This window comes from Liolophura sinensis, chromosome 3 (genome assembly GCF_032854445.1).
Source record: "Liolophura sinensis isolate JHLJ2023 chromosome 3, CUHK_Ljap_v2, whole genome shotgun sequence".
NCBI lineage: Eukaryota > Metazoa > Mollusca > Polyplacophora > Chitonida > Chitonidae > Liolophura > Liolophura sinensis.
In genome coordinates this window covers 24,413,365-24,474,312 of record NC_088297.1, presented here as the reverse complement: position 1 = coordinate 24,474,312, position 60,948 = coordinate 24,413,365, and the positions used below count along the sequence as shown (strand labels likewise).

The 60,948-nt window shown below is 40.8% G+C and overlaps 1 protein-coding gene and 1 long non-coding RNA gene across 2 annotated transcripts; both read left to right on the top strand.

Moving 5' to 3' along the window:
* Window positions 1-8,665: 8,665 nt before the first annotated feature.
* Window positions 8,666-47,930, top strand: LOC135463493 (receptor-type tyrosine-protein phosphatase alpha-like). Its single transcript, XM_064740750.1, has 17 exons — window positions 8,666-8,735; window positions 11,223-11,348; window positions 16,948-17,094; window positions 17,860-18,006; window positions 30,715-30,847; window positions 33,669-33,736; window positions 34,847-34,986; window positions 35,358-35,445; window positions 35,762-35,838; window positions 39,403-39,522; window positions 41,631-41,779; window positions 43,937-44,072; window positions 44,929-45,078; window positions 45,664-45,763; window positions 46,676-46,749; window positions 47,437-47,565; window positions 47,688-47,930. The coding sequence occupies exons 1-17, from the start codon at window positions 8,666-8,668 to the stop codon at window positions 47,928-47,930; spliced, it is 2,097 nt and encodes a 698-aa protein (XP_064596820.1).
* Window positions 47,931-48,908: 978 nt separating this feature from the next.
* Window positions 48,909-50,904, top strand: LOC135463728 (uncharacterized). Its single transcript, XR_010443583.1, has 3 exons — window positions 48,909-49,007; window positions 49,785-49,942; window positions 50,825-50,904. It is a non-coding gene; the product is annotated as an uncharacterized LOC135463728 (long non-coding RNA).
* The last annotated feature ends 10,044 nt before the right edge of the window (window positions 50,905-60,948 follow it).

Below are 60,948 nucleotides of genomic sequence, written 5' to 3'. Positions count from 1 at the left end.
TAAGTAAATAAATATTGAATGAACTTGAATGATGTCAATGTTATACTCAAGAAATTCTCCAGTTCTGCTGGACTTTGATAGAATGAGGTTTAATGATTTAAGGTTTAAGAGTCACCAAAGATTGACCCGGAACTCCTAGGCAGTGTTAAGAGATATGTTGAATGAAATTCTTAAAACGAAGTTTGTATCTCTTAAAAACTGCTCTGTATGCATATGTTCCACCAATTGTCGGAAATTTCCAAAACTGACGTCATCGACGAAATTACCGGAACAGAGAGATTAACGGCCCTCAAGTTGGTTTGACAGCTATCTTTGTTGAGATCTTAGAAGAAAGTACTTTACACCCATTTTTAGGCCTCAAGAAAAAAGCTGAGGAACTTAAAACTTTTTATCTTTTAAGACAAATATACAGGCTAAAGTCTTTTCATCCATTCATTCAAGAATTCCCGAGTTACATAGGCCAGCATGGTGAGTCGGGGGACATTTTGACAGTGATTGACATACTGGAATACACCCAGGAATTTGCGGTAGCTTGGGCTGAACTCAAAGAGCTGTACGACGATGGACGTGTTCTAAAGGGAAAGTAAGCCGAGTTGAATTTCATATATACTGACGTCCAAAGGAAGCGGTACAAATGCCATTTGAACTCGTTTCATTTGGAAACACAGGCGTCTGTGTGTGACTCTCCATCAAAATGTTTCTCCTGTCATGTAGTCTCATCTAGTTCACACCATTCTAAAATATCACTCTCTTTAATACATGTCTCTTGCATATGCAACATGTGGTTGCTTTTGTTCGGTAGTTTCTCAAAGCCTTGGTAGCGTTTCTTTTGAACATCAGTACCGTTATGCATCTCGTATTGCGATCATTCCTGACCTTACTGGTTCAAAGGTGTAATCTTCATCCTGTCGGCTGATGGGGAATTTCACATGCCACGCGAATATCAGTGGCCCTACACAGTTTAGGGTCTAGAATTTCGTATATACAAGCTTTGTCTACTGACTGTATGAGTCTCAGAATCCAGTGCGATATAAAGTAGCATCTGGTTTCCTGTTGGGATCATAAAAGTTCCTGCCGTCATATACAGTAAGTGATACATTCGGCTTTAAACACTCATGAAATAAGTAAAAAAGTTCCAATCATTCACTTTACGGAAAGCAGTTAGTCTAATCTAGGAACAAGTCCTCACGGCAGATATTAAGTGTTCCAGGAAAGTAGAGGAGTTCAGGGAACAATTTGTGATACGACTACAATTTCTAAATCTGTAGATATTACATGAAGAGTTACCTAACTTAGGACATTTGTAGTTTACCAGAATAAACGTCTTTGTTTTTACAGGTACGTGTGCTTGCTAAAGAAAGTTGATGGAAAAGCTCTCGTTGAGATGGAGATCTGGAATTACAATTCCTGAACTGTTCATCACGTTGATCTTTGTAACTGTCAGTATGGAAGAATTCGAATGCAGTTTTGTACATTACCAACAGCTGAAGGCAAACTAATGAGGCGACGGTAGCGGTAAGATTACGACCCTTTCCTTTATGAATATGAACGAAACACGTCTAACCGTAATCCTAACCCTATCTCCTAATCCGAACACTAACCCCAACCCTAAAACATATTTCCAGTGATGACGTGTTTCATTAATATTCATGAATAAGTCACGCCTACCCGGAGAAAAGGTTGGAATCTTACCACTACAACCAGTCTCCCAGAGTTATCGCCAGTCCCTTGGCCATTGACAAATCCAGCCTTTCTAAGTCAAGATTTTTGTCAGGTGAACGTAACTGACTCGTACCTGGTGAACGTAACTGACTCGTACCTGGTGAACGTAACTGACTCGTACCTGGTGACTCACTTTGAGCACTCCAATTTCCTCTATCCATAAGCCTGACTGCTGTCACATACATGTAACTTTTTATGATAGAGTTAAAGATCAATCAAATAAATAAATTAATGAAATAGGAAGAGGTTGATATTTGTAAGGGCTACGTCTTGGCAGCTCTCTTCCATGTCACTTCAGAAAAAGTTCACAACTTATCATTCATCCATTTTCTTTTATGAGGCCTCTGTGGCCTCTAATGACCTAGAAGCCTCTCATCAATGCGGACACTGTGACTTCCGGCCAGCAACCGTCGTATAAGTGAAATATTCTTGAGTACAGCGTAAAACACCCAATCAAATAAATAAATAAATAAACTTTCTTTTGTCTTTGATCTATCTTGTTCCAAGCAAAAAATATGCAAGAATATTAGACATCTGTAGTTACAAGTTGTAACTTCTAACGGAGTTAATCTATTCTACTTTGAAGGTACAAGTTGTATCTATTAAAAATATTACCCCTCCAAAGGGCATGTATGCCGGAATATTGATCAGAAAGTAATGTTGTCGATAGATTACCGACCACCAGGCGGAAGTTCAGTCCCGTCGTTGGACAAGGAATTCAAGATTGCACGTTTCCAATCTTTTTGTGGTCTTTGTGACAAAAAGTGTTCCCCAGAGTTCGTAGGACCGTTTGGGATATATATGGTATGCACGTATGCACGTGAGAGAGCTTGTCAGTATCGTGCCATGGATCTATAGTTTTACTCAGACACTTTGAGTTTCTCCATGCAGATCGGCCTGCGGTGGCAGGCGAATGAGAAATTTTTGTGTCTGTCTGTGTGTATGTCTGTGTGTATGTCCGTGCGTATGTCTGTACATGTGCGCGTGCGTGTGTGTGTATGTCCGTGTGTCTGTCTGTTTATACCCGTGTGTCTGTCTATGTGTATATGTGTCTGTCTGTATGTATGTATGTACATATGCGCGTGCGTGTGTGTGTATGTCCGTGTGTCTGTCCGTGTGTCTGTTCGTGTGTCTGTCTGTGCGTGTATGTCTTTGTGTCTGTATGTCTGTCCGTGTGTATGTCTGTGTCTGTCTGTCCGCCTGTATGTCTGTATGCGTATGTTTGTCTTTATGTCTGCCTTTATGTCTGTCTGTCTTTCTGTGTGTCTGTCTGTCTGCAGAAAAACGTACAAAAAAAATTACATCAAGTTTAGACGAAAGACTGCCGAAAGTTAGTTGTAAGTGTGGTGTTCAGTATTTGTTCCCGATTTTTCTTTCAAGAGAAAAAGACATATCAAAATAATTTTTGTATGGTGGGTATTTGGGACCACCTTTTGGTTGAGTTACTAGAGCTTTCGCATTGGGGAATCCAGGGTCAATCCTGGGTCGGGTTACACCTAAGACTTAAAATGAGGAAGTTGTAGGCTTCCTCGATTGTCGCTCGATTGTCGTACAACAACTGGTTGACCCGTATCAGTATAATGGCTCGGGTGAGTCGTCTCCGTGAAGCAGCCTTAGAAAATGGAGCGGTGGGAATTCGTCGATGGGCATTCACCCATCCACTCCTCTGAGTTTGACACCATGTTTATGTTTTCTTCCTCTTTGAGTATGTTAGGTCACGGTGATGTCAAGTATCTTATCAACAGGAACTGCTTTCAACACGCTGGGTTTGTACACCAACAGATTCCATTAGATGTCCAAAAGGCTTAGTGAAAGTACACAAACCCTACGTCCGTCAGATCTCCAAAAGAGCATTATCCACAACAGAATTGGGGTGGTAAAATTAGTGTGTATTGTCGCTGCCAATAGCCGATGGGCCTTCCTTTACGGGATTTGACACTGGACAGTCCACAGGGCTCATGTGGACTTTGCAACTGCCAACACAGTCTTTCGACACCAACATCAAACTTACATGTACTGATATTTATACATTTAAATAATCGTTGATTCTTCTTTGACGCCGTACTCAGGAAGTTTTCATCTACAAAAAGGTGGTTAGTTTGATGTATGAGGGAAACCGATGTGCTCGGGGTAATCCATCGACCATGGGTATGTTACTGACGAACTTACCCACGTGTGACGTATAGATAGATATACACGCCATATTGGTGGCAGGCAAGTGGTCGTCGAGGAACGTTTGATTGCGCAAACGGTCATTTGAGCTTTCTCCACGAATAGCTAAAAAGGGTGGTGTATGTGCGCGTGTGGAGGGATTTGAGGGAGGGGTAGGTGGGTTGGTCAATGTCCAAACATGTGCTGATAGGTAAAGAGCGTGATCGACTCTCAATCGAAGTCCTTGCGACACAAACTCAGTACGGTTAGTATTAATATCACGGAAATGGAATATTAGGCATTCAATAACCAACATGATTGTCACGGCTCTTTTATAGGCTCAAATTTATAAAGCCATCAAACCATCAATCCAGAATATGCGTTTGACCGTATTGTCATATTGAAGATTATTATCTCAAAGGTGACAAATGAATCTAATGATATCAAAGAATGAAATATCGATATAGATAAATGAATTGTCGACATCGATTAATGAATTATTGGTATCGATAAATCAGTTATTAATACTGATAACTGAATTATTTATACCGATAACTGAATTATGTATATGGACAAATACCACTCGTTATGGATAAATATTATCCATAATCCATCGTTAAAATCCATTATCCATTTCAAATGAATAAATGTCAGTATACAGCAGACAAGTGGCTGTCACTTTATATTCTGGCCACGAGATACGATAGGCAAGTGCAAATTGAGACACTGTCGTGTTACAGCCTTGGACGGGAAAACTTTCGAGATTCCATGTTTCCACCGCCCTCAGTCACTTATTGATCCAGAACGCTCAAAAAACTTACAGCGGTCACAAGGCACAAAAGCATCACAGGCCACGCAGGGCTCGCAGGACAAACAGAGCAAGCAGGGCTCAAAGGGTACACAGGACGCACAAGGCACACAGGGTACACAGGACACACAGGACACACAGGGTACACAGGACACACAGGACTCACAGGAGACATAGGGCCTGTAGGGCACACAGGACACACAGGACTCACAGGACACACAGGCCTCACAGGGCACACAGGGCTCACAGGACACACTGGACACACTGGATACACAGGACAAAGGGCTCACAGGACACAGAGGGCACACAGGACGCACAGGGCTCACAGGACAAAGAGGCTCACAGGGTATACAGGGCTCGCAGGGCACACAGGGCACACAAGACACACATGGCACACAGGACGTACAGGGCTCACAGGACGCACAGGATACACATGGTACATAGGGTACATAGGGCTTAAAAGGCTGACAAAGCAGCTGAACATGAACTTCATCGGATATCACCTGTCTTCCAGCATTTTGGCTTTCACACTCGCCCTGGCGAAGATCTATATGTCATAGACACGAGAAGTTCTTCAGTTACTTGCCAGGGGCCAGTGGTTTACTCTTGAAATTCGTGTTCGTTTCACACTGAAAACTGAACACGGTAAAAACACTCTCACCGACGGCGTGGAAAATGCACAAATGAATAAATGAATGTTTCAATAAATTAGTTGGTTGAGCAGATTAGTCATCCAGTGTACGTTATCATCACAGACGTAGAGCTCAAATAATTGTGACTGGCGGCCTCTGGGGAAATCCCCTCTACCTTCCTTGATCTGTCACCTGACGCTGCAATATAACATGATTTTACGAAGTCTTTGTAGAATACTAATACAGAATCACGTTGTCAACATGTGACTGAACTGTTGAAAATGTACCTAAACCCACACAGGCGCATTCATCACTTGATAATTAGCATGGTCTATTTTGAAACGGCGGCTCAGTTCAACAGCTTATTCACTAAAAATCTGTCTCTATATTTATGTGTCAAAGAAAACTTGAAGAAAAACCGGTTCATTGTCAAGACTTACAGCGAATGTTTGCTGCATTGACACAGATCCATGTGTGTGCAGAGAAAAGTGTGCGAGCCTGTTCAGCACCGTGGTTAACCAGTTTGGGAGTTAGGTCAGAGACTTCCTGGTCGAGATTAATACAACTGGATGTGTACATCAGATACAGTAGGCTACCTGGAGGGAGGTGATACACTGTGCTGTCAAAAAGACTACTGGGATCTGGGGATCCATATGTTTAAACATCTGAAGTTTTAGAAAAAGATGGCCTTATTGTTGAGTTTATAAATGAGTGAGTGAATGCTTAGGGTTTATCTTCATACTTAACAATTTTTCAGTAATATGAAGACTCCCCACCCAGTCACATTATACTGACACAGGGTCAACCAATGCTCAGTGCTGGGCACCAGCAAGTATCATTTTCAAAACCTTTGGTATAACCCCGAGTTTGATCCCGAGTTTGATCCCGAGTTCTGGGCGGACGCTCTAACAATTAGACCACCGAAGCGATCCATGGCATTTTTGTTTCCTTGCTTGCTGCTATATCATCGCCTTCAACCTTCTTCTGGTCACCAATGGGATTCGTGTTCCCACCCAATGGCAACTCAGGTCCAAGCTGGAGTAAACATTGTCCTCTTGTAATGAATGAACGTGAATGAGCTTATAATACACGGCTTGGACCCGAATGACTTTAGGCGGGAAACGTTCCTCATTGTAAAAGACGGTGTCTCCTAGGTACGACATGCTGCCTCACTGAAATCAGGCCGACATGGGACTCCACTCTGTGGTTGACCATTATCAGACCTGTCCACCAACGTTGAGGGTTAAAGGATACAACAAACGCTTGGTGTTTATTTCTTAATATGGAGTACATGATGTGGCCTGACATGTAAAAATACAAAAAATCTCCTCAGTTTTTTTATGACTTTAGACTACAGTTTTTCTCAGGTCCCAGTAGTCGGTCTTGCTGTGGTGAAGTCAACGGTGATACCTGTCAAGACAACTTTAAACGACCGAGGGTTATCAAGAAATATAACATCAGCCTAAAAAAATTCCCAAAAAATTCTCAGATTTCTGGCATATTTTTCAATCATTTGCTGTGAAACCACACTCTTCGTTTTACATGACCTTTTCATGTATCCTTTAAAGAAAATCCTTTAAGATTGGCCATTCATGGCGTTACCGGGATCCGCATTGAGCCCAGTCTTTCCCACGCAGCCTGAACAACTAGGTCATTTCCCGATTTCAATTATAAATTATATTACAGTTTTTTCAATATGAAGCTAAGTACATGAGATCTTACAACAGGCGTGTGAAATGCTGTTGTCGGATTATACATGCAGGGAAGTGTCGTCTTCCGCTTAAACATAATGGTATGTTATCGCCTCCAGACGTTGAGATGAACGTCCATCTGTGACCTTGTGTCATTCCGCGCTACTTGCTTATTTTATTAATAATTTATTTATTTATTTTACTGGAGTTAAACGCCGCACTGAAGAGTATTTCACTTATGCAATGGCGGCCATGCAGCATTATGATGGGAGGAAATCGGTCAGAACTCATGGGAAACCCACAGCCACCATCCTATGTACGATCTCTGTCATGATTAATGACACTGACATTCACACTGTCAAACATGGTTTAAACTGTAGCTTTGATGAAAAGCAGATTGATCATGTGAAAATTCGCATATAAGCTTCTTTTCCTTCAATCTTTGTACTGATAACTAATGTGTCCTAAAAGATTAAGCACATGTCTGAATGTTTTCCTCCAAGCTTTATGGTTATATTGCCGAAACATTGTACAAAAATAAATTTAAAAAAAAATGAAACTATCTGCCTATGCAATCTTACTGTTACCTGTAATTATTAAATTCGTGTATTTTCAGCACTCAGTCTTACAGCCAATATCTGGTCCTGGAAGACTGAAAACATACAGGGTCTTCCTGGCCACTGTAGAGACTAATATTTCCAGTGACGACATACAACAATTAATATGTGGCATATATCACAGCCAAACTTACAAACACCGTCAGGAAACTGGAAATAATGCAAACCAGATACCAAGCGGCGGTGATTGTAAAAACAGTGACGTAATTATGGGCTATAATTAGGGTTGATAGAAAGAGCTGGATTCGATGCCGTAAATATGGCACTTTTACTGTACCCTTCACATTCCCCCTCCCTTAGCCCCTTCACGCAAGACCCTCCCCCCCTCCCTCCAAGATATGTATCGAAGTGCCGCAGTATATAGACTTTATCCGGCCCAAGCTAAATTATAGCGCTGTGCGAAAATGTATGGTGGTGACACATACATATTGTGTCTTTTTCATTTGACATACTTTAAAGGGTAGCCAGATATCTCATTATATTTGCTGAAGCTTGAACACAAATATGTCTATACCCCCTCCATCTAACCATCGGTACTCAAGACGGCAATATACCTTTGTGCCTTTCAAATATGTTTTTGCTCATGTAACTCAATACACGAGCAGTAAAAAGCCGTGTGTGAGAATGACTATAAAGTAGATCAGACTTTTTCTCCTGTGTGTATAAAGCCGTGTTAAGATTGTCATAACCTTATGTCGAGGTTTTATTAATAATACGAGAGCTATATAATGTATAGACCTGCACGCATGAACGCCTATTTAGGCCCTGGCTCCCATGTGTATAGGCCCTTAGCACCACCATCGTGTTTTTTCCGTGAATAGAGCCCATACAGGTCTAGATCTCGCTTTATGCGGAACAAAAAGCAGCACAGCATGCGCCTGGGCGGCTGTCCCATCAAAAGACCAATATTTGTAAAGAATATATTTTTACTTCCTGCTTAGGCAACTTTAAGGTAAGTTTGATTACGCTGAAAACTGCGCTACTAGTTCAGTCTTCACTGTCTGCGTCTGTCACACGACGGTACCGCAGGACTTGCCGAACACGATGACCACGCTCGCGTCACTCCTGCTGACCCTGGTAGTTCTGACGTCAATTCCGGTTTGCTACGGGCAAGGTAAGCACAATGAACTTGTGCCTGTATTCCCCCTGTTTATATGTTTGAAATGTATGTGTGTTTGGCTTTTTACGTTGTACTCAATAATTTTTCAGTCATACGTATACTCCTTCGTATCACGCTTGGACAACCAGTTTCTCTGCTCAAGCCTCTCAGTTCCGATCAATAGCACAGTCAGTAGTGTGTCCGCTTCGGGGCGGTAAATCCCAGGGTCAATCCTGGGTCGAGTCACACCTAAGACTTTAAAAGAGGAAGTTGTAACTTCCTCGCCTGGCGTTCAAGGGGATAGTGCAATGGCTGGTTGACCTGTATCAGTATAATGTCACGGGTGAAGCAGCGCTAGATAAAAGAGCGGTGGAAATCCGTCCTGAAACAAGGAGGGACATTACATGCACTCTAAGGGCTCCTTCGTCGTCATATGACTGAAACCCGGGGTTGTTCCCATATTTCCCGACTTCAAGGGACTTTCACTTTAATCTATAGCGTTGTTCTTAGTCCCAGCCCCAAATACTGTCCACATTAAGCACACTGGTTGTTGTTGCAAGGCATTGCTGGTAAACGCCGACGGTTAGTTATTCGAAATCAGTCATTTGAATACATAATAGCAAACACAGCAGCTGGTTGGTTATTCGAAATCAGTATTTCAATAACTAATAGCTAACACAGCAGTGGGTTATTTATTCGAAATCATTATCCGAATGAGCAGTGACTACAGTAAATAGCAAATAGCCTCACTTACAGGTGAAAATCGGCTTCTTGTCTATTTGCCTGAGTTAGGGGTTTATTCTAACTGTTCATGGAAGTGCTTAAAGAGTATAGCTATTTACAGGAGGTAAGCTGCACAAATGAAGTAGAAGTAGGTGACAACTGATTAAGAGACGATTTGTTAATGAAAATTAATAAAAATATTATGAATTGAGCGTTTTCGAATCCCCTTGAGCCAACACAGCGACCTTCATAGGCCAATAACAAGCCAATGCGAAAACTCGATTTTTCGCATTTTTCTACATATTTCACTTGATAACTTCCTCCAATTTAAAGAAGTCGTACATTCATAACAATCTCCTTCTGTTTGATACCGCTAGGATCAGACATGTATAAATTAACGACAGCTTAAAGCTAACACTGTAGCACGATTTGGATACGGATTTCATCCATTCGCCTAGCACATTCCTTGCGTCTTTCCAACATCACTGAAAACTGTTGACTGCTTCTCTTAGCATGACTCCGTCCTAATTTCGTACTTGACACATTTTCTGAGTTCTTCGGTGGACTGTCTTCAACGTTGATTTGGGAAATGGTCTTGCGATGATTGACCTAGAACGTCCATTTTTGATGATGCTTGGTGTACGAATGTCTGTTTTAGCGCCTGTATACAGGTCTACAATACGTTGTATAATCTATGTTGGCCCCATAACAAACGTACAAGGCCTAAATATGGATATAATCCTTTGCTAGTAGTCTACTCCTGTATCATATTGTACATGTATATTACACTATCCAGTCCAATGAACGTCAAAGTCTTAGCTGTTTTGGCCTCTCGCACGACACGCCGACAGAAGCGTGTAGAGCATGCTTAGCCTAATCAATGGTCCACTGCACGGCACCTAGTATATACCATGGTATGCACCTACTGGAACAAAAATGAGCAATGGGCTTCGTTCCCTGGAACCGAAATTTTCTGGTAGAACCTGTTACCATGACATAAAAAACTAACTTCATACGCTCACATATGTACTGTCACACGCCTATTTATTCGGGTTTATATCACCTAGTCACCAGTCGTCGCCTCCAAAATTAGAACCATTGTCATGATTCATCTATGCGAGTTTAGATTTTTCCTTATATTTCATTATTGAAACCGCAAAACAATTCATCTGATGATACTTTCTGTACAAACAAACCAGTTTGGCGTTTCTCTGTTCCTTCACGACTGTTATACCGATCAGGTAATGAGGACACTGGCTTTATAAATAATCGTATTCATTTTATGCTTTTTTCAGCACTTAACGTGGGTTCCTGGAATGGAGAAAATCAACTAAATATTCGGAACATCGTCGGAATAAACGCTCCAAAAGAGCTGCGTTGCGTACTTACGGCCGGATGAAATTTAACGTTAATATATTACGACAGTTAAAAAGCAGACCCGACACTTTTCACGCATGTGGTTTAATACAGTTGCTGATATCATACTGATCGAGGTCCATTTAAGATACCGGTATCTTTGATGGAACTTACATGTATATATGTATGTACTGGGCATCATGCTGTAATAGTACGACGTTAAACCCCAAGCACTCACTCACTCACCCATGCTGTAATAGGGCCAATACAGCCTCATCAGCCTCGGACGATTCATAGGACTGCGTCCTTTACGTGTGAATGAATGTGTACATTTTTACCTGGTTACAAAGTTTAAATATATTTACATACAGTTTGCAGGCGCTAAAACTTGTCACTTAAGTTGTGGACCCATTTATGTTTTAGACTGTAACTCGACAAGCACTAAATGTGGAGATGAATGTCACTGCGTGAACAGGACGATGTGTGGAACAGCAGGCTTTTGTGAGGGAGGCTGTCAGGACGGATGGACAAGCAGTGTCTGTCAGACAAGTAAGTGCAGATATTCATTTTAATAGTTACAGGACGACATACTTTCAAAACACATTGATATCTTTTGACGAATCAGAGTACTCTTCTAAAGCATAGGCTCATGCTGGCTTTCTCTCCAGTTGTACGTGGGAAGGTGTGCAGCAGCCTGTGGATGGTCGTGGGTTTCCCCCGGGCTCTGCCCGGTTACCACCCACCATAATGCTGGCCGCCGTGGTAGAAGTGAACTATTCTTGAGAACGGCGTAAAACACCAATGAAATAAATAAATAAAGCATAAGTCTGTATAGTTACAGTGTACACCCACCTGTTCATACATGTACACCTGCCTTTATTTACTGATGACTTACCTGTCGCTGTTTTCGCCGACGTCCTCTAACCCCTGTTAGATGCCATGTGGCATTTTTGTGAGGGAGATAGTTCCTGGTGAGTTGGGAAGTCTTATACATACTACCGTGGGCTTTACGTCAGGAGATTTGGCATGCATCTGGTTGGTGACCCCTTCTTAGAAAAGAAAGTTATATTAATATATCAGTTTATAGATAAACAGGTCGTGTTCAGAACCGTGCGATAAGAAAAAGCTAATTTCAGATCCGAGCACAACTCATTTCCATATCCGAGGTATACATTTTGGTGGCAGCGATAATAAAAGTTTCATGTCCATAGAAGAAATAATTGCACAGTAATCACCCACGTTAAAAACGAAACAACATGAATCCATGAATATGATGGTAGTTTGAGAACAACAATCGAAATATCCATGGTTGGGAGGTATGGAAGATCCAAAGAGGATGTCAGGTCTGATATCCTTTATGAGGGTCGTCATCAAAACACAACAGGGTACAGGACGGGAAAGCACGTTTTACACCTAAAAAGCATGAAAAATTCAAAGAGTGATAAATTTTGACTGCAGACATAGGGTATAAAGGGAAGGCATTCAATAGCTCACAATCGATGAAGCAACGGAATAGCACTAAAGGCGCAGTGTCGCGATCGACACCTGAGGATCGGGAGCGTGCCATTGCCTTGACTGAAGTTGGCCTGACTACAAGGGCCATGGCAACAAAGTTTGCCATGGTCCTTGTACAAGTTTTTTCCTTTTACAAAATATATGTATACAAAATAGTAACGTTGAATTATCATGTTTCACCGTTGCCCGAATCGTCACCATCTTCCTCATAACTATCATCCATTTCATCGTCAATATCATCTGGATAATCCTCATCCATATAGAAATCATCATGGATGTCTGGTTTAGGCTTTGAGGTTGTACAATACTCCTGTAATGTGGTTGGAACTGTTACACCATCTCGCACAGTGCCATCACAAGACTGAACAAACAATGGTTACTTCGTTGCTGGTATGACGTTCTCTTCTCTGGCGAATTTCACCTCAGGAACGCCAACGGACGTACACGCGGTGGGGAACGTTATCTTGATAATTATGTCGTGCAGACTGATCGATGAGGCGGCGGAAGTGTGATGGTTTGCAGCGGTATCCCTTTTCATCACAGAACACGGCTCTATGTACGCACTGGTCGTGTTGATGCAGTTTACTACAGGGGCGCCATTTTAAGGCGTCGCGTTATGCCACACCAAGAGCGGCATACTTTTATCAACAGGACAAGGCCAAAGCACGTGCTTCTATGGATTTTTCTGGCACAGAATATTGTACATGTTATACCATAGCCTGCCGATCTACCGCCCATCGAGCACTTTGCAGGATGACCTGAGACGGCGCGTTGCATGTGGACCTCAAATCACCAACGTTAGTGGTCTCACAGTTGTTCTAAAACGTGAGTGGCGTAGGATACAACAAGCTTTTATTCGGAGACTGATATTGTTCATCAGAAGGCGTTGTATGACATGCATTGTAAACTTGGGCGGTCATACCCTGTACTGATTTTGTCTTTGGACCTCTTGTGTGTTCCATTTCCTCTACATTTGTCATGACACTTGTCATTGCTAATGCGTAACTGACTTATCTGAGTGTGAATGTAATACACAGCCAACATCAAATAAGAATTACCGGCCACGCTTCGGGAGTGGTAGAATCAGGGTCAGTCCTGGGCCGAGTCACACCTATGGCCTTAAAAGAGGAAGCTGTACTTTCCTCGCTTGACGTTCAGCATGAAGGGGATAGTGCAACGACTGGTAGACCCGTATCAGTGTAATGTCTCGGGCGGGGCTCCTTACTTGCCTTCGCGTCTCAGTGAAGCAGCACTAGATAAAAGAGCGGTGGAAATCCGTCCTGCAACAAGAAGGCCCATTACATGCACTCTAAGGATTCCTTCGTCGTCATATGACTGAAAAATTGTTAGGTACAACGTTAAACCTCAAGCACTCACTTACCCAAATAAGAACTGGTATAGCGCCATTTCCATTTTACCTCTGGCGCGTTTTTAATGCGTTTCAGTATAGACACATGTATGTGAATAGAGGTTATAGATTCAGTTTAGAGGGTAGAGCCATTATATTCACCACTCAGAATTTTCTGATATCGAAAACATTTGTCTTCATACTCTACAATATTTAACATATAGTGTTATTCTAGTGATATCTCAGTGTTACCAGAATCTCTTTGCTTGTATAGAGCTACACAGGACAGCAGCTCGAATCACAAGCCCTCATGCGCCAGCGAACTCGCTGTCCTTGACCACCACGATTTTAATTCAATAGTTCTTGTCAGGTACACTGTATTTGGTGAAGGTCAGTGGTTTACTCCTTTCACTCCGTTTTGCCCCACCCATACACCTGCACGTTTATCCCTGGTGATGGATGTAAAGTCACCGAAGTACAACCTACAATACTGACTAATGAAGAAAAAAAAAACAACAAACGTAAACTGACTAAATCTGACCAATATTAGTTGCAGTACATGCAATATATTTTCATTAGTGTCTGCTAAATGATATGATTAAAAAACAGACATGAATCATCAAACAATGGGCTAGTATAGCTCTAATAACGTACAGATACGACACAACACTTTGCTCCTTACGGTCCGTTTTGCCCCACCCATAAACCTGCACGTTTATTTCTGGTGGGGGATCTGAAGTCGCCGAATACAGACTACAATATCCGGAATAAATATTTGGAATTATATTTATCTGATCTTTAAGTCAGGGGATTTAAGATAATAAGTGACACCCCTTGGTTATATTAAGGCTTGTATGAGGTATTTGTCAGACCTGGGCAATGATGAGACCCCGTATTTTCCTCCAAATTGTGTGTCAGGAGGTATGCCACATAAAAACATACGTACCGTTGTTTCATCTAGGCTTTGCCTCTGGTGACTTATCAGGTAATTGATGATGTCCCTTGGTGACGGACATCTTGAAAAAAAGAAACCAAAAAAGAAGAAAAGACAAAAATAATACAACCAAAAACTGAAAGCATTGCACTCTTGATGAATGTATATTTTATACTGTGTGTATTGTGTAGCTTTATGGTATGTTTTCCTATGACCCATTACCACAGTTACAGTCTCGTATCTTTATGTTTCAGTATGTAATGTGACGAGTCCTACAAAATGTGGAGAAGATTGTCATTGTAATAGGACCTTCTCTTGTGGCTTTGAAACATGTTTCGGAGGAGGCTGTACTTCTGGGTGGGAGGGGAGTACCTGTCAGACACCTACAGGTAACAGTATTTATCGAGACTAAGTAATGGTTTAGTTTTAAATTTGCCCCGTCCTAGCTTGTTCTCGCCACCATGTTCGTCATAACAGCGTCGTAGCAGAGAGAGGGATAGTCTTACTGAGTCGAAACAAGGGCTGCGTAGTTTTGTTTACCCAATGTCCAAACATTTCAGAAACGGCGCAGTCGTACTAAGCCAGACTAGTAACAACAGCGTTACTGTAGTCAATGCTGTCAACGATGTAGTTTTAGGCGGCCAGACTTCCTACAGCAGGAGGGCGTACATGTAGTCTTACTCAGAGTTGTAAAAACAGAGAGAGGCATATTTTTTCTCGGCCAGGGTTGTAACAGCAGAGGGCGTAAGTTTTCTTATTAGGAGTTGTAAGGATAGAAAGAAACATAGTCTTTCTCGACCAGAGTTGTTACAGCAGGGAGAGGCGTAGTCTTGCTGGCTAAAGAAGAATAGCGAGGTCATCTGTAAACTCTGTATGTCGCGTTAGTGCCTACTTGATTTACTGTCAAATTGCTCCGAAACTCTCACACATTAATTCTTCCTCAAGTTTAAAGTAGTTTCACCGTTTAAAGTCAAAGGATATCTATCAGAAAGTAAAGATTGTAGGAAATGAAGTTTAGAGCGGGACCAATTAAAATCTTGTGACACACGGCGTAAAGGAAGTACTGTGTTGTCTTAGTTGATGTACGGAGTGCGCATGTCAATGCTGGAGAAGGCCGTTAAATACAGGCTTACATTCAAAAGAGCATTTGATTAGATAAAATGAAGACTAAAGTTTGTGAATCATGGTTGTTTTTTAAAATAATTTAGGCGTGAAAGATATCACAAATGTCTTTTTGATGTCTCATATACCTTGACACGTATTTAAAGTTATAATAACTTATTGTTTTGTATCAGTAGACATCGCAGTAATAATCCTCATAACACTGGTACGCAGAGGGGAAAATATCAGTTCTTAATTTTAGTTTCCAATATTATCAAAATGATCTTTAAACCCCACAGGAAAACCTTGCCACTAAATTGCATTTAATTCAGCGTAAAAAACTAAAAAATATAAATAAATTACGCTTATTTATTCTTTCTACTTCTTTAACTTTGTTATGGAAAGTGATACAGGCTGAAGATAAAATGTCAAAAGGTTGTACTTCACCAGTTATATACAACATTTGAATTCAGAAAAAAATCCAAAAACCCCAACAACTTTAAATTTAAAGTGAAAGTAAGATAAGAAATGAAGTAAGCATTAACAGAAAGAGTGGAGAGATCATTTGACTGCGAATTTGGAAACTAGAAGTTAAAAGTATTCGCGCCTAACATGCTTTATGTTGACACATTTCGATGACAGTCAAAGCTGTTAACATTGATCTGTAAAAAAATTATAGATTGGTCACTTCAGTGAGAAAGAGGATTTTTTTAAAAAAAAAATCTGCCTCAGATACCTTTGTATCAACATCCTGGATGATATGGTTGTCCACGCTGAACTTACATACCTAATTCGTATTTTGCTAAACATATGAATTAGATATTAATTAAGTTGATGAACTCAAGCTTACGTTGTTTTTTTAGCTCAAGTGACATTTCCAGGGTACAAATTTTTTTCTTGACCCACGTCTTAAAGCCCTCACCCACTGTTATCAGTATGCTAACAAAGTATTCTAATTAAGGCCAAATTAAATTCCTAAAATATATATTATTTGTAAACCTAAAAAGGAGCAGCGTCAGAATGTTCCCGTCTCATTCTAGAGTAACTCTCGGCTCACGCGTGGTTTCGTTCTCTTGAATCTCGTGATCAAAGAAAATGATAATTAGATTTAGTCTTTCTGATTTTATTGACTTTGAATGAAAGAGACATGCAAGAATTAATATTCCTGTTCACACTGAATGCTATAATTTCGGTCATGGAAGGTTTACATTTGCAAAATTCAATATGTATTGCTTTTTTATCTTTTACAGAACCGTGTCTGGATGGTAAATACGGAGACAGATGTCAGAACACCTGTAGTTGTGCGAACAGACAAACAACCCTCTGTGACAAGGCAACTGGGACATGCACAGGACAGTGTAATCCGGGCTATACTGGTGAAGACTGTCAAACAAAAGGTAAATAAAAGACATTGTCAGTTTACATCCGTCTCTTTATACACAGTTTTCTGCGTTTGTTGATGGTCACTTGACTGGAAAGTTTTTAAAACTAGAAGTTAAAAGTGTTCGCGCCTAACAAATTTTATTTTGATACATTTCGATGACAGTCAAAGTTGTTAAAAGATTGATCTGTACAAAATATATAGATTGCTTACTTCATTGAGAAAGAAGTTTTTTTTTTTAAAAATCTGCCTGAAATACATTTGTATCACTATCCTGGTTAATATGGTTTTTCATGTTGACCTTAAATACCTAATTTATATTTTTTCAAAAATATTAATGAGATATTGATTAAGTTGATGAACTTCAGCTTACTTTGTTTTGGCTTTAGTGACATTTCCAGGGTATAATTTTTGTTTTTGTTGACCCACGTCTTATAGTCCTCACCCATTGTTATCAATATGTTAACAAAGTATTCTAATTAATCAATTCTAAGGCCAGATTAAATTCTTAAAATATATTGTTGGTAAACCTAAAAAGGAGCAGCGTCAGTATGGTCTCGTCTCAGTCTGGAGTAACTCTCGGCTCACGCGTGGTTTCGTTCTCTTGAGACTCGTGATCAAACAAAATGATAATTAGATTTAGTCTTTCTGTTTTCACTGACTTTGAATGAAAGAGACATGCAAGAATTAATATTCCTTTTCACACTAAATGCTATAATTCTGGTGATGGAAGATTTAAATTTGTAAAATTCAATATGTATTGCTTTTTTATCTTTTACAGAACCGTGTCCGGATGGTAAATACGGAGACAGATGTCAGAACACCTGTAGCTGTGCGAACAGACAAACAACCATCTGTGACAAGGCAACTGGGACATGCACAGGACAGTGTAATCCGGGGTATACTGGTCAAAACTGTCAAACAAAAGGTAAATGCAAGACATTGTGAGTTTACGTCCGTCTCCATATACACAGTTTTCTGCGTTTGTTGATGGTCACTTGACTGGAAAGTTTTTAAAACTAGAAGTTAACAGTGTTCGCGACTAACATACTTTGATACATTTCGATGAGAGTCAAAGCTGTCAACATCGGTGTGTACAAAATTTATAGATTGCTCACTTCAGTGAGAAAACGTGTTTTTCGAAATCTGCCTCAGATACCTTTGTGTCATTATTCTGGATAGTGTGGTTCTCCACGTTGACCGTACATACCTAATTCGTCTTTTGCCAAAGATATTATTTATATATTAATTAAGTAGATGAACTCCAGCTTAGGTTGTTTTGGCTCTGGTGACATTTCCAGCGTACAGTTTTTCTTTCTGTTGACCCACGTCTTAAAGCCCTCAGCCATTGTTATCAGTATACTAACAAAGTATTCTAATTAAGGCCAGATTAAATTCATCATAATATGTTGTTGGTACACCTTAAAGGAGCAACGTCAGAATGTTCCCGTCTCATTCTAGAGTAACTCTCGGCTCTCACGTGGTTTCGTTCTCTTGAGTCTCGTGATCAAACAAAATGATAATTAGATTTAGTCTTTCTGTTTTCACTGACTTTGAATGAAAGAGACATGCAAGAATTAATATTCCTGTTTACACTGAATGCTATAATTTCGGTCATGGAAGATTAACATTAGTAGAATTCAGTATGTATTGCTTTTTTAGCTGCTACAGGAAAGTGTCCGGATGGTAAATACGGAGACAGATGTCAAAACAACTGTAGCTGTGAGAACAGACAATCAACCCTCTGTGACAAGGTAACTGGGACATGCACAGGACAGTGTAATCCGGGCTATTCTGGTCAAAACTGTCAAACAAAAGGTAAATACAGGACATTATCAGTTCATGTCTGTCTCCTTACACACAATTTGCTGCGTTTGCTGATGGAAATTTAACTCTGGCGAACTGTTTCAGTTTATTACACCTAATTTATTGGTCAACAGCTGCCTGTAGTGAAGATGCCAATTTTCTGTACGTTTTTCAGTGACGTCGGATTCATTTGTTAGCAAATGACATGGATATCCACAACACTGTTCGATGTGGTTTTTGGTTTTAATATAGTATTGTTCATGTTGGCTTTTAAAATAACACCATTGTTCTACTCAGAACAATACTTTTACATATCCAGAGCAATAGGTTTGTGGGTTGCTGTTTCTTTACTATTGTCCCGCCTGACAATCCACAGCCCATATCACTTGTCATTATACCGATAGGGCAACATCTTTCTACTGAAACCCACTGCACATGGTCATGTCGTTCATGATAGAGTCTGTTAGACTCGAAGAAAACACCGAAACACACATCTGTGATCCAAATTTAAACTGATTTCTTACTTGCCAGAAGTTGGCTGAGCGATAGACATGTGGGCTGTTAGATTCCTATTTACCACATGCAAAAACTGTTGGCCTGTCAAAGTCAGTTGTGAAGAGTAGTGATTTTATTGTGACAGAAGGAACCAAAGATGTCCCAATCGCCTTAGTACCATGCGCACAGCTAATGGTCAGCCAAGCCATACATTTGACTTCCAGTGTAAGCAATGGCGAGCAAATGGGTGGAGGAATCGACGGCTTGAGATGGAAATCGGCGTTCGGCTCTACACTACTAGCATATCGCTAGTAGTGCATATGGCAGTTAGTTAGTTAAAAGTCCTTGATTAGGAATTCTAGGCACCTAAGATAAGAGGCATAGGTTTGCATTTTAGGAGTTTATGCGCGGTGGATTTTTATTGGCGGCAGGGTGAATATGTATTTATTTTTTTAACTGGTGTTTTACTCCGTACACAAGAATACTTGACTTATACAATGGCGACCAGCATGATGACCAAACTGGGCAGAGCTCGGGGGAAATTCACGACCATCCGCAGGTTGCTGGAACACCTTCCCACGTACAGCCGGAGAGGAAACCAGCATGAACTCACAGCGACCGCATTGGTGAGAGACTTCTGGCTAGCGCGCTAACCAACTGAGGCACGGAGGCCCCCGGGTGAATAATACAGGGCTATTTATTAAGCAAGTATGAAATATCAAAATCGTAACAGACAAGACCTTTGGCTATATATAATGTTCCATTGTGTGAGCGGCTGAAAGATGAAAGAAAGGTGTGGAAGATATTTGATAAGTTAATGATATTGCACAGTATTCCAAACGCCTAAATATTGTTCCACTGGTGACCCGAGTAACTCGGGACTCTCTTTCAGTGGTGCCCATATTGACGTTTGGTAAAAAGTGGATTGATTTCATTTAGAAACTGTATGTTGTGCTGTAGTACAAGGGTGGTACAGGGATAGTGATGTGGCATTCCTGATATGGCGCCAGTACCTGTATATGTAGGTATGTGCCAAGTACAAGTCTTGAGCTAGCCTTAACATGTCTAACATGCCCTTGGAGGAAAACGTTATGTTTGTCTTCGGGTTTCAAGAACCAAACCAAATGAACGCTTCATTACGATCTTACCTTCCGCCAGGGCAAAGCATAGCAAAGTGTTAAGGCTAGTCTGTTAGGGCTAGCGCTAGGATTGTATTAGTAGGTGCCTAGCGCCAACAATACTGATGTCTACGGGATGCCTAGAGGTAACGGTAATTGATCAAATGTCATCGTGATAAGTTGTGCAGTATCAAACATACGGTAACAAATTTTGGGATTTTTAAAATAAGATTTTCCCCCCAACGACTGATGGAAGTTTTGTTGAGTATAACACTTGGTTGAGATACATCTTGTGTTTAAAAACTTAATTGCGATATATAGGCTAAAAAGTCTGCCCAGATTCTTATCATGGCTTTATCACACTCGCACAGATTGCTAACATTGTCCTCGGACCAATCACATTGTAAAGTTGCACTAATTGTAATGCCAAATAAACAGGGTCATTGGCATGGACGACCACATTGTATTATGTAAATATCCCCCATTAAGCCACGTAAATAGCATTCCAGCCTTTTGTCGAAAAGGGAGGCTGTGATGACAGGTGGGTGGGGAGGACCTCTCAGACAACGGCAGGTAAAATTGGAAAGCTGTGATAAGATGGGTAGGGAGAGCCTGTCAGACAGCTGCAGGTATGTTTGGGAAGCTGGCATGTCGACTGGGATCGGCAAATCTGTCTATCACCTACAGGTAATATTATGAAGATGTGATGGCGGGAGGTTTGGGAAAACCTGTCAGACACATACAGCTAAAATTGGGGAAATGTGATGACGGGTGTAAGGGAGAACATGTCAGACACCTACAGGTAATATTGTGAGAATGTGATGGCGGTTGGGTGGGGAGAACCTGTCAGACACCTTCATGTAAGATTGGGAAGCTGGGATGACGAGTGGGAGGGCCAAATCTGTTTGTCACCTATAGGTAAGATTGGGAAACTGGTATAACAATTGGGTGAGGGGGAGGGGAAGAATAGCAAAAGGTGTTTCACGTCACCGATCAAATTCCACCTTTTCTCAATTTACTTCAATGAGGGTTCCATTCTAACTTTTATTCCATATTCCTAAATTGTACCAACCTGTCTCAGCACAAGCAGAACTGTATAAAAATATGCTGTTAATGGAAATTTATTAGATATCACCGGTCTATATTGATTCCAAATTAAAACTTTGCTCAAAACATTCTTCGCTCCTGAAGTAAAGGCAACATTGCTCTCCTGGTTTACTACTCTGTAATGACATCTGTGCCACGCCTGCTTTTCTTCACCTCTCTGTAATAGCCCGTGTGACATGTCTGCTTTGGTTCACCACTCTGTAATAACCTCTGTACTATGTCTGCTTTGGCTCACCACTCTATAATAACCTGTGTGCCATTCCTGCTTTGGTTCACCACTCTAGAATAACTTGTGTGCCATGGCTGCTTTGGTTGATCACCCTATAATAACATGTGTGCCATGCCTCCATTGCTCTCCTGGTTTACTACTCTGTAATGACATCTGTGCCACGCCTGCTTTTCTTCACCTCTCTGTAATAGCCCGTGTGACATGTCTGCTTTGGTTCACCACTCTGTAATAACCTCTGTACTATGTCTGCTTTGGCTCACCACTCTATAATAACCTGTGTGCCAAGCCTGCTTTGGTTCACCTCTCTGTAATAACCTCTGTACTATGTCTGCTTTAGTTCACCACTCTATAATAACCTCTGTACTATGTCTGCTTTGGTTCACCATTCTGTAATAACCTCTGTACTATGTCTGCTTTAGTTCACCACTATATAATAACCTGTGTGCCATGCCTGTTTTCGTTCACCTCTTTGTAATAACCCGTGTGACATGCCTGCTTAGTTCACCATTCTGTAATAACCTCTGTACTATGTCTGCTTTGGTTCACCACTCTAAAAAAACATGTGTCCCACGCCTGATTTTGTTTACCTCTCTATAATAACCTCTGTGCCATGGCTGCTTTGGTTCACCTCTCTGTAATAACCCGTGTGACATGCCTGCTTAGTTCACCATTCTGTAATAACCTCTGTACTATGTCTGCTTTGGTTCACCACTCTATAATAACATGTGTCCAACGCCTGCTTTGGTTGATCACTCTATAATAACCTGGGTGCCAAGCCTGCTTTGGTTCACCTGTCTGTAATAACCCGTGTGACATGCCTGCTTTGGTTCACCACTCTATAATAACCTGTGTGCCATGCCTGCTTTGGTTCACCACTCTATAATAACCTGTGTGCCATGCCTGCTTTGGTTCACCACTCTATAATAACCTGTGTGCCATGCCTGCTTTGGTTCACCACTCTATAATAACCTCTGTACCATGCCTGTTTTTTGTTCGCCACTCTAAAATAACCTCTATAACATGCCTGCTTTGGTTCACCACTCTCCCCTCTGTACCATCCCTGCTTTGGTTCACCACTCTGTAATAACCTGTGTGCCATGCCTGCTTTGGTTCATCACTCTATAATAACCTGTGTGCCATGCCTGTTTTGGTTCACCACTCTATAATAACCTCTGTACCATGCCTGGTTTTTGTTCGCCACTCTAAAACACCCTCTGTAACATGCCTGCTTTGGTTCACCACTCTATACTAACCTGTGTGCCATGCCTGCTTCGGTTCACCACGAGATAATAACCTCTGTAACATGCCAGCCTTGGTTCAACACTTTGTAATAACCTCTGTACCATGTCTGCTTTGGTTCACCACTCTATAATAACCTCTGTGCCATGCCTGCTTCGGTTCACCATGAGATAATAACCTGTGTGCCAAGGCTACTTTGGTTAACCACTTTAAAATAACCTCTGTTCCGTTCTTGGTTTGGTTCACAACTCCGTAATAACCTCTGTACCGTGCCTGATTTGGTTGACCGATCTCTAATATTCTCTGTACCTTGCCTGCTTTGATTCACCACTTTATAATACCCTCTGTACCTTTCCTGCTTTGGTTCACCACTCTATAATACCCTCTTTCCAGTGCCTGCTTTGGTTCACCTCTCTAAAATACCCTCTGTGTCATTCCTGCTTTGGTTCACCACTGTATAATAGGGCCTACCCTCTGTGCCGTGCCTGCTTTGGTTCACCACTCTGTAATACCCTCTGTGTCATTCCTGCTTTTGTTCACCACTCTATAATACCCTCTGTGCCATTCCTGCTTTGGTTAACCACTTTATAATACCCTCTGTACCATGCCTGCTTTGGTTAACAACTTTATAATACCCTCTGTACCGTGCCGACTTTGATTCACCACTCTATAATACCCTCTGTACCTTGCCTGCTTTGCTTCACCACTCTATAATACCCTCCGTACCTTGCCTGCTTTGCTTTACCACTCTGTAATAACCTCTGAGCCGTGCCTGCTTTGGTTGACCACTCTCTAATAATCTCTGTTGCTGTTTTTGGCGACGTTCTCTAACCGGTGTTTACAATGGTCATGTGGTATTTTCTGAGATAGTTTAGGGTAATTAGGGAAGTCTCGTGAAGGGTAGAAATAATAACCGCGTCTCGTGAGTTATCATTTCCACCTCTCACACGAACAATATTTATGGTGTTCAACCTTCACTGTCCAATACCCTCATTGTTATCAATATGCTAAAAAAGTATTCTAAGTAAGGCGGGATAAAATTCATGAGGAGACATTGTTGGTAAACGTAAAACAAGAACATTGTCAGTATCTTTCTCTAGGCTCACTTCTGGTTTTATTCTGGTGAGTGGCGTGATCAAAGGAATGTGACAATTGCCTTTCATCCTTGTGGTGTCATTGACTTTATATGAACGAGACATATATGTACAAAGATTCACACCCCTAATATTTACGGTATTTTTGGTTATGAAAGTTTCAAACTTTATTAGGTAGTGTTTTTTTTCAGCTGTTACGGGACCGTGTCCGGATGGTATGTATGGACCTACCTGTCAGGACAACTGTGACTGTCCGAACAGACAATCACCCGCCTGTGACAAGAATTCTGGGGCATGTACAGGACAGTGTAAGCCGGGCTATACTGGATCAGACTGTCAGCCAACAACAGGTAAATATGAGATGATCTACTTTGTTGGTGCCTACTCTTTGTAACCATTGAAACAAAGTTTTCTGAGAGAGGAAAATGTTCACACAAGGGGAACCTGCGTGGTCGAAAGGTTAGCACGCCAGCTCGGCGCAATGACCCAGGAGCCTCCTACCAGTGCGGTCGCTATGACTGAAGTCCAGCTCATGCGGGTTTCCTCGCCGGCCTTACGTGGGAAGGTCTGCCAGCAAGATGTGGATTGTTGTGCATTTCTCCTGGGCTCTGCCCGGTTTCCTGCCCCCATAATGCTAGCCGCCGTCATATAAGTGAAATATGTGTGTACGCTGTAAGACAACAATCAAATAGATAAATAAATGTTCACTCAAGCCATGTTTCCAATGGATCAAATATGAAACATTCATCCTGTGTAAGAGGTTTTCGAAAAGTCGATCAAACATAATATTTGTTTAAGTTTATGTATGGTTATGTGCGTGCATGTGTGTTTCTATAATGCTTTACTTGTTAATAACAATACTGATCGCATTTTCTAAGACAGAAAAGAATTTGTGTGTTTTCATTTGTACTATTTTGACTTTTTGTTTAGCTATAGGTGAGGCTTTACTTGTATCAATGTTATTTTCAAAGCTGATTTGATAATCCGAGTCACCACTAACACAAAATAATTGGTTTGTCGAGATGTATTTATATTATAATTACACCAAGCCCGCATGTGAAATTTTGAAAAGTGTTTGGTGATTATGCGAAAACCACAAATTGAACGGGAATAATTCTTTGAAATTCATAATCCGTAGGTCAAGGAGATCTCCGAAATGTTTCTGTTCGATCCAAGTGTGCCGTGTTTACAGTTGAAGTACTTTTGCGCTATTCTCATTCGCCAGCCAAGTGTAATTTACATAGCGAAAGGGATTCATATTAACAAGTTTAATTGCCATCCAAGTACATATACAGTCACGTGTGCTAAAAACTCTGTGTAGTGGCTCTAGAGAAGAAGATTCTTAAAGGGCTTTCATATAAATCCTTTAAATTTAAATGGCCGTCAAGTGATGTGACACAGGGCGACAATTTTTAAAATGCGCTGCTTCAGACCATATGTAATAACCGTGTAAAGTTTCTGCAGATTTAGTCTGGCGATTTTCATTGTACCTGTCTCACAACATTATGCTTAGTAATCCTGACAATTTTAAGAGGGTATCACCCAGAGGGTCGATCCCATAATAATGAATATTGTAACAATAAGAAATAATATTAAAACATTTTTTTAATGGATAAAGAATATTTTCTCATAGTTGTAACGGTTAATTACACAGTTACTTTCATCCTTCAAATATCAGGAGAAAACCTATTTTTACTACATACATGCTTATACATCGCCTCCACTTTTCAACTTAGGATTCTTTTCAAGGCATTTCCCTTTAAAAATAGTCACCATCTTTGAACTATACCCTCAACTAGTAATTGTATTTTCAGTGTTGTTTCTTGTCAATAATTACCTACACACTGCGACGGCAGCTTCAAACGAACCAGTTAAAAAACAGTATTTTCTTCATCTACCTGGCATCTGTTTTGCCCAGGTGTAAGGAATTATTTCTTCAATATTTTTATCATGCATATAATTTTTGTAATGTATGTAAACTGCGAAAGAGTGCATTTCATAACACTTGTTCTATGAGTTTTTGTGCAACATGCATCCAGAATGAGCATAAGAACAAGCACTACGGTATACGTTTTACGAGAACCTAAAACTATAAGACCTAGTGACGGTTTCGTTTGTGTTGTAGGCTGTGACACTTCGCAGGCTACCAAGTGTGGAGAAGACTGTCATTGTATAAATAAACTTTACTGCGGGCAAGACCTCTGTTATGGGACATGCGAAGAAGGTTGGGAAGGAAGAACTTGTCAAACACCTAAAGGTAATTTTGATGACGGGTGGGAGGGGTATCCTATCGGGCACCTACAGGTAATTTCGGGAAGTTTTGATAACGGTTGGAGGGGAGAATCTGTCGGGTACCTACAGGTAGTTTTGGGAAGCTGTGATAACGGTTGGAGGGGAGAACTTGTCAGATACCTACAGGTAGGATTGGGAAGCTGCGATGATGGGTAGGGGGAGTGCCTTTCAGGCACCTACAGGTTAGATTGGGAAGGCTTTGCTTGTATCAATGTTATTTTCAAAGCGATGACGGTTGGGAGGGGAAAATCTGTCAGACACCTACATGTGAGATTGGGAAGCTGGGATTACGGGTGGGAGGAAGGTATCTGTTTCTTACCTGTAAGTAAGAGTGGGAAACTGTTATAACAGATGTGAAGGAACAACCTGTTAGACGCATGGAAGGATGAGATAAGGAGTAGGAGGCTATGATGCGAGGGGTGGTTTGTTGATAGAACCTGTTCGTCAGAAATTTACTAGTGCATGATTGCGCAACTCCCCAAATACTATATTTTCGAGAAAATTGTTGCAAATCATTCCCCCGTGGTTGTCATGTTCTACTGTTCTCACAATCATGTTTATGTCTTGTATCAGCATGCAGGTGTTTTCTTTTGTAGCACACTTATTCATGCCCGGGTGAACTGAGCAGTGATTTAGGTAACAAATGTGCCAACGTAAATGGTCATGTGTTTTGGTCACAGGATAATTACAACATGAAAGACTATAATATGGAGGGTAAAACCTAGGCGCTGTTTCTCAAAGGGGTCGTCACGTTATGCCGGTCGTAAATACCAAGGCGGCATATGACGTCAGTATGCGACGTCATGGTGATTAGGCCGTTTAGGCGTTCAAATTCCTCCTCTTGTCAATTGACTTCATTTAGAATTTCATTCTAACAGTTATTGCAAATTCTTATATGGTACCAACCGGTCTCCGCAAAAGCAGAATTATAAAAAATAACGGTTAATGGAAATTTATTAGATGTCAGTAGTCTATAACAATTCAAAGTACACTCCCCTGAAAAAAATCTTCTCCCCAGAAAAAAAGGTAACCTTACTATTCTGGTTCACCACTCTGTAACAACCTCTGTGCCTCGCCTGCTTTGGTTCACCACTCTATAACAACCTCTGTGCCATGCCTGCTTTGGTTTACCACTCTATAATAACCTCTGTGCCATGTCTGCTTTGGTTCACCACTCAATAATAACCTCTGCACCATGCCAGCTTTGGCTCAACACTCCATAATAACCTCTGTGCCATGCCTGCTTTGGCTGACCACTCTAAATAACCTCTGTACCATGCCTGCTTTGGTTCACCACTCAATAATAACCTCTGTATCATGCCTGCTTTGGTACACCACTCACAAATAACCTCTGTATCATGCCTGCTTTGGTTCACCACTCTATAATAACCTCTGTATCATGCCTGCTTTGGTTTACCACTCTAAAATAAACTCTGTATCATGCCTGCTTTGGTACACCACTCAATAATAACCTCTGTATCATGCCTGCTTTGGTACACCACTCAGTAATAACCTCTGTATCATACCTGCTTTGGTTCACCACTCTAAAATAACCTCTGTATTATGCCTGCTTGGGTTCACCACTCTAAAATAACCTCTGTATCATGCCTGCTTTGGTACACCACTCAATAATAACCTCTGTATCATACCTGCTTCGGTTCACCACTCTAAAATAACCTCTGTATCATGCCTGCTTTGGTACACCACTCAATAATAACCTCTGTATCATACCTGCTTTGGTTCACCACTCAATAAAAACCTCTGTATCATGCCTGCTTTGGTTCACCACTCTAAAATAACCTCTATATCATGCCTGCTTTGGTTCACCACTCAATAATAACCTCTGTATCATGCCTGCTTTGGTTCACCACTCTAAAATAACCTCTGTGTCATGCCTGCTTTGGTTCACCACTCTAAAATAACCTCTGTACCATGTTTGCTTTGGTTCATCTCTCTATAATAACCTCTGTATCATGCCTGCTTTGGTTCACCACTCAGTAATAACCTCTGTATCATGCCTGCTTTGGTTCACCACTCAATAATAACCTCTGTATCATGCCTGCTTTGGTTCACCACTCTATTATAACCTCTGTATCATGCCAGCTTTGGTTCACCTCTGTATAATAACCTCTATATCATGCCTGCTTTGGTTCACCACTCAATAATAACCTCTGTATCATTTTGCTTTGGTTCACCACTCGATAATAACCTCTGTATCATGCCTGCTTTGGTTCACCACTCAATAATACCCTCTGTATCATGCCTGCTTTGGTTCACGTCTGTATAATAACCTCTGTATCATGCCTGCTTTGGTTCACCACCTTATAATAACCTCTGTATCATGCCTGCTTTGGTTCACCACTCCATAATAACCTCTGTGCCATGCCTGCTTTGGTTCACCACTCTATAATAACCTCTGTATCATGCCTGCTTTGGTCCACCACTCTAAAAAAACCTCTGTATCATGCCTGCTTTGGTACACCACTCAATAATAACCTCTGCATCATGCCTGCTTTGGTTCACCTCTGTATAATAACCTCTGTACCATGCCTGCTTTGGTTCATCACCCTGTAATAACCTCTGTACCATGCCTGCTTTGGTTCACCTCTGTATAATAACCTCTGTACCATGTCTGCTTTGGTTCACCACTCTATAATAACCTCTGTATCATTTTGCTTTGGTTCACCACTCGATAATAACCTCTGTATCATGCCTGCTTTGGTACACCACTCAATAATAACCTCTGCATCATGCCTGCTTTGGTTCACCTCTGTATTATAACCTCTGTACCATGCCTACTTTGGTTCACCTCTGTATAATAACCTCTGTACCATGCCTGCTTTGGTTCACCACCCTATAATAACCTCTGTACCATGCCTGCTTTGGTTCACCTCTGTATAATAGCCTCTGTACCATGCCTGCTTTGGTTCACCACTCTAAAATAACCTCTGTACCATGCCTGCTTTGGTTCACCTCTGTATAATAACCTCTGTACCATGCCTGCTTTGGTTCACCACCCTATAATAACCTCTGTACCATGCCTGCTTTGGTTCACCTCTGTATAATAACCTCTGTACCATGCCTGCTTTGGTGTAGCACTCTGTAAATTCTCCCATATTGTGGCTGTTCTTCTAAAATTCTATACCATTCTATAATTAAACCCATAAGATGGTACCTTTGTACCTCGTTCCTCTGATTCATCACTCTATGAATCTGTTAAGTCCATAAGGTGGTTATTGATTTTCACCATTCTGTAACAACGCTCACATTGTAGCTACCCTGCCTGGAGATCGTTGCACTATCTGTTTTTCACTCATTATCACGCGAGATTTGTAAAACCGACCGCCTTATAATCTTCGTCTATATACTGGACGCTACGAGTGACCAGCCTATAACTATTTCCACACTGTGGCCGCTACGGGTGACCAGCCTATAACTACTTCCACACTGTGGCCGCTATGGGTCACATGTTACCATATCACTACGTCCACCTTATAGTCACGTTCACATCGTGACTGCCAAGGGTGACTAGCCTATAACTACTTCCACACTGTTGCTGCTATGGGTCACATGTTACCATATCACTACGTCCACCTTACAGTCACGTTCACATCGTGACTGCCAAGGGTGACTAGCCTATAACTACTTCCACACTGTTGCTGCTATGGGTCACATGTTACCATATAACTACGTCAACATCGTGACTGCCAAGGGTGACTAGCCTATAAATGCGTCCATACCGTTGCTGCTATAACCTATGACTACGTCCTCAGCGTGGCCTCTATGGGTCGCCACCTTAGAAGTACATCCACATCGTGTCTGCTATGGGTTATCACCTGAGAACTACATCCACAGTGTGGCCGCTACCTTAGAACTACGTCCACATCGTGGCTACTATGGCCCACAGACCTATAACTACATTGATATCGTGGCTACTATGGGTCACCACTTTATAAGTATGTGGGTTTAAACCCGGTCTTGGACAAGAAATTTGTAGATTTCTCCGCTCTCACTGTGATTTGTGTGGCTGGTATGCCCGTTTGTGGAACCAAACTTTCATTTAAGGCCCACTTGACTTTCACAATCGTTCTGTCCCTATATGTTCTCACATCATCCCAGTTTTCTATTTCGATTTCATTATCTGATTCCCACTTTTGTATGTTATAATTCCGCCTTTACATTTATACCTTATCATTCAGATCTCTTACTATCAGTAATCCCTATGGTCCCATGCCCTTAATCTTTTGTGTTATCAGCAACTGGAGCCACAGACATGAGCACTGCAGCTTTATCCTCGTCCACGACTGGGGCCATTGTGGGAGGAGTACTGGGTTTCGTTGTTATTCTCGCCCTTGTTGTTGTTGTTGTGATATTCCTGAGGCGAAGACGGTACGTAGACAGAAGTGGGTGCCATTTATCACTCATGAACTATCTGCGCCATAAATACAGCCCCAGAAACACTGTATACGGGACTTGTAGGCAAGGCATTTTACTGAACTGAGGCGGAGTATACGTCGTGACAGAATGACGACGCACTGCATGCCAGGGCGCTAATGACATGCCATTTAGAGCTTGTAATCTGATTTATACTGCACATGATGCGTAAACATGCTTGGATTTATTAATTTTATTTAATTGATTGGTGTTTTACGCTATCGTGTTACCGCATTTGTGGGCGGCTCCATGGTCATAGTTCCGCGCTGGAGTGCTAATCTATGGAAGCCCAATACCCCTCAAATACATCTTTCAAATGAAATATGCAACACCCAAAGGAAATAAGCATCTGCCGAAACGAGCAAACATCTCCCGAACGGGACAAGCGTCTTTCAAAGTAAAGTAACTAAAGCAGGGGAGGTAATTATCAGAACTGGGTAAATGAATTTAGTGACCAAAGATTGCCAACTTGTGAGATCTTGTGAGACAATGTATATCAAAATGTCTTTAATTATATATCCGACACTCTCATTAATGTGCCTAACACCACATTATGTGATTAAATTCAGGTGTTTGCATATCCCTACCTCTATTTTATTTTAATAGAGTACTATAATGGGGCGGGCATAGGTTATGGTTCAGTTCTTTCTACATTTAACTTTTGGTTACTGTATAACATTAAACCAGACTCGTGACAAATGCAATTGCAAATATATTGTTGTAATATTGTACGACGTTATTTATTATTGTTAGCTTTGGACTGCTCCCTTCGACATGACAATAGCAAAACTTTACGTCGTGATCTATGATCTGATAATGAACATATTCTTTTGTTTCATGACATTTATAACAAGAAAATTGCTTCCTATATATTAAATACACGCTTCATTTATGTATAAGTCACTATACATGTAGAAGCATGCTATATTAAAACGGAAACGATCACTCCAAGACAACAGAAGTACATGGGTTTATTTTAAGGACACACGAAATTCTGCATATTCAGCTTTTCTCCGACAGGACTGTCCCAGTCTCAGTATATACTTGTATAACATTGTGGAATAGTTGTACTGTTGATGTCGATTATCACTTCTAACTTCCAAACATTATCATGAGAACATTGTATAGATAGGCCAGGATTATTACAACAACGTTACAAACAGTAGCCTATGTGCGGCATCCCCTGTAACCAGGCCACGTGAGTATTCTGGGTGCACTGTAAATTCGTGGTCAACAGGCTACAAATGCCCAGTTGTATTTCCAGGGCTAGAAAAAAGTAATAAAACATTGCTCCTAATACTATCTTTATCTACACCAAAGCCTCAGATTCGCTTCAACAATATAAATATTTCGCCTAGACGCAGTGTCGAGCAACAGAGTATTATACTCATTGCAGAATGTAGAACTGTCAAAGACCATAGGTACTACAAGGAAATCCTGTCGACTGATTGGTTCAGGCGAGAAAACAAGGCAGTATGTGCCAAAATACAGCAAACACTACAGATTCGATACACACTAAATATTTAACCCCTAACTTGTTAATTTATACTGATTTAAATTCTACTGACTAAAAGGTTTACCAGGCGGTGAGTCTTCTCCAACATGCTGTCCGAGTGCTTTTGGTGGACCTTGCTTTGGTTTGAGAGATGATTGTTTGGTTTTGCAGATGATTATTCGTTTTTGGGGATGTTTTTGCGGTTTGGGAGATTCTTGTTTGGTTTGGGAGATGATTATCTAATTTGGGAGATGCTTATTAGGTTTTGGAGATGCTTGTTTGGTTTGGAGAGATGCTTGTATGGTTTGGGAGATGCTTATGTGGTTTGGGAGATACTTGTTTGCTTTGTGAGACGCTTGTTTGGTTTTGCAGATGCTTATTCGGTTTTGGAGATGGTTGATTGGTTTGGGAGATACTTGCTTGGTGTGGGAAATGGTTATTCGGTTTTAGAGATATGTGTTAAGTTTGGGAGATGCATTTTTGATTTGTAAAATGCTTGTCTGATATGGCCGTAGATGTTTGCTTAGCTTGGGAGATGTTTATTTTGGTCGTAGATGCTTATTCGGTTTGGGAGATGGTTGAGTTATTTCGGAGATAACTCTGTGTTGCCGGTAATTGTTGCCGTCTCGCTTGGCGCTCGGCAGAAAGGTAAAAGCTAAGAAAAGGGCCGGTTGGCCCGGTGTCAGTATAATGTGACTGAGTGGCGTGTCATGTTTGGTGTCTTCGGTATGATACTTCAGTGGCGTCAGCACTTTTGCGTCATGGACCCATCCTGCCACAAGAAGGCGCAGTATATGTACACACACCTAATGATTCCTCGTCGTCATATGACTGAAACATTGTTAAGCACGACTTTAAACCCCAAGCATTTATTCATCCAATGTAACAAAGAGACACGCGACTTGAGAGTTCAAAGCCAGCCCTGGACGTGGAATTTGTAGATGCTCATCTCTCACTGTTAAGTTAGGCCTTGGTGGCAATATGCGGCCGATTGTGCTCATGCGGCTGTTTGCATAGCCTTGCGTTTACTGAATACCATTTGCCTTCAACAAATATGGTGTCGTATGGTGAATCAGAACACTGCTGTTCCTTAAAAATCTTGAGAATGGCGTTAAACAACAGTTAACCACTAAATCAAACAAATAGTCAATCTCAGGATTACGAAGGTGTCATAACACTGTCGAGGATCTGTGTATAGTTAAAAGATTAACCAAGTAAATGAAATATGGAAATAAAAAGTAGCAGTAACAAAATTAACTATGTACATGCTTTATTCCACAGGAGGTCTGCGCGAAGGAACTCGGAATCTGATTCTGACAATATCGTCAACAGGCCAATCATCGTAACTGGTGCGTTCATATAAGTATGGCGGAGTTTTAGTGTTACTCCGCTATTCCCTAACGTACATAAATGCTTTGTTCGGATGTGAATCTGTTGTGATTTACAATCTCGTTTCTGAGGAAGATTTTAAAGTAAAAAAAACCATAATGCTTAACGAAACAAACCACAAACAATAGGTTGGGCATGTTCCAGCACAGGTCAATGCATATAGGCCAACTGTCAAAAAAGAGGTACAAAATGGTGTCCGTTTTATCGAAGAATGTACGATATTTTATCAGAGAGCAACAGGCTCTGTTCCTGTATTTATTTATTTCGTAAATACGGCCCAGAAACCTACAAAATAAAATAAATAAATTAAATAAATAATAAATAAATCAATAATATTTATTTAGTAGGTTTCTGGTATTTCCTTCACGAATTTTTCTGTGATGTGTCCGATGGCGTCATATTTATGATGGAGTCTCAGCAAAAGATCACTATCTATCACTATTCTGGCACTGTCAGTGTAAGCCAATCATTGTTTGGCATGCAATGGCACAAGGAAGTGACGTGAAACATAGACTATATTTACTATGTATTATATTTGTACATCTCGATTATAATGCAACAAATGAAGCAATTCAGGGATATGTTTCGAAAACCAGATTTGCAAAGCTTTTTGCAAATGGACCATGGTATGTGTTCTATGTACACGTGTAATGTTTATCCGAGTTATCATGGTAATGATATCCTCATCGTTTTGTGAGTGGCTTTGATAATACGACAGGCAGCTTGGTGCCTTAGAGGTTAACGGAGGAATGATCGAGGGGCCAGACTTAGGGTCAGGTTTTATCAGGTTTACAGAGTTGACCGTGTGAATACTTTAATTGTTTATTTATTTCATGGGTGTTTTACGCCGTACTCAAGACCGTGGCACATACGGTCGGAGAGGAAGCCGGCATGAGCTGGACTTAAAACTCACAGCTGATGGGTCATGGCGTGCTACACCCTCAGCAACGGAGCGCCCCCCCCTCCCCCCCTCCCCAGCCCCGTGTGAATAAAGCTCTGGACATTTGTGGTTAAGAAGACCTTAGCAGCAAACACTTTGTATACATATGCCCCTTCTTTCTGTATTGCAGACAGTCTCAAGGTTTCAAATAAAAGGGGCAGTCATGCCACGAATTCGGTCATGTTAACCAAGGTCATTGGTATAAATGAACTGGTGACAATTGTCGGCTATTGTGACGCGGATCCAGAAGCCCTGGCGGATGAATTTGAGGTAAATACGTGTGTGTGTGTTTGTGTGTATTCTTTCATCGATGAATTTTATCAGAACACTGTGGGTAGAAGGAGATATGTTAAAGGAAACGCAATGTAAAATTTCATCGATAGTGTGTGCATGAAACTAAGCAAGATATAGCTGTTCTGACTGTATCAAGCTTTTTTTATTCGTCTTCAAGAGTCATCGTTATTTAAGTTCCTCTGCATGTAACAATATGAGTAGGTGAACTATTTGATTTCTCGTTTCTTGTGTGTGTAAGCTTTAATTCAGACAAAAAAGAGCTAGTTTTTGAAAAATAATTTCCACGAGACAGAAGGCGCTATATTTGGCCCTGGGTGATAATGCACCCTCTATTTTCTGATTGTCAGAATTTACCTGGAGGTGTGTCGAAGAAGTCAGAGACAGCATTCTTACCCCAACACGCGCACAAATGCCGGTACAAAGGAATGGTTCCATGTGCGTATATCTCAAGGCCTTTTGTGGGTTTTTTCTTATTGGTTTTATTTTTGTTTCAAATGATCCTTCTCATTATACTCCACTTTTAAATCAATAATCCTGGTATTGCATTATTTGATATCATCAGAAATGGGATAAGCGATCTGTACAATGTGCCATCAGTGCTGTGTCCATAAACAATGTCTGGACGAAACGTTATGCCTGATCGCTATGGCATTCCACTGAGGCAGCACTAAAACTATATTGACGCAGATTACTCAATCATATTTTGTGTATTCCCTTCCAAAACCCCACATGATCATTTTTTTCGTTACAGATGACCACTCTCGCGTTGTCTTGGAGCCACGTGACAGCGATCCCTATTCGGATTTCATCAATGCCAGTTACATTGATGTAGGTTCTCATTGCTGATAATTATTTATCATAGAACTAAACCACGAGACTGTAATTAATTTAGCCCAAATCAATCTAATAATAAATGAGGAAATAAAAGTTGTTTTGACTCAGTTTTCAGTGGTCTTTCAGTAAGGATTTAGCTCCGTGATTACATATCATGTTAATACAGGTTTCAGCGAACTTTTCGATTCCTGATACGATTTGTATGATTTGTTGCAGGGATATTCTACGAAGAAGAAATTTATAGCGGCACAAGGTCAGTTAAACAAGATACCGGATTCTCGATCAAAATGCTTGACTGTATTACACTTTGCTTCTTTTGGGTTGCTTGTTAATTTGTTTGAATCATGAGCTGTAATGTTTCGGCGTTTGTGTAACTGATTATTAAATATTTGGTGTGCATGTTTACTTGTTTTAAAACTTGGTATGTAACGCTTCAATGTATAAAATATCTAGTTCTTGGCCACCTATGCCTTCTCAACACTTCTCAACATATGCTGTGTTCCCAGCATCTGGTGTTCCCATTATGTGCCGTCTGTGCGTTCTCAGCATCTGATATGATCACATATGTGTTCTCAGAATCTGTTGTGATCACCATGTGCTACCTATGTGATCTCAGAATCTGGTGTGATCAGCATGTGTCACTTTGTGCGGCGTTCGCACCCTCTGGTGTGACCATCGAGTACATCCTATGTGTTCTCAGCATCTAGCATGACCAGAATGTGTCACCTATGTGTTCTTACCATCGGAGATCTCACCCTCTGGTGTGACCACCATGTGTCACGTATGTGTTCTCAGCATTTGATATGACCACCATGCTTCACCTATGTGCTCTCAGCATCTGTTTTGACCACCATGTGTCACCTGTGTGCTCTCACCATGTGATGTGACCACCAAGTGTCACCTATGTGCTCTCAGCATCTGTTTTGACCACCAAGTGTCACCTATGTGCTCTCAGCATCTGTTTTGACCACCAAGTGTCACCTATGTGCTCTCAGCATCTGTTTTGACCACCATGTGTCACCTGTGTGCTCTCACCATGTGATGTGACCACCATGTGTCACCTATGTGCTCTCAGCATCTGTTTTGACCACCAAGTGTCACCTATGTGCTCTCAGCATCTGTTTTGACCACCATGTGTCACCTGTGTGCTCTCACCATGTGATGTGACCACCATGTGTCACCTATGTGCTCTCAGCATCTGTATTGACCATCAAGTGTCACCTATGTGCTCTCAGCATCTGTTTTGACCACCATGTGTCACCTATGTGCTCTCAGCATCTGTTTTGACCACCATGTGTCATCTATGTGTTCTCAGCATCTGTTTTGACCACCATGTGTCACCTATGTGCTCTCAGCATCTGGTGTGACCACCATGTGTCACCTATGTGCTCTCAGCATCTGGTGTGACCACCATGTGTCACGTGTGCGTTCTCATCATCTGGTGTGACCACCATGTGTCACCTATGTGCTCTCAGCATCTGGTGTGACCACCATGCGTCACCTATGTGCTCTCAGCATCTGGTGTGACCACCATGTGTCACCTGTGTGCTCTCAGCATCTGGTGTGACCACTATGTGTCACCTGTGTGTTCTCACCAACTGGTTTGACCCCCATGTGTCACCTGTGTGCTCTCAGCATCTGGTGTGACCACCATGTGTCACCGATGTGCTCCCACCATCTGGTTTGACCCCCATGTGTCACCTATGTGCTCTCAGCATCTGGTGTGACCACCATGTGTCACCGATGTGCTCTCACCAACTGGTTTGACCCCCATGTGTCACCTATGTGCTCTCAGCATCTGGTGTGACCACCATGTGTCACCTGTGTGCTCTCAGCATCTGGTGTGACCACTATGTGTCACCTGTGTGTTCTCACCAACTGGTTTGACCCCCATGTGTCACCTGTGTGCTCTCAGCATCTGGTGTGACCACTATGTGTCACCTGTGTGTTCTCACCAACTGGTTTGACCCCCATGTGTCACCTATGTGCTCTCAGCATCTGGTGTGACCACCATGTGTCACCTGTGTGCTCTCAGCATCTGGTGTGACCACCATGTGTCACCGATGTGCTCCCACCATCTGGTTTGACCCCCATGTGTCACCTATGTGCTCTCAGCATCTGGTGTGACCACCATGTGTCACCGATGTGCTCTCACCAACTGGTTTGACCCCCATGTGTCACCTATGTGCTCTCAGCATCTGGTGTGACCACCATGTGTCACCTGTGTGCTCTCAGCATCTGGTGTGACCACTATGTGTCACCTGTGTGTTCTCACCAACTGGTTTGACCCCCATGTGTCACCTGTGTGCTCTCAGCATCTGGTGTGACCACTATGTGTCACCTGTGTGTTCTCACCAACTGGTTTGACCCCCATGTGTCACCTATGTGCTCTCAGCATTTGGTGTGGCCACTATGTGTCACCTGTGTGTTCTCAGCATCTGGTTTGACCCCCATACATCACCTATGTGTTTTGAGCATCTAGTGTGACCACCATGTGTCACCTGTGTGCTCTCATCATCTGGTGTGACCACCATGTGTCACCTGTGTGTTCTCACCAACTGGTTTGACCCCCATGTGTCACCTGTGTGCTCTCATCATCTGGTGTGACCACCATGCGTCACCTGTGTGTTTTGAGCATCTGGTGTGATCACCATGTGCCATCTAAATATTTGGTATGCATTTTTATTATATTAAAACTTTGTATGTGACGTTCCAATGTCTATAACATTTAGTTGTATGTATATAACTAAATAGTCCATGTGCCACATATGGCTTCCTAAGATCTGGTGTGACCGCGATTTTTCACCTATGGGTTTCTTTCTGAGGAGATTATTTACTCGGCCTTATATTATTTGTTCTACATGTAAGTCTGCATGAAAATAACAGGGCATTTGTATTCACAGGACCCACGACGTTCATCATGAACGATTTCTGGCGGATGGTTTGGCAACTGAATACGGACATCATCATTATGCTGACAAAAATAAAGGAGGGAAACAAGGTGTTTATTTTTACACAATAACCCCAGGTTATGGTTTGTCTCGTGTAAATGTTTCGGATTCTGACAAATCAATTTAAGCCTGGTTCTGGCATTTACAAACATGGTAAACCGGTCACATTTTGAAACGCCGCACGCTAAGTACTTTACAATAATAGTTTCAAGATTAGTAAATGTAGTTTTTGTTGATACATTGGAGCGCGTTTGTATTTTCCAATTAATCCCTAAGCAATCGGAAAAGGGGAATGTCAGAAATAGAAAAAATGCACACGTGGCAAAGTTGAAAATTATAGCCACACTATGTCTGGTTCAGGATGAATTCACTTACCCGATTACCGGCCGATCTTTCAGTGAAAATCCACAACGTAAAGCTAAAGCATGTCGCGAAACAAAAATCATAGTTTCAGATGCCAGGCTAATTTCACTTTGAACTAGGAAATTTCAGATAACAAAGTCAAAGTAAAGACGTTTTTCTGCAAACTGTCTTCACGTCTCATTATAGCTTTAAAACCCGTTTTCTTCCCTAGTTCAATCTTTTTACATTATTTTATGTGTTTTAGATCAAATGTGACCAGTACTGGCCGGAGTCAGGTAGCACCGTTTACGGCCACGTCACTGTGGAACTTCTGGCCACACACCAGTTTGAGGACTTCTGTGTGCGCACCCTGACTGTTCGAGCGGTGAGTACTTACTTGAGTACACGCACAATGAAAACCATCAGGTGACTTGCTGGGTGGAGCAGAAAGAGCGGATTGGCGTTCCTGATTGGTCCTGCGCACAGGACCTTCACAGCGCATGCTCAGCTCTCAGCGTTTGATTTACAATGACTCCCGTCACCAGGGAAAGTTTTACAGAAATCTTGCACAGTACTAACAATGACATTTCAAAGCAAGTTTAATGATAAATGATGATTACAGGGCCGAGAACGGGCACGCCAACGAAAGAAGCGAACGTGGCAAGAACTCATTGCCTTGGGCGACGTGGCTATTATGAAAAACCAGTGGCATGCTGGATATTGGGCGGAATTCAGTGTGGTTGGAGAAAAGTGGCACCTGTTACATAAACTGCTACCTACTTTTACTGTACTTTATGACAGTGCCATATTTGACACTGTTCGCATGGCTTAGCATAATATAACCTTCATAAATGAGTTTTATTTTATTTTTTCCAGTATGGTTTTAGAACTGGATGTAAGAAAAACCTTAATGTAGTCTATTTGCTGAGACAGAAGTGTAGGTCTTGTTACTATGTGGAGTTTATTCTTACCGCATGCTGGTACAGCTATTGAAAAACAAATTACTATCTACGCCCAATGTCTAGCGTGCGACTTGCTTTTGAATAATTATGACGTCGCCTGAGGCAATGAATTCTTGATGTCGAAATTAAGCTTATGAAGTTTAACGTTATGAATTGGAATATTAAAGACGCACAACATATCAACGTGTAGAGCTTCAGTTATTACGTGTCACTGACCAAAGGAAATTTTGGTAGTGAGTCTGACTGATTTTACAGACAGCTGAATATAGCATTGGATTAATAGTAGCCTATTCGGCTAGAGTCTTGCTTTCCACGCCGCGGATCGGTTTCTGACAATGGAGATCGCGGGTTCGAGCCCAGCTCTCACTGACTGGGCCGTAGTTGCAGTTTTGCGGTTTGACAGGTACATGATCGTGGTCAATTCTCCGTCCTAGACTTTCTACGTCTTTGTATTCTGACTGCAGTTCCGAACGTCTTGTGCCCATCAGGGAGTGAATTGTAACAGTTCGACAGGCTTTATATCTGGGAATGTTTCTAGGGAGTAAATTGTCACTGGGATAAGAAATTTTCAAGTACGGACATGCCAAAGTGTTGTGCACATCTATACACACAGAGAGAGATCAAAAAGGATAATAATACTAATCTTGGCCTATGGCTTCCATTCAGACCGGGTTAATACTTATTTTATAAACAAAGTTTCTTTGACATCTACCAAAGCCTGGTTTTCATCCTGAACTTTGCAAAACGAAAACAAAACTTTAAAGGCGGTGTTAAAGAGAGAAAGCATTGTCTAATGTGTCGACTAACAGGAAGAGAACAGTGATTTCCATTGAAAATCTGTTGTCTGTGTACAGCTAGCGGGGGTCAGTTAAATCTGTTGTCTGACCAGTGTATTGTTTGCCACACCCCTGGAATATAAGTGCGTATGCACCGTATTTAGATTCACATGTTCATTTTAAGGGGATTTAAGGGAAAAGTTGTACCGGGATTAGACCTTCGGCTATGGACTTATCCAGTGAATTGCTATAGTCAAAAATTAAGCACGGTTTTTTGAGGTGATTATTCACCATTGGCAAATTGAACAGAAATACGGAGTTTTGTCCCTTTGTTTATAGTGCAAGAATTAGTACATTTAGCCGTGATATAGATGTTTGGTCAAAGGGTGCCTTCTACAAATCCAGTATGCTACACATATTTTTGTTATTAAAGACAACGTATGAACTAACATGGTACATAAACTGAATACTGATTTAATTTATTGGCTTAGAACTTCCTTTGTGTCTTTTAGTCATCGTTAAAAAACTGTTGACTGCTTCTCTTTGAACGAGTCTGTCTTAATTTCCTATTTTTATATACTTTCATAGTTTTTGGGTGGTTTGTGTCGAAGATATAGGTCTTGCGATTATTGACCGGGAACGTTCAGTATGGTTGACGGCTTGTATACACAAATGTTTCGACGCTGAAATTCTAGTTCCTTGTTTGCATTTCAACGACAACTTAGTGTGACTGATTCACGTCTTTGTTGTTGTAGGACGGCAAGGTGCGGACGCTCAAACAGTTCCACTTTACCCACTGGGGTGATCATGATGCCCCGTCTGAGACCACGGGTGTAATTTCCTTACTGACTCGGGTACAGGAGGCCAAGGATGAGGGAAAGGGACCCATTGTCGTCCACTGCAGGTAGCACCTCATTTATTCGGTTACCGCTTAAACAGGCTTGCCTTTCAATCTGTAGGACACACGATGTGCGGGTTCAAGACGGGCCTGGGACACGGAGTGTGTATACCCCTTGTATATGGGGCCTTGGTGACAGCCGCCGACGCTCGTATGGCCGTGTGTGCATTGTGATAACGATCGTTTACCCGGCGCATTTTGATGTCATGCACCCACAGCTAACCAACAAAGAAGAGTGGAGTAAACAAGTCATAATTATGGCGTAAAACAACAATCAGAATAGTAAATTCTAAACATAGAACAGCGATCGTTGACCAGTACAGATAATGCGTTCCAGTGGATTGTGACCAGATCTTGACCAGTCAGATAGAATGTTTGAATCCATCACCCACCTGTGGATGGTGACCAGACCTTGACCAGTCAGGTAGGGTGTTTGTATCCATCACCCACCTGTGGATGGTGACCAGACCTTAACCAGTCAGGTAGCGTGTTTAAACTCATCACACACCTTTTTCTCCGTGTACATGTAAGCCCACTTTGGTTTACAGAATTTATAACACTAGGATTTTTGCATGAGTGAAATATTGCTGTATATTTATACCAAAATGTAAAACGAATGTATCTTTGCACGGTTGGGCTTGGGAGTCTTTGACAATAGCCCTAACTATTACATTATTAGTATATTTTATGTGTCTAACGGACGTAATCAGTTTCAGTGTCTCACAACAATGTTTACTCGCTATGTTTCAAGCTAAAATTCCACTTTACGATTGGAATTTTTCTTAATTTTACTTGCAATTTTTCATTACATTTTGATTTTGCATTGAAACTAATCAAATTGGTGCATAATGTTTGGCAATTATATATGCAAGCAAAGTAAGTTTAACCTGTCCTAAAGTAAGTGCCTTGTTAGGTACCACAGAATATTTGTCTGTTTGTGAGTGTTATCAACCCGCAATGTCTGTACACCATCACAGTTCTCGTGGCGGTTGTACATCCGTATAGGTACTATAGAATGTCTATTTGTTGTGAGTGTTATCAACTGGCATTGTCAGTACATTATCAGAGTGTAACTGCCTATCATACATCGCTGTATGTACTATAGAATGTCTGTTTGTTGTGAGTGTTATCAACCCGCATTGCCTGTACACCATCACAGTTCTCGTGTCGGTTGTACATCGGTATAGGTACTATAGAATGTCTATTTGTTGTGAGTGTTATCAACTCGCATTGTCAGTACATTATCAGAGTGTAACTGCCTGTCCTACATCGCTGTAGGTACTATATAATGTGTATTTGTTGTGAGTGTTATCAACCCGCATTGCCTGTACACCATCACAGTTCTCGTGTCGGTTGTACATCGGTATAGGTACGATAGAATGTCTATTTGTTGTGAGTGTTATCAACCTGCATTGCCTGTACACCATCACAGCTCTCGTGTCGGTTGTACATCGGTATAGGTACGATAGAATGTCTACTTGTTGTGAGTGTTATCAACTTGCATTGTCTGTACACCATCACAGTTCTTGTGTCGGTTGTACATCGGTATAGGTAATATATAATGTCTATTTGTTGTGAGTGTTATCAACTCGAATTGTCTGTAAATTATCAGAGTGCCTGTGCCTGTCTTACATCGCTGCAGGTACTATACAATGTCTGTTTGTTGTGGGTGGTATCTATCCACATTGTCTGTACATTATCAGAGTGCCTGTGCATTTCCTACATCGCTGCAGGCACTATAGAATGTCTATTTGTGGTGAATGTTATCTATCCACATTGTCTTCACTGGCTTCGGTAGCTCAGTTGGTAGAGCGTCCACTTCGGGGCGGTACATCCAGGGTCAATCATGGGTCGGGTCACACCAAAGACCTTAAAACAGAGGAAGTTGAAACAGCATTAAGGGGATTGTACGATGACTGCCTGACCAGTATCAGTATAATTGCTCTGGCTGGGCGAATTACTTACCTTCGGTAAGTCGTCTCAGTGAAGCAGCACTAGGTAAAAGAGTGATGGATATCCATCCTGCAACAAGGAGGCACATTACACGAACATGGACGCTAATAACCTTCGTGGTCATATGACTAAAAAATTACGATGTTAAAGTATGATGTTAACCCCCAAGTACTCACTCAAGCATTTCACATTGTCTTTACACTACCACAGCGCTGGGGTGGGCCGGACAGGCACGTATATCGCCCTTGACATTTTACTGGAGCAAGCTCGGGCCGAGAATCAAGTTGACATTCCCAAGTATGTGACACGGATCCGGTCACAGAGGGCAAATATGATCCAGACTCAGGTTAGTCTCGCAAAATCTTGTACCGTCTCGCGATACCGAACGTCGAGCGGAGAATTCTGTAACAGAATCAGGAGCATGGGCAGGTGTGAACTTACCGATTGGCTGTTACCTGCATGACATGTTCTAAGATGTTTTCCTGCTCTGTAATGCCTCGTCGAGATCGCGTGAGGAAGGCAGTAAACAACTTCAAATTCAGTTACGTTTAGAAAAGTGGATATCTCCTTGCTGTATTTAAGACCTTTCAACGGTTCCACAAACAAACCAGGTGATGTGAGACTCACTAAACTCAGGTAACATTTGTCACTTTGAGATTGTTTCCTCCATATCTCAACAGTGTGCCATAGCTGAGCGGGAAATGAAAGCCTTTCCCTCCTAAAGTAATCCACCTCTAACATGTGTAATCCATTGTTCTTTCCTACCTCTGTGATGACGTTTTGTGTGCAGAATGGTGACGTAGTACTCATATATTAGGAGAGAACAATGGTCAGTCCGGCCTGGACCCGAGTCGTCTTTACGCGGGAAAATTTACCTCGTTCCCGGTTTCAGTACAATGGTATAATATACATACTAATGTGGCTAGAGTAGAGATCATTTAATTACTCTTCGCAAATGTACTTATATTTTTCTATCTAAGCACCATAGGTCCTGAAAATTTTCCATGCTTTAAATTTTGTAAAGTACACAACCTACAGTTGAAAATCTATTCTTGTAAGGAATATCATTATGTTTGATTGACTGTTAGCCGAGCAGGCAGATGGTGTCTCTGCTAGGTTAGATTATTCTCTCAATATTTAAATTTCTCTTCACCAACGACTTTAAAATGTTTAAATATTTTAAATGTGTTTCTCTTTGCTAGGGTCAGTTTACCTTCCTTCACCGTGTACTCCTTGATGCCTGGGTTGGAGCTGACAGCATTGTCACAACCCCGGAGTTTGCGCAGCAATCCACATCTTACTTCCGGCCTGTCCCGCCTAACAATGTACCCAAGATCCAGTCAGAATTTGAGGTACATGGACTGGGACATTTTGTTCAGAACAGAAACATCAAAATGCAATATTCTCAGTCAGCTGTGTTTTCCGATTTTCATTTATCCAGTTGATAAATGTGTTATTTGTTTCAGAACTATTTATTGTAAATGTAAGCGAATAAAAATGAGAATCATAATTTGTAATTGTTTTGCATAAACTTTTTATTAAACTTGTTTATGCCGTCCAAAGTACCTTCCAGTATTTCAGTTTTATACTATTAGTCATCGTGTCAAAGAATATAGCCTTACAAATACAAGTTCTGCCCGGTTTCCTCCCACCATAATGGTGGCGGCCGTCGTATAAGTGAAATATTCTTGAGCACAGCGTAAAACACAAATCAGATAAAAATCAATAATGCATAATAAGCTTTGAATGTGGTTGTCAATTTTTTAAAAATTAGATTGAACTTTTTCATTTCCATACAGGTATAGAGGATTACTTCTAATGGAAGAAGAAGTTATGATAAATATTATTAAATGCATGAGAAATAAAACGTTTTTTTTTTCTCACGCACGTGAGGTGTCGTATACTGAGTTGTATGGATTTTGCCTCTTTGCTTTCAGGCACTGGAGGTACTACAGAATAAGCCGAGCTCTGAGGCTTTCAAGGCGGCGTGTACAGAGAAGAACATCTCTAAGAACAGAGATCCCGACCATCTGCCGCGTAAGTAAAACTAAACAGGTTTAGAGTTCATCCTCGGTTTGAAATAGTCTTCAAATGATTGACAGTTTACAGTAGGGAAAGCTCATTTAAAGTTTCAAGTGAACATATTTTTTATAAAGAACCTGAGAAGTCAAATCTGACATCCAGAATATAACATGTAAAAATCAAGAAGAGCTTTATCACAGGCAATGTGTGCAATAGTAATAGTGAAATTAAGGCCTCTTAGCAAATATTCCTTAAAGGCGAATTGTGAACGATAATGAACCTTCAAGGCCATTAATCGTGACCCAATTTCCGAAACAATACTCAACACAAACCGCCAAAGAACTCGCGACTAAATTTCATCATGTAAACAAACCATTGTAATTGAATTTAACAGCCGACTAAATTTCATCATGTAAACAAAACATTGTAATTGAATGCAACAGGCGACTAAATTTCATAATGTAAACAAAACCATTGTAATTGAATGCAACAGGCGACTAAATTTCATCATGTAAACAAAACATTATAACTGAATGCTATAAGCGACTAAATTTCATCACGTACTGGTGTAAATGCTAAGATAGCAGTAACTTTGACATCTCTAGTCGTCATATGACGGAAAAATTGTTAAGTAGTACGTTAAACCTCAATTACACATACATACTTTGACGTCTACGGTTTAGGCAGAATCAGGTAAAACAACTTACAGTAATGTTAATAGTGATGGCCTACAGTTACTCAAACTGCTGTTTGATCATTACATTAAGTAAATTATAACATGAAACCACCTGGCATTAAACGATTTATATTACATAATTTCCAGTTTATATAAAACATTACTTTACAAAACAATATATACTTGAGTAAGGCGTAAAACATCAATCAAATAAATAAATAAATAAATATACATAACATTTATGATTACAGCCGACATAAGCCGTACATTCCTGTCAACGTACATCCCCGGGAGAACAGACTATATCAACGCCGTTTATCTACGGGTAAGCCTGAGTAATCTCCCCTTGCCAGTGAAAACCCCTTCAGCTATCAAGAAGTGAGGAAGATTGTACCTTATTTGTTGCAGTAGAGGATTACCACAAGATAGTCTTGATCGGTTCAATCCGATTGTTACATTGTACTGAATTCTGCTAGGTATTGAAATATACGAGTGTCACTAAAGTCTGGCCATATATTAAATCGACAATTACAATTAGATGTAATGAAAATTGAACTAGATTTGACTCCTCCCGAGCCGTCCACAGAAGTTTGCAAAAGCTATGCCTACAGTATAAAAGAGACTAAACTCTCTACCCTCCCCCCCTCCCAGAGAAAAAACAAATAATAATAAAAAAAACGAAATTGGTGAATGTAAGTAAAGTTTTCCGTGATTTTAAGTATGGAACCGGCTAATTTAAGTATGATATTGGCAAATTTAAGTATGCTATCGGCTAGTCATAGGATTATATCGGGAGCTTAAGTGTGGTTAATTTAAGTATAAAGTTTGGAATTTAAGAGGACAATGGGAGACTTTAAAGAGGATGGCAAATCTAAGAGAGCTAAGTAGAGATTGGTGAAATTTAAGTAGGGTACTGGCGAATTTTAGTATGAGTTTAGTATGAGGCGAAATGAAATTAATGGTACCCTCCAGCCATAACCAGTTCTTGAGGATTATGTCTTTTGAATGGCAGGGTTACGAGAACAAGTTCGCCTACATCTCCACTCAGATGCCTTTACCGGACACTATCATTGACTTTTGGAGGCTTGTTCTCGAACAGAGGTCGTCAACGATCATAATGCTGAATACAGGACAAAACGAGGTAAGCTGTGTGGGGCCGCCCAGAGGATTATGTCCAGCCGCCCAGAGGGTTATGTCCAGCTGATGAGATGTTCTGTCCAGCTGATGAGAGGTCCTGTCCAGCTGATGAGCGCTTCTGTGCAGCTGATGATAGGTTCTGCCCAGCTGATGAGCGGTTCTGTCCAGCTGATGAGAGGTTCTGTCCAGCTGATGAGAGGTTCTGCCCAGCTGATGAGTGGTTCTGTCCAGCTGATGAGTGGTTCTGTCCAGCTGATTAGTGGTTCTGTTCAGCTCATGAGCGATTCTGTGCGGCTGATGAGTGGTTCTGTCTGTCCAGCTGATGAGGGGTTCTGCACAGCTGATGAGTGGTTCTGTCCAGCTGATTAGTTGTTCTGTTCAGCTGATGAGAGGTTCTGTCTGTCCAGCTGATGAGAGGTTTTGTCTGTCCAGCTGATGAGCGGTTCTGGCCAGCTGATTAGTGGTTCTGTCCAGCTGATGAGCGACTCTGTCCAGCTGAGGAGCGATTGAGCTTTCAGCTAACGATCTATTCTAACTATTTAAGGTTTAGTTTTAATCTGCAACATGATTATAAAGGAGAGTTTTGAACAATCACCACAGGATGCTCGCATACGATTCTGCTCAGTCATTGTATTCCTCTGTTCATCTGACACACGGCTTTATTTATAAATTTAGTTAGCTAATTAAAGCACGTTTCTGTTCAATCACTGCGTTCTGTTCAGCGGAGGAAGGGTTACTTTCAGCGTCTGTCTGGGTCTGTTCAGCTAACACATGTTTTTGTTCAGTCTTCGTGTGTGTGTTTTCAGCTAACACATATTTTTGTTCAGTTACTATATGGGTCTGTTCAGCTAACACATATTTGTGTTCAGTCACTGTGTGTGTTTGTTCAGCTAATACATGTTTTTGTTAAGTCACTGAATGGGTCTTTTCAGCTAACACATGTTTTTGTTCAGTCACTGAATGGGTCTTTTCAGTTAACACATGTGTTTGTTTAGTTACTATATGGGTCTGTTCAGCTACACATGGTTTTGTTCAGTCATTGTGTGGGTCTGTTCAGTTAACACATGTTTTTGTTCAGTCACTGTATGGGTCTGTTCAGCTACACAAGGTTTTGTTCAGTCTCTGTGTGGGTCTGTTCTGCTAACGCATGTTTTTGTCAGTAACTATATGGGTCTATTGAGTTAACACATGGTTTTGCTCAGTGAGTTTGCTCAGTGTGGGTCTGTTCAGCTACATGTAGCGCTTGGTTTTCTTTATCACCCTAGTCTCCGCTTCCTTTACTTTTATTGCTATCATGATATTGCTCACCTGTCTCTCCAGGACGGTCAGTATTGGCCGGCTGATGATGAAACTCGAAATTTCGGTCCGTTTGAGGTACAGCATCAATGGACGACGTCAGATGCAGGGAATCTTGTTCGACAGCTCAACCTATCCTATGAGAAAGGAGTGAGTAGTAGCAATAGCGATTCATGCCGGTAAACCGGAAGTATTTCGATCTCCCTTTTATAGGTTTTATATCTCTGATTTATTTCTTTATTGATAATTGCCATAGTTGTTTGACACCATTCACAAGAAGATTTCTCTTAGATAATGGTAGTCAGTTTATGGTTGGAGGAAACCGGAGTGCCCACAATAAACCGCCGACTTTTGGCAACTTACTGACGAACCTTTCTACATGTCAATTAAAGATTTGTATACCATATTGGTATGAAAAAAGTGCATGGCCTTCAACAAACCTTACAATGCGCAAAGACCGCGCATGCGCTTTCGAGCACTAATGGTCACCTAAGCCCCACTGATAGAAATCTTCATCTATAAAGGCCCTGTCACCTCGTTTGTCCTACAGACTGAAACGAGAGAACATTAACCACTCAACCATGGCTTCTTGGATTCGTTAGGGTTTCATGTGGAAGGGTACCTTTGCAAATGAAGCCAGCAATTACGGATGTTCCAATTTGTAATCTGAATTACCGTATGTAAAAAAAATACCTCCTTGTAAAGGCGATAACAAGCCTTGAATGTGTGTTCCGGCGCATAGTTTGTACGAAATAAAACAACGATGGGATTTAAGAGTACCCTGCCACAGACGGCATGTGAATGCATTTTACTCTCCTAAAAGGATTTTAAAATATAACTGAAAGTCCGTCTGACCTATCTTAGCTGTCTTTCACTTTAAAAACTTTTATTTTTTAAAGTTTTCCTTTTGTTTCCTATATTTGGCAGGAGCAAAAGACTGATCAGATCGTGCGTCAGTTCTGTGTGAACCTATGGAAGCCCGGCTCGGTGGTACCGGCCTCAGCAGAGCGGTTGATCAACCTGCAGAAGACTGTTCAGGAATGGCAGAGACAGAATGACAACAGGCCCATCATCGTCCACTGCGTGTAAGAACCACAGGCCCGCCAGCACGGCTATGACCTCTTATTCTTTGCACTAGGGCAGTGCCTGTTTGTGACGTCAGCACTGCCTACTTTGCATACGGCATACTCCATGTTTCTTAAATATACGACACTGCACTTCAGCAATCAGCAATTCTGGGCCATCAGCAATACACTGCACTTCTCTATTTAACAAAAAAAGCGGAAATTACTGCGTTTCAGAAAAATAATGTTTCAGAGCGTTTAAAAGAGGTCCACATTATGAATTAAACAAACTTTATTACCGAATTTGAACGGTAAGACGTGCACAGACGAAGCTGTTATTTCATTAAAGGTATCGCGTGTTCGCCTTAACGGTTTTAAGTTACCGCCTCTTTTGCTCACGTGTACATCCACAGCTACATTCCTCGTGCTGGAACTTTCAGGCGTTTCACTCATATAGGCTGAACGATACATGTTGTTAGGATTTAAGCATCGTCTTGAAGAAAGTCCATGTTGAGATAAGGTACAAAATCCATGTTGAGATATATCATGTAACTGTACTATATATATCGTTATATATGACAAGATGACAAGGCCGTGTTCCAGAGATACAAATGACGCCTCTTTCCTTCAGAAACGTCTCAAGTTCCCACGCGGGCAACGCTAGAAATGTCTCCATCGTTTGTTTATTCTAAACAGCTTTTTATGAATCTTTTTACAGCTGTAAAAAGTGCGACCCTGCAGTACTTGACAGGTCACATGATACTATTGCACTTTTTTACCTTTAGCAGTAAAAGAGTTCGAAGTCTAAGTTTCCTATTATGATATTGTTGTCGTTGCTTTGGCTGACCGGGCTCAGTTTGCCACACATTTTTTTCTGACAGTTATGGTTTTTTTCCTTCCTAGGAATGGCGTGGACAAAACCGTGCTGCTGTGTACCTGTTTCACTGTGTTGGAGAAACTAAAAGCGGAACATATGATCAGTGTACTGTACACTGTAAACACCAACCGGAAACACCGCCCCGGAGCTCTGCCTAACGTGGTAAGTTATCGTACCATATACTGGGAACACCAACGGGAAACACCGGGCCGGAGCTCAGTCTAGCGTGGCAAGTTATTGTACCATATACTGTGAACACCAACCAGAAACACCGACCCGGAGCTCAGCCTAACGTGGTAAGTTATTGTACTGTATACTAGGAACACCAACCGGAAACCCCGGGCCGGAGTTCTGCCTAACGTGGTAAGTTTTTGTACTGTATACTGGTAATACCAACCGGAAACACCGCCCCGGCGCCCTTCCTAACGTGGTAAGTTATTGTACCGAATACTGTGAACACCAACCGTAAACACCGGCCCGGAGCTCAGCTTAACGTGGTAAGTTATTGTACTGTATACTGGGAACAACAATCAGAAATACCATCTTCGACATCTACCTAACGTGGTACGTTATTTTACTGTATACTGTGAACACCAACCGGAAACACCGCCCAGGAGCTCAGCCTAACGTGGTAAGTTATTGTACTTTGTACTGTGAACACCAGCCAGAAACACCGGCACGGAGCTCTGCCGAACGTGGTAAGTTATTGTACTGAATACTGGGAACACCAACAGGAAACAACAACCTCGACATCTACCTAACGTGATAAGTTATTGTACTGAATACTGGGAACAGCAATCAGAAACACCAACCTCGACATCTACCTAACGTGGTAAGTTATTGTACTGAATACTGGGAACACCAACCGGAAACACTGGCCCGGCGCTCTGCCTAACGTGGTAAGTTACTCCGGATACATTCCAAAAAAGAGTGCTTTGTCATCGTTCTTATCAATTTTTGCCAATGTTTCAAGCAGAATATTGGATACTATTATTATGGTGATGATTTTCCCCGAGCCCGCCTTCGTATAAGTTATATATTATTGAGTACGGCGTAAAGAACCAATGAAATAAGTAAATAAATAAATAAATCCCCAAACACTAGAACTAGCCGCTTTTTGCAAGACACAATTAGTGTGAGCATGATAAAAGTATTGGCCTTAAACTTTAAAGTAAAGCACCAGACGCCTGTAGACAAAAGGTTTTCTCCTTGTCCTCATCAGGTATCACATCACCATTTCACCTATACGGTGACACAACAATATACCAGTAAATTGTTTTTGTAATTTAGATTCTAGAATATAAAATTTAGGTAACTTATTTTCACACAGGAAAGCGGACGCCAATTCCAAAGCAAAGCCGTGTTTACAGAACCTTTCTCGTCCTGTCCTGTTTATTTATTTTTTTGTTTATTTCCACATTTAAACATTTTTCCCATATCTAAAAGCTATCATTTTTGGGGTGGCTAAAAGAGAAATGCTTGGATTAACACAAGGTCCTTCGCCAGGAACACCAGAAACCACTTAACTTTATGTTGCCGAGCCGCCGTCATATAAGTGAAATATTCTTAAGTGCGAAGTAAAACACCGGTCAAATAAAAAAAATAAAATTAAGGCTGCCGACGAATCAGCGAGAGCTGGATTCGAACCCCCGACCTTATTGATTGGATTATTGTTCGTTTGTTCGTTAACGCTATGCTCAAGAAGTTTTCACCAATGTGATTTCGGTCAGGTGTATGGCTGGACGCGACCAGATTACATCGGTATTACGGCAGGCATATTGTGGCCATTATCAGCGATCATAACATGGGATAGATTCCCATACGTACCTCGTGAGCACCTATTGTATTTTTGTTTTTCAGGAGCAGTATAGATTCTGCTATGAAGTTGTTAGGACGTTCATTGAGAGTTTTGATACGTACGCCAACTTTGTCCCCTGAGCGAGACCGACCTTTACAAAGGGAAGTAACTGAGTCTTCTGTGGGTCTTAGCAACAGCCCCGCGTGACTGCCAGCGCGAGGCACCAATTATAACTTAGCTTCCGACTTTGCTGTCACTATTATGTACTTGGCTGAAGTTTTCATTTTATTTACATACATGTACGATATTTACAAATGGGAAAGAATACCCAGCTTTGGTAAATGACCAACATAAGTATAGCGCCATGTGGAGGCTGTTTAAGGGAGATAACTCAGTTACGAACTCACAGGCTCTTCCCTCTTTCCTCCTTTCTCAGTTTTATTTTCTCTCAGAAACACGCTGTTCATCACCTTATAACTCTTATTAGTTCTATCTACCCTCTCACTGTTAAGGTCTACATCTGTTTTGCAATAAAATAGACTACATATAAGTCATATAATATAAACGTTCCCGTGTTTAAACCGTTGTTGTTGCTTCGTTCTGTCATTCCATCCCATCCACTCTTTTACAAGACCTTTATTCGTGTCGTAGTATAGTTATTCATTTAAACATAAACCACCATAATAAAGGTTAGTAACTGTCCTGTTATGACATTACAGACAAACCAAATAAATAGGAAGTATAACCGTACCATGCGTAACGGCCGCCGTCATATAAGTGGAATATTCTTGAGTACGGTGTAAAACACCAATGAAATAAATAAATATAATTCACTGTGTAAAACAATTAGAGGTGTGACCTTCAACGTGCAACATAATTAGAGGTGTGGCCTTCACTGTGTAGCACGGCAAGAGGTGTGACTTTCACCGTGTAACACAATTAGAGGTGTGACCTTCACCGTGTAACGCACATTTAAACGTTAAATACATGAAAACATTTTCATTTGGCATCTGCAAAATTCTCGATCCAAATTGTGTGTATAGTTTATGTATGTGTATGATCGATTGAAACTGTGCCACGAAATATTACCCAGCATTCCATAGTAACAAAGCCAGCCGGGCAAAGGGTTAACAGATCACATAAATTTACGGATTTCTACCCGATATCAATGTCTTGTTCAACTAGCTTGCAGACTGCTTTGGAATGAATTTTAGATTTCTGCACACTAACATTGCATGCTATGCCCACTTTTGTATTTACAACTTTGTATTATGAATCAGGCAGTGCCTTTTTCGTACATCTGACTATGAAACTGAAACTACAGAAATATAACCCATTTCTAAGTGGCATATTACTTTTATTACTTATATAATCAGGTTATGGTTTGAGTTTTTGCGATTGTTTATAGAATACTTTTTTTATTCAAATTACACTTAGATCTAATATGATCAGATGATGTTATATACTGTTGCCGAGGTTGCCGCTGTTGCTGCTGTACTAAATGAACTGGCACAACGAGAGCGGACAAGCTTTTAATCTATCGGTAGGTTTTGTATTTACATGTGCTACATTTCTTTGCGATAAGGAATGGAATATTATTTAAAAACACGTGTCGGAAAATGCTGATTGTGTTTCATTAAGTGTTATCTAATTCTGTTCAGTTTTGTATGTTCTTCTTCATTACCTTCAGCCCTTTCTATAGAACAATTGTATTGACTTAAGTTACATTTGAATTATGTTGAAATTTAAAATAACACAATTACATGTGAATTGACTGTGATAACAAAATAACAAAGATGATGGCTACCAGACTTAGTACTTCATGACATATTAGTTTAATGTGTGTCACGTGAAATCTTTCCGCATTATTTACGCATTCTGTTCTAAATTAACTTACTGTCAGTTTTACATTTGGTGTGACATATTGAAATTGTGACATATCATGACTCGATGCAGTTGGATAAAAGTTTCCTGTTATGACATCCAGTTGCCATGGTAACACAGGATTAAAATCTAAATGTATGTTATGTGTGCGTCAAAGCTGTGGGTCGGACACGCTATTTGTTTTCTGCTAACAAATTATATATAATTGTTTAAATGATATATATACGCTACTTATCCTGTGATGTTACATCCACTTTTGGCACAGGCTTAATAAAATGCACAATTTTGTAATCAACCTTCCGTGTTTTATTTGCTTTCTTCAAAGCGGCTATCAAGTGTCTCAGAATGAAAGTGTGCCTGGGGTATAAAGCTGTTTTAGATGGGTATACCTTAATATGGGCTCAAGTGTCTCAGAATGAAAGTGTACCTGGGGTATAAAGCTGTTTTAGATTTGTATACCTTAATATGGGCTCAAGTGTCTCAGAATGAAAGTGTACCTCGAGTATAAAGCTGTTTTAGATGGGTATACCTTAATATGGGCTCAAGTGTCTCAGAATGAAAGTGTACCTGGGTATAAAGCTGTTTTAGATGGGTATACCTTAATATGGGCTCAAGTGTCTCAGAATGAAAGTGTACCTCGAGTATAAAGCTGTTTTAGATGGGTATATCTTAATATGGGCTCAAGTGTCTCACAATATGGATGGTTAATTTTGCGCGTGGTAGGTAAAGTGATAACATTCATGATATATTAGGTGACAAATGCGATTAAGAAATGTCATTAAGCTGACAAAACCTACTGATATTGGATACGTTGGATAATACGCCGTAAATGCGGGAAATACATTTCATCGCTTGATTAGTGACCTTATGTAAGCATACACACGTAAGTACAAGACGGCGCTTGAAAACTTACAAGTACATTTATTTATTTATTCATTTATTTATTTATTCATTTATTTATTTATTTGTTCGTTGCTTACACATGTATATCCAAAGTCAAAAATTTGCCATATATATATGATGGCTTTCAACATGGAATATTAAAAGATTGGATGACTGAACGAGACTATGGTAACACGCTCTATAAACAATATGGATAAGCTATAAACAAAAGGACAAGACCGTGGTAACGCCATCAATCAATATGGCTTTTAAAGTGGATTCTAAACACATAGATATTTCCGGAAGCCTTTTCGTAATTGGACAATTACGAGAAAAATAATGAAAAAAAAAAAACAAACCGACACAAAACAACCAAAATTCGAAAAATAGTCAAAAACTGTGTTAAAGCCTTCGCAAATAACATGAATGCAATCTCGTTTAAAGAAATCTTGACAAAAAATTTATATTTCAAGGTAAACTAATAGCATTGAAGAATTCTAGCGGACCGATAAAACTTTGAACTAATGACTTTTACAACCTGATGTTACAATCTATTCGTCGAAAGAGACATTCCTGCACCAGTCGTCAACCAAGATGGACGTTCCAGGTCAATAATGGCAAGGCCAATTCCCAAAACAATGTTTAGCACAAACTATCAAAGAACTAAGGTAGCATATAAAATACGAAAACAAAACGGAATTATGCAAAGAGAAATAGTCAACAATTTTCAATGATGCTTGAAAGACGCAAGGTATATTCTAGGCGATTGAGTGTAATCAATTTTCTATCCGTAAAAGTTGTCTATAGTAAAAATATGTATCTCAGTTGTGCTTTGATTGCAACCGTTTATATTTCGAACAAAGCCCTTGGCCAAAAAGTGGAGGGTTCGAATTCAGGTTTCGTTGGCAAATAAAGCTTCAACTCTAGGCACAGAGCTTTACCTGTTGCCTAGTGATGGGTGGTGTTTTCTATACAGAATTTAGGACGCCTTTTTCTACCAATAAACCTAACTGTCATCATATATACGTTAAGAAATTGTTGAATACGGCGCAAAGTAAATGAGATAAATAATTAGATGTCATGGCGGGCGGAAATGACTCTGTATTCTAGACAGGATGGAAAAGGTAATGGGAAAGTCTCTTTTCTTCCTGGAGTTTGTTAGGTGTTCTACCACATTTTATTGTGGACGAAATCAGCAATCCTGAATGGGGAGGTGACGGGTGTCTCACCAGATACATAGAAATATGATCCACAACGACAAACTCTCCGGGATCTGAGCTACATGTAGCTCCATCTTTCTATGGAAGCCGGAAAGGCCATCATCGTACCATCGTGCTATCTTTCCGGTACCTACGTTTCTCAACAATAACATTAACACTTGCATGAAGCCCTTTGCTCAAGCTCTTTTATACAGCTATTGATTGACTAAAAGATAAATAAGTTACCATTTTCAGTTTAGCAGAATAAATTTTACGAACAGGAGGGTTTAGTTTCATCGAACAAATTTGCTATTTGCAATAATAAGGAAATATCTACTATTAAAGCTTTCAAGTGAGCTGTTACGTGTATCTGTATAGAATATTACGTACTTGTAGCAGTAAAAAGAATGTTGCTGGATACTTTTTGTCCGTGGTATTTGTTCAAAAGAAATTACCGTTTTTAGAAAACGTCATTTTGGTTGAGTCTCTCACTAGACCAAGATCTGCTGGGAAAACAATGATGTTTGAGATCTGTTCAAAATATAAAAATTTGCTACATTCTTTGATAAGGCCATGAATCAGAGTAAGATATTAGCTGTGTTTTTGTGCTCTTCAAACTCTGTTGGAACACCTTACTAAATTGTATAAAAGCGGACCTACACGAAGTAACACGATGTGGTAAAACTGTGTCAAGGCACCAGTGTAATGGATAACAGACGTATTAACAGATTGAAAAAAAAAGCCAAATCAATATCGGGAACAGATATAGCTCATTTCGACGGCTTCAGAGAAATCCACACAGATGTATTTGACGCTATACGGTGTTAATGTTGTATCATCTTGCTTCTTAAACCTTCTTCAACTTCTTGAAATTAGTAAAATGTGTAATTTTACAAACACATACGAATAAAATGTCACATATCTTACGGTGTATTTCAAAATATAGAAAACTCTTTCCAACTTCAAACGCTAAACCGGTGATTTCATGACATGAATGAACATTTCCAAGCAATGAAAACATTGTGTAAGTCAACTACCGCTTTTAGTTTTTGATGTCCAAGCTACATGTAGATGATCACTCACTTTTGCCCGTTTTTGTCACCTCGATTGCTTCCTCAAAAGAGGTGTTGGACTAGATGTGGTCGCCATCCCAGTCAAACAATGTTTGTATCTAACCTGATAATTATTCACGAACTACGAGTTTGAATTTTGAATTACATTTCGTGCCTAGAAAGTCTTGCGCATCATTGAAAACTGAAAACTAATGAATGCTTCTCTTGTGTATTTTAGCAACCTTATTTACCATTTATATATTATTCCTTAAATGGTCCTTTGGGAACAAAAAGTGTTTTTGGTTGTTTTGGAAGTGTATCTTGCGATTGGAACGCGCATTCATTGTTCACGAATGGTATACGAGTGGCGGACTTGACACTTGGACTGAGTTTTGTATTGGCCTTTGGTAACAGAGTTAGGTTTTCATGTAGGCGCATTATTTAACATGTGTGAGAATTCCCAGGTTTCCTTCCCTCCCCGAGCCAGACCACCCACTCCGACCCCACCCAGTCCCACAGCACCATGTCAGCTCCTTGTCGATCGTTATCGTTTTATGTCAAGGTGACACAGATCACGTCATCAGGAAGCACCTTTTGATCTTTGTATTGGGAAACGACGTATGTCTTCTGACAGTGAGCATGATTTTATCCTAATCCCTTGTCCCTCCATTCCACTTATGCCTACATTCTATTTCGACTTTTCTACTCTAATTTTTCAAATCGTGGGCATAAGTGAAATAAACCGCTCTGCCAATCGGGCTCATTTACAACATACAGTTCGACATATCTGTCATATTAATTATGTAGATGTTTGTATTTACTTTCATAAATCCAGCTCATTCTAATGTTTGGTAAGCCTATGCAGAGAATTTCCACGCCAATGGGTTTCATAGATCTTAACAAAAACTCTATCGGCAAACGTTCTTCTGAAAACACTATCGTAGAGAAAAGATGAGAACACTACCGTAGAGTAAAGATGAGAACACTATCGGAGAGTAAAGATGAGAAAGGATGAGGAACAATTGGCTTTTTCAACTCTCAAATCAGCGATAGGTCTTACACAAGATCAAACAAATAAAGACAAACACGCTTGAATTAGTTCAATAAATACATTTGAACAAAATAGACAAAAAAATAGAACTGATAATAATGTACAAAACAATACAAATAATTACAAAAATATAGTCTCTTAATAAATACAGCGTCTAAATCCGGATGGGATATCCCGCTTCCACAGGTGAGTCAGTCCACGTAAATATAGAATCCACAGTTAAGGGGAATTCCACAATGGACGGATGATAGTCCGATAAGTGACAAGCTATAGTTGGCACGACATTCTGACGATGGTTGATCCCCAACTGCATGTAACGGTGCAACTTCTCAGGGCGGTGGGGTTGACAGTAGCGTCGGTGATGCCCAGCTGGCGATGTATTATTTTACAAAATAATGTCTCAAGAAATTAGCATGTTACAAAACACAAGCTAATAAAGTGCTACATTCAGAAAATGGAGGACAAATGATGAACGGCGAATGGCGTGAAAGTCGATGTCTCCAAACCCAGTAAAATCCTTCACAGTCGATGACAGTAAATATGACTGCTCCAAGTGAACTTGAGTAAATGACTGCCAGCTTCACAGCCCCGTCACTCATATTTACAGACTAACGTAAAGAAAATTCTGGATGGTTAAACATGTTTACAACACCGATGCATATTACCAGAATGTATATCCTATTTACGATAACACGAAACTCATACACACCGAAGCTTCGAGAACGCTCGACTGAATTACAACACACTGTATTACGTACGCACAGGGGAAAATGTAGGTCAGACACTGATCAGGTAAGCTCAAGAACAAATAAAACAATATTGTACCATATTTAAAGACGTGGTTGGTAACGGCTCCCCCCCCCCCCCCGTTTGGATTTGATCCACTATCAAGGATAAGCTTGCTTCCTGAAGAATGTGGCACTTTAGATCTTATCCTCTACTTTTGTTATCTTCAGTGCGATCACTGGTTCCGAAATTACATCACAAACAGCTAACCGCATTCTCGTGAAGACTCGCGCTCCCTTTAAACAAGAGTAGCATAGCATTGAGATCGAGGCCCCGAGTTAACAAGTCGGGAACCCGATTAAACTGACCGATCACAGGTCGTTTGCCATCAAACAGCCAATAGGGCAGCCACAGACAAACACCTCTCACTCACTGACTAGGGTCTCACCGTGAGATAAATCCACGGGTCCACGGCAAAGACAATGTTAGCATATGCTATAATTTGGATTAGCCGATTAGAGGACGAAGAGGAAATATTTCATTACAGTCTTTATTTCCTTCAATTAGATGCTTGTATTTGTTACGGATGCTTCTAATATTCCTTTGACGATTGTGATAAGTGGTTGTGAAACTTATTTGTGTGTTTGGTAGTCTTGTTTTTTCGGAGGAGTCATAGCACGGTCCTCAAATTTCACTTTGTTGACAGTGGAATCAACTTCAGTTTCCGAGTATCCTCTGATGAGCAATTTAGATTTGAAGAGTGCTGATTTCTTAAAGAAATCCAGCGTATTGCTGCAGGGTCGACAGTACCTAGTGATTTCACCGCTGATAGAAGATTAAAAGCAGGACAGGTGGTGTGCCGACCCCCTGTGTAGATATTGGTACGTTTCGGTGGGCTTTGACCTGCATGGATGAGCACGACTAGGTCTGCGCAGAAACAGTGACGTACTGAAAGAATAAAAGAGTAACTCGCTAAAGACCGACTCGCCTTTAGGCGGGCAATGCATTTCCCTACATCAGTGAGGCAGCTTATTGATAGCTTCAAAGAGATATGTATGGACAAAATAAAAATAGAACGCAAAATGTAGGGTGCAGCCCCGCCCTCACATAGCCTAGTTGATCTCTTTCCACCTCATGTACTTGATCCAGGTTGGCTGGAACTCAGGCAAGCTATCTATACGTTAGGACCAAAGACCATATGTCACATACAATGTTTGAGGACGGCCGTGATAAGTTTTAAAATTATCGTATTAATTGGTTGAGTGTTTACTTTATTAATAGCAATCCCAGACTGTAGAAGGTTATACTATTAATCGAGTTGGCGGTCATCGTCGTCTAAGAGAACATTTTGGTACTGGGAAAGTATAATTTGCAAGCGACAAAAGTTAATCTGCAAAGGCATAATGTCACTGACGATCAGTGAGTAGCCCCATTTATATAGATAAGATCTTACCGTAACCCTTAATTATGATTGGTCAATTATGTCGCCGCCCCGACTTGTAATAAAGTGAGCTCCATTTAAAAACCTGACATAGTTACCTGCCCAAACATGCCATAG

Excerpts from the sequence above, each read along its gene's own strand:
- LOC135463493 (XM_064740750.1), top strand. The coding sequence starts at position 8,666 with ATGACCACGCTCGCGTCACTCCTGCTGACCCTGGTAGTTCTGACGTCA. Across the intron at positions 41,780-43,936 it reads CCCATTGTCGTCCACTGCAG|CGCTGGGGTGGGCCGGACAG; the intron begins GTAGCACCTCAT and ends ACACTACCACAG. Across the intron at positions 44,073-44,928 it reads CAAATATGATCCAGACTCAG|GGTCAGTTTACCTTCCTTCA; the intron begins GTTAGTCTCGCA and ends TCTCTTTGCTAG.